The sequence below is a fragment of the Onychostoma macrolepis genome, chromosome 03, assembly GCF_012432095.1.
Source record: "Onychostoma macrolepis isolate SWU-2019 chromosome 03, ASM1243209v1, whole genome shotgun sequence".
Lineage (NCBI taxonomy): Eukaryota > Metazoa > Chordata > Actinopteri > Cypriniformes > Cyprinidae > Onychostoma > Onychostoma macrolepis.
Window position 1 is genome coordinate 930,369 of NC_081157.1, and position 72,089 is coordinate 1,002,457.

General features: G+C 39.6%; 1 long non-coding RNA gene and 2 pseudogenes across 1 annotated transcript; 2 read left to right on the forward strand and 1 right to left on the reverse strand.

Annotated features, from left to right (window-relative positions):
• The first annotated feature begins 5,616 nt into the window (after nucleotides 1–5,616).
• Nucleotides 5,617–14,523, forward strand: LOC131537408 (uncharacterized; annotated as a pseudogene).
• A 14,797-nt stretch (nucleotides 14,524–29,320) lies between these two features.
• Nucleotides 29,321–31,394, forward strand: LOC131535916 (uncharacterized). Its single transcript, XR_009269781.1, has 3 exons — nucleotides 29,321–29,720; nucleotides 29,881–29,946; nucleotides 30,049–31,394. It is a non-coding gene; the product is annotated as an uncharacterized LOC131535916 (long non-coding RNA).
• A 143-nt stretch (nucleotides 31,395–31,537) lies between these two features.
• On the reverse strand, nucleotides 31,538–41,995 carry LOC131535915 (myosin heavy chain, fast skeletal muscle-like; annotated as a pseudogene).
• Between the last annotated feature and the right edge of the window lie 30,094 nt (nucleotides 41,996–72,089).

Consider the following 72,089-nt stretch of genomic DNA (forward strand, 5'->3'; position numbering starts at 1 on the left):
TGACCTCTGGTGGTGAGAGGGAGAAACGCAGGACCCGGACTCCTGACAGGTATCAACATGTAATATTCACTCTCACTTAGATCATCCGAAGACGAATTAATAGAGACCAAATATGTTACAGTTAGAGTGATATTAACTAGTGATCTATTATAAGCATGCATAAAACAGTATACAATACACAAAAACATATACACGAGCAGTAAAAATATACACAATGACCTAATACGTGTGTTCATTCAAAGAAAGGTTTTTCTATGAATTAATTAAAGAAGAGTCCATTTTATGGCATAATGTCTTTTTCCTAAAGGAAAAAGGTAGTAAGTTGCGGCTTGCATTCCTTTGAGCAATAAAACTAGTGTTATCTGATGGGTTGCCATGGCACCAGGGCCTGCATGCGTCCACAGACGTAGGGGCACCTAACTATGTGTATTGGGTGAGGGGTCTGTGATCATTTGTTAATCTAATAACTAATTTCATTTGTTAAATCAAATGAAAAATTGTGTGTCTGATTGGTCCAAATGCTACATAATTCCCCTCTTTCGAACGTTGTTGTCCGTCCAATAGAAAACAATGAGCGACATTAAAGATGCAGAACAATCAAGCTTGCACCTGCCACTCATGGCTGGGTGACAGTGGTGGCTCTCGGGCTGTTGGTTGCCTCCAGGAGTGGTTGTGGTGATGTAAGCTGTAGCAAGGTGCGGATCCTCGAGTAGGTGCAGCAGGTGTCGAGGCAGTGTCGGCTGTCATCCTGAAGTGAGTTGGTCCGGGTCAGATGGTTGTTGATGTTGTTAGCCAGAAGGCTATCTGTGGTATCCGTGGTGTGGAACAGCTGGGTTAGACTCTCACTGGTGAGAGTGCAGGTGGTTCCAGGGGTCGCAGGGAATTGTTATGGAGATTTTGTAGTGTGAAGAGAGTTTCAGACTGACCTAGTGATAATGGCAGGAGGGCAGCAGATGGTTGTTAGCCCTCTGTTCTGCTGTAACATCACCAGAAGTCTGATGTTTGCGGTGTCACTTTGCTTTTGTGGCGGCACCGACTTGAGCTTGCCTGAGTTGTGTTGGTAGAGGTTTCGCTGTTGGGCATGTGGGCCCGTTGCTCAATCCAACGTTGCCTGGCTGCTTCTGGGGTGTCGACTGGTTTTAAGGGATGCTCCTCCCTTGGAGGGGTCTGATGCTGTGTTGCGTCAGGCAAGGAGTCAGAAGTTTGTCCTTCGCAGTACTCCTCAGTTGAGTCTTGTTCAAGGAGCTCTTTTGCCAGTGTCAGAAGCTCCTGTAACTCAGAAGTAGGCGTGTCCAGCTGTCCTTGTGCAACATCTGTTTGGCACCTGTGTGAAGGGTGTGGAGGAGGATGTTGTGGGGGACTGTCGTTGGACATACCATGGGTTTATGGCCCTTTGTCTGAGAGCATGGTAATTTGCAAAAGGGGTTGGATTGAAAGTTATTATACAAACTATTAAAGATTCTTAGGACACTGATATGTTGCATAGGTATCAACATGTAATATTCACTCTCACTTAGATCATCCGAAGACGAATTGATAGAGACCAAACATGTTACAGTTAGAGTGATATTAACTAGTGATCTATTATAAGCATGCATAAAACAGTATACAATACACAAAAACATATACACGAGCAGTAAAAATATACACAATGACCTAATGATATGTGTGTTCATTCAAAGAAAGGTTTTTCTATGAATTAATTAAAGAAGAGTCCATTTTATGGCATAATGTCTTTTTCCTAAAGGAAAACGGTAGTAAGAGTTGCGGCTTGCATTCCTTTGAGCAATAAAACTAGTGTTATCTGATGGGTTGCCATGGCACCAGGGCCTGCATGCGTCCACAGACGTAGGAGCACCTAACTATGTGTATTGGGTGAGGGGTCTGTGACCATTTGTTAATCTAATAACTAATTTCATTTGTTAAATCAAATGAAAAATTGTGTGTCTGATTGGTCCAAATGCTACAGGAGCCTTGCAGAATTCAACTCCCCACTCTGAGGCGGGCTTGAGGAAGGAGAAGCACATGCCGAAGATAGGTTTTATGTGATGCAGCTCCCAGTAATACAGACCGTCTCTGAATTTGGGATGCAGGGGGTGTACTTCAGCATCCGAGTCTTTATGCATGTCAGTTGTTGCTTGTAAAGTAACCTTTTCTTGGAAAATGATGTAAAAATATTTATCGACTCTGAAGTAGTGGTCTCCACCCTGGCAGTTGCGATGAAGGCTGTAAACTACAGCATTGCTGTCTGTCGACAGATCGGTGACTCTGCGGCAGGAATTACCCTTGATGATGTGAAAGTAGCCTTTGCTATCACCAAGGTAATGGTCTCCATTTTGGCAGGCAGGGTGCAGACTGAAAACAGAGATATCTGAACCTTTATTTAAGTCACTTGTCTGCATATAGCAGCCGAGGTCAGAGCGGATTATATAATAGTAGTTGTTAACTGCACAGATGTCAGTGCCTTTTGCTTTGCTCTTGGGAATAATGCCACTCATCGTGCCTGAACCTGCAACACAGAATAAGTCAAACATTCAATCAACTGCACATACCTGATGGAATGCTGTTATTTTCAATATATATGGACTATTCTATAGAATTGGTGCAAACTGCTGTCCCACAAAAAAAAAACGTGTCCCACTTCAGAAACGTGCCGCGGCGCAGCTGGTGTAAACACAAGCATTGACTAGAGTGGCCGCGATCAGCTCCAATAGCTGTAACAGACGCATGCAGTGTAAATCAGGGGTTATATACCACACTACAAGCTACAAGGATTTTACTGACATTGCATCAAAATAGCTATTTTGGACCAACTGCCTTACGGGCCAGATGAAAACTCCCAGCGGGCCGTAGTTTGCCCACCTCTGTTCTAGACTCATTCAGGATCAGGAGATGTGTAATAGTGTTCCCTGGCATATAACAGTGAAAACACGGAAACCCAGAAAATTCTGTGTTTGTCAAGAAAATAGTTAAGGTCCTAATTGTAACTATTTTGTGTACCTAGTATACTTTTTTTTAAAGCAAGAAAATGAGGGTGACATTAAAATTTCTAATAAAAATACACACTTGTTCCAAAGTTTGTGCTGTTGGCAGTAACAAGTCAAGTCAAGTCACCTTTATTTATATAGCGCTTTTAACAATACAGATTGTGTCAAAGCACTTAACAGTATCAAATTAGAGGACAGAGTGTCAGTAATGTATAATGATAAGATTAAACACTCAATTTTCAATTTTCAGTTGAAGGCATTCCGTTATTGAATTCAGAGATGTCATTGTCTAGCTCAGTTTAGTTTAAATATTATCTGTGCAATCAAATCGGCGATAATCGCTAGAAATTAAGTGTCCCCAACTGAGCAAGCCAGAGGCGACAGCGGCAAGGAACCAAAACTCCCTCTGTGACAGAATGGAGAAAAAAACCTTGGGAGAAACCAGGCTCAGTCGGGGGACCAGTTCTCCTCTGACCAGACGAAACCCGCAGTTCAAAAGTTTATATTTCTATTTTAATTTTGTCGCAATTTCTAACAATAGTAGTATTATGTAGTTAGGTATTTTATTACATTTTAGTCATTTTGTTATATTTTTTTAGTTTTATTGTATTCAATCGAGGTTTTCACTGGGGATATGTCTCTGGGGGTCATCTGGGTGTCCTGGTCTCCGCTGACGATCAGGGCTGTAGACATCATCTCTTGGTGCTGATCCACCATCTGACTGGATACAGACTGAGAAACAGAATAGGAAAGAAACAGACAAATATTAGCGTAGATGCCATTCTACTTACGATGTAACGAGTACATCGTGTGTTATGGGGAGTGTTCCCGGTTCCGGTTGATCTAATTAATGCAACCTAACAATCCTTTAACGGATTTGAATAAGAGAAGCGTATTAGTGTGTTATGTGTAAGCCAGGCTAAAGAGATGGGTCTTTAATCTAGATTTAAACTGACAGAGTGTGTCTGCCTCCCGAACAGTGTTAGGTAGATTGTTCCAGAGTTTGGGTGCTAAATAGGAAAAGGATCTGCCGCCCGCAGTTGATTCTGATATTCTAGGTATTATCAAATGGCCATAGTTTTGAGAACGCAGTGGACGTGGAGGACTATAGTGTGATAAGAGCTCGCTCAAGTACTGAGGAGCTAAACCATTCAGGGATTTATAAGTAATTAACAAGATTTTAAAATCTATCCGATGTTTGATAGGGAGCCAGTGCAGTGTTGACAGAACCGGGCTAATATGGTCATATTTCCTGGTTCTAGTAAGGACTCTAGCTGCTGCATTTTGGACTAACTGTAGTTTGTTGATCAAGCGTGCAGAACAACCACCCAATAAAGCATTAAAATAGTCTAACCTTGAGGTCATAAACGCATGAACTAACATTTCTCCATTTGACGTTGAGAGCATTGGTCGCAATTTAGATATGCTTTTGAGATGGAAAAATGCAGTTTTACAGATGCTAGAAACATGGCTTTCAAATGAAAGATTGCTATCAAACAGCACACCTAGGTTCCTGACTGATGAAGAAGAATTGACAGAGCAGCCGTCAAGTGTTAGATAATGTTCTAAGTTATTACATGTGGTGTTTTTAGGTCTGATAATTAACACCTCTGTTTTTTCAGAATTTAGCAATAAAAAATTACTCGTCATCCAGTTTTTTATATCGACTATGCATTCTGTTAGTTTCTCAATTTGGTGTGTTTCACCAGGCCGCGAAGAAATATAGAGCTGAGTATCATCAGCATAACAGTGAAAGCTAACACCATGTCTCCTGATAATATCTCCCAAGGGTAACATGTAAAGCGTGAAAAGTAACGGCCCTAGTACTGAGCCTTGAGGTACTCCATACTGCACTTGTGATCGATATGATACCTCTTCATTCACTGCTACGAACTGATGGCGGTCAGATAAGTACGATTTGAACCATGCTAAGGCGCTTCCACTAATGCCAACAAAGTTTTCTAGTCTATTCAAAAGAATGTTGTGGTCGATAGTGTCGAACGCAGCGCTAAGATCCAGTAGAACTAATAAAGAGATACAACCACGATCAGATGATAGAAGCAGGTCATTTGTAACTCTAATGAGAGCAGTCTCAGTACTATGATACGATCTAAATCCTGACTTTAATTCCTCACAGATATCATTTTTCTCTAGGAAGGAATATAATTGTGAGGTTACTAGTAACAGGTAAAACTATGAAAAAATCCGGAGGACCCTGGGTGAGGGGTTTGCTCAAGCGATGGGTGGAGCACTGACACATGGGGCAGATGTGATATGTGAGGAGCACCACTGAACTCTGTCCTGCTGCTGGCGGACCCGCTGGCACTGGGCCCGTCCCCATGGCTATAGTAACTGTAGTGTTTGAATTCATGGTAAACTTTACTATGGTTTTACTGCAAATGTTGTAGTAATGGTTATTTTTACTATGGTTTTACTGCAACAGTGATAGTTAAACCATGGTTATTATTACAACAAATGCTGTTGTAAAAACACGCTTAATTTATGAAAAAGTACAAATAATCGTGAATTGAATTGAATGCTTCTCTTCATTTATAAGTCACTTTTGATAAAAGCATCTGGTAAATGTTTACTATGTTCATTGAAAATCTTAATAAATTTGCTACTGTAACAGTGTGCTGTCTGGGTAAGAGCGGTTAGACGGGGAGGAACGCATGGCTAAATACTGCGTGTCTGACAAACGGGTGTTACCAGAGTCTTGATTTTGTGTGCATTTCAGAATAAAAGAGTTGACAAATTAACAAACAACATGATTCACTCGAAAACAGTATTATCTTTTAATGTATTTATTCCACAGGAAAAGGAACACCTTGCACAACATGGCTATGTGAAGAGAGTTTCTCAGGAGCAGCAGACCTTCACACCAGAGATCCACATGCCGGTGAACGTCTTAACTTCAGTCATACAGAAAGTTAAAGTAAAAAAACTGACAGTTTTCTAACGCTGCATTAACAACACATACTCTCTCAGAGACGACAAGAGACAAATCTACTTCAAACTGTGCTGATAACAGTATAAACACCCCAATATGAAGTCTAGTGAATTAACAAATCAGATAATAGCTCTGGGGTATGAGGCGCCACGTAGGATTTAAATCAAACCTCGCTTATCAATACATGCATAAAACACGCGCATATGCACCTATATATTACTCGCATATACATGTATACTATTGGATGTTCAAAAATATATGAAATACACGTGCACACTAATATGAAATCCATACCAATACATATTATGTTAGTAATGAATGCATACACACTTGTGAATAACTTGCGTATACATATAAACTTAACGCATGCATACACCTATAGACACTCGCTTATACGTATAAACTCGATCCGTGCATATACACCCACAACAACACACGCACATACATATAAACTCGCTGCATGCAGACACACCTATACATACTCGCATATACATATAAACTTGATCCATGCATATACACCTATAAACACACACACATACATATAAACTCGCTGCACGCAGACACACCTATACATACTCGCATATACATATAAACTTGATCCATGCATATACACCTATAAACACTCGCACATACATATAAACTCGATGCCCGCATATACATCCATAAAACACTCGCGCACACATACAAAATAAAATTCACTAACGTATACAATTCAGATAAGAAAGACGTATGCTTTAGTTGTGCATACATATATATATGCAAGTGATTTCATATGTGGATGTGTGTGAACTTTTCAGTGCAAACGGAAGTCGTTTAGTGTAAAAGGAAGTCGTTTAGTGTAAAAGGAAGTCGTTTGAGCGTAAACAGAAGTAACCTGTCTATTTGCCGCATTTGCAATCATGGACCAGGATCGTGCTACAACTGAAGCAATTAGCATTTTGCGAAATGTTCTTGCTTCGCCCACTATTATAAGATCAATTGCTAATTCAGTTTAATCGAATGTGTCGCCTTCTGCTCAACTGCAGACAGAAACAGAATCTGAATTGCGCACTTTGTTTCGGCCATCAACGCCTGGTGTACAAAGCATCAATAACAGGCAAACGATGCCAACATCATCCACCCGCGAAGTTCACGGACCACGATATCACACTCGCCAGCAGTATGGTACTTGGCAGTCTCGATCTAGAAAAAGGTAAGAAAAAAAGTAGCTTAGCCATTTTCAGAACTAAGGATGTTAAGTAAAATGCTGTTCATTAAAGTTTGCTTTTTGTTCAGCTGTGTTTGTTTTTACAGGCCAAGGACACAATACCATTGGACTTTTAATAAGGATGTTATACTGTTGACCTCCCCTGACGATAATGCAGTAGTAAAGCAAAAGAAAAAACAGCACTTGCATGAGATGGGACACATATTAAATGCCTTTGAATTTGACAAAGCATCGGACAGTGCAACATTTTTAAGAAAAATCAAAGAAGGCTTCAAAGAAAAAGTGCCACTTGATGTAAGGTAAATGTTTTTTTTTTTTTTAAACAAGTTATTGTAAATGTTTTACTGTGTGATGTATTGTTTGATGGTGTATTAGTACCACTGGTTTTCATTGTGTGCAGTTTGGAAATACTTATGGGATGTGGCAGCAAGCTCATTACACCTAAGTTAAGTGAAGGTCAGGAACTAGATGGCAGCTTGATTTTAAAGGTGTTCAAGTTGAAGACGTTATACGTAAAACCCTAAAGACCACTACTCTTGGTAAGACTGGTGTTTTTTTTTTTGTTTTTTTTTTTATGAAGTTTAATTATTTCTTATATTCTTTCCCATATGGGCTTCCTTAAAGGGTTTAGGTTTATTTTAGGCCATGTACAGTTGTGCTCATAAGTTTACATACCCCTTGCAGAATGTGCAAAATGTTAATAATTGAAACAAAAAAATAACATGCAATTTTCATGATCCCTCTTGTTTTGTTTAGTATTGTCCTGAATAAGTTATTTCACATAACAGATGTTTACATATACTCCACAAGACAAAATAATAACTGAATTTATAAAAATGGCCCCATTCAAAAGTTTACATACCCGTGAATCTTAATACTGCGTGTCGTGTCCTGGATGATCCATGTTTTTGTATTTTGTGATAGTTGTTCATGAGTCCCTTGTTGGTCCTAAGCAGTTCAACTGCCTGCTGTTCTTCAGAAAAATCCTCCATGTCCTGCACATTCTTTGGTTTTCCAGCATCTTCTGCATATTTGAACCCTTTCCAAAAGTGACTGTATGATTTTGAGATCCATATTTTCACACTGAGGACAACTGAGGGACTCGTACACAACTATTACAAAAGGTGAAAACATTTACTGATGCTCAAGAAGGCAACACAATGCATTAAGAGACGGGGGATATAAACCTTTGAACAGGATGATGATTTGTAAATTCTTCTATTTTTGTTTAACGATCATATGTTTTCATTTAGTACTGGACTTCAGAAGCTACATAAATACTTACATGTTTCCCAGAAGACAAAATAAGTACAATTTACCCTGATCATCCAATTTAAAAAGTTAACCCCATTTATATCCCCCGTCTCTTAATGCATTGTGTTGCCTTCTTGAGCATCAGTAAATGTTTTCACCTTTTGTAATAGTTATGTACGAGTCCCTCAGTTGTCCTCAGTGTTAAAAGATGGATCTCAAAATCATACAGTCACTGTTGGAAAGGGTTCAAATATGCAGAAGATGCTTGAAAACCAAAGAATGTGCAGGAGCTGGGGGATTTTTCTGAAGTAGCAGTCAGTTGAACTGCTCAGGACCAACAAAGAGACTCGTGAACAACTATCACAAAATATAAAAACAGTCGTGGATCATCCAGGAAATGACACACAGTATTAAGATTCAAGGGTATGTAAACTTTTTTTGAATGGGGTCATTTTTATAAATTCAGTTATTATTTTGTCTTGTGGAGTATATGTAAACATTTGTTATGTGAAATGGCTTATTCACGACAGTACTAAATAAAAAATAACTATAAAAAATAAAAAATTTCATGATCCCTCTTGTTTTGTTTCAATTATTAACAATTTGCACATTCTGCAAGGGGTATGTAAACTTATGAGCACAACTGTAGTGTCTAAATGTATGTTATGCAATGTTAACTTGTTTTATACTTGATAATTTACTTTTAGCTTTCTGTTTTTTGAATTCATTTTCACATTTGCAGTCACTGTTGAAAACTCTTGTGAAGTGGCAACAATACTACAAACTATGCAAAATACATTGCTAAACAAGAGATCTCATCTGTGCTGTATTATTTTCCAAGGCTGAAACAGACAGCTCTGATGACAGCTGCTTTGAGGTTGACATGCCTGTTGAAGGGGTCTACCAGTCATCAGGTCCTGCTTCTGAAGAGAATGTGACCATTGACTTGAATGACCAGTCTTCCACACAAAACTCGGTGAGTGCCTTCTTTGACTTGGTTCAATTCTTTTCTAGCACTTTTGGTCTTTGTCTAATGTACATTACTTCATTTCTTCTTAGTTTTCAGTTCACAGCATTACTTTTCAGTCCTCCACCAGAGTTCAGTCCCCCACAAGAGCTCAATTCTCTGCCAGTTCCATCAGTGCTCAGTCCTCCACCAGAGTTCAATCCCTACAAAAGCTGAATTCTCTGCCAGTTCCATCGGTGCTCAGTCCTCCACCAGAGTTCAATCCCCTACAAAAGCTGAATTCTCTGCCAGTTCCATCGTTGCGCAGTCCTCCACCAGAGTTCAATCCCCTACAAGAGCTCAATTCTTCACCAATTCCATCGGTGCTCAGTCCTCCACCAGAGTTCAATCCCCTACAAGAGCTCAATTCTCCACCAATTCCATCGGTGCGCAGTCCTCCGCCAGTGGCCAGCCTTGCACAAGACATAACTCACCAGCCCATTGTTGGCACAATGACCAGTCCTTCAGATCTACTTCCTGGGATGGTGATTATGATACCTACCTTTCCCTTATTCGGGCAGCGTCTGAAGATGAGGAAGAGGATGAAGATCTTTGCTGTGCCATAATGGCAAGCATTGAGGACCAGACGTGAGTATTATTCAGTTATTCAGTCTAATTCTAATTTAAAATCAAAATTTTAATTGTCAAAATTGTGGACATGAATCAAACCATTACACTACAAAGTACACCATTTCCTTTAGGTGTATTTTCCTTTATTATTGATATTTCCGTTCAGTTGTGATAGGATTCTCAATTATTTAAATTTTTTGATACTTCTTACTATAAATGTTGGTTACACCTTGTTTACTGATTCATTCCAGTAGTTTCATTGTTACTAAACAGAGGATTCAGTCATTGTAACTTCACTTAACAATGTTATTCTCTTCCAAAACCATAAAATTTTTATAATTGTAGAATTTGATTAAAAAAAAAAAAAAAAACTTTTTAACTACAAAGTTGTATCAGTCTATGGAAAAACATGACAACTCACTAAGTACCTGCAGAGTTTGCACCTTTTTTCAATAGTGATTGGAATACACATTCCCTACCATGCAGCCCTTTTGTGTAACACGTGATATATTGATATTATTTGATATGTTTTTGTATTATAATGAAATTTAAATAATAAAACCTGTACTACTTCAGAATCCCCCATGTTGTGGAAATCCCCATCAAGCAAATATTGGAAGAACTTGCAACGAAAATAAACTCCAATCAAACCTGCAAGTTTAATATCAACCATGTGTGACCACAGGAGTCATAAAATAAAGGCTATTGGCTCTAGGGTGCTCAACTACGCCACCTGGGGCCTTTCACACCAAGATGTACTTTAGCTCGACCTCCAGCACCTTGATTCAGACAAGAGGGCTCTCCCACACAGATACTAAAGTAATGACAGAGACGTGGTATTTCAATATAAAAGTACAAAAATGTTTATTAACAAATAATTCAACACCACAGTCTGGGGTTTGTTTCTCCAAGTAGTATGGGATGATACAAATTAAGCCCCCTAGACCAGCCAGAGGGAGGTAGTGGCTGCCACCAGAAATATAAAAGGAAACAAATAATAATTAAATGGATCAGCTGTTTAGGAGAGGTCACCTGTCCTGGAAAAGGAGTGCGGTCGACACCACCCGTGCTGTTGAATCTGCAGTCTATTCACACACACACGCACACACACACACACACACACACACACACACAGACACAAACACTACAAAAGGTGACCACTGCAAATAGTGAAGTGCACATTACCACTACAAGTACTGTGCGCAATGTGTGAAGAGAAGGTCTCAGTCCGACGACCGATCCCACGAAACAGCTTCCACACTCTGGTTCTCCGGAACAGAGAAGAAAAGATTGATGTTACTCTTAAACCTAAGTGAAGAACTAAGCAAACTGATGTTAGCGTTACCACAACAAACTACTGGGGCAGCCAATACCACACCTATTACTGAAACACAAAATAACAACAAAAAAAAAGAAAAGAAACAAAAAATGAGGCAAAAGCTACAATTGCATTACATTCACCGGAGGCAAAGCAGCAGTGACAATTTTTCTCTAGGAATATCACACTCAACATACACAGGAATCAAACTCCCCGGTTACCTTCGTCGTACACCAACCTCAACTCGTATCCCCATGGACAATAACAGACTGCGCGCACAGTGTCTTCAGCCCAGACCTTCGGTAGATCAACCATATACTACCCAGAAGCGTCTGGTACACAGTCAGACATCTTTCATATGCAACAACACAGCGTACCCAGTATAAAAAGGATGTACGAGCCGAGAATTTACTTTGTTTGCAACCCGATATGCTGGTTTTATACAACATGCCACGGCCGCTAATGAATGACTAGCCACTTACAAGCTAACTAGAAGGCGTGGCTGAAAGGCAGAGGGATACGGTAAGAACAGAGGGACAAACATGCTGTGGCAATTATTCTGCCGGTTACACATGCATCTGTGCTGGATGGTGCTGTACGGGGATTTACAAGACTGTCATACAATCCAAATAACAGAATGGTGATCAGGTTTTCTGATGATAAAGGAAAGTATGAAGAGGCTATTGATCTGGGTGGTCCAAGGTGAGAATTTTTACGGCTACTCCTGGTGGCACTAATGCAGTCATCAATGTTTGAGGGAAAAGAGGACAGTCTCAACTTGGCTCTTGATTCCCAAGGTATACATTATATTTGTGCTGTTTGTTGTACAGATTTGAGAACTTTTCTTCTATATTGTATAATTGTGATTTTAAGGATCTGTGAAGGCTGTTGTATTGACGTGTTCTCTAATTTTGTGTCAGCCATCAGGGAGGACAGGTATTTCATAGCAGGGAGAGCAGTTGCAGTCAGCCTTGTAGATGGAGGACCTGCACCGGGTTGTTTCTCTAAGACCCTATTTGACAGTTTAGTTCAGGGGCCAGACATGTGCATACCTGTCTTGGACGATATAGCTGACTGCGAGCTTTATAATAAAATCAAAAAGGTTTGCTTAAAACTGCAGTATAAACGTTTCATTTACTTATACCATCATGCTTTCTCAGATTTACTTAAAAATGGGTTCCATTATAAAAGCCATAGCTTAGTATAACAATATTGTTTATAGAAAACTTTCTCTGAAATATTTCTAACTTAAATTTGAAATGCACATGCCATTTGCTCACATACAGGTTTCTGAAGCCACAACTCTTGAAGAGCTACAACATTCAACTGAGCCCATTATGGACTACCTTGCCAACGCAGGTTGTCTTAGGCCATTAAGAAGCATTGCCGACAGGGACAGGCTGGTTGAAGACTTACTGATGTTTCAGGTGGTGAATCGTGTTCGTGGACCATTTGAAAGGTTTGTTAGGACTTCAGAAATATACACAGTACATTGGATGAATCTTTTGAATCAAACAAATATATTTAAATAAAAATAAAATACAATTATAAAATGCAATACAATTATTTCATTATCTTAATAAAATTCATTAATGCAATGTTGTTATTTCAAATCTCTCTTTAATTATGAATCATATTAAATTCTCTTAATATAGGTTCAGGGATGGAGTAAAAACTCTTGGCGTCCTTGCAAAAGTCCAACAACACCCAGAAGCTTTTAGATCCGTGTTTTGTCACCAGCCAAATCAGCTGACAGCAGACATAATGGATGACCTATTTGAAATACAGTGGTCAGAGAATGGGAGCAACAAACGAGCAAATGAGAACAGAGTAATTGCTTTCTGGAGGGACTACCTGCAGGATGTGGAAGTTAACATTTTTAATAAGCACATTTCACTTAATAAGTTAAAGACTGATTAGTGGAACTGGAACATTTCTTGGCTTGCTCATTCAAATATATTGAAGTGCATCATAATTTAAATCAATTAATTGATTTGAAACAGTAAATTATATTTTGTTTTGCAATATAAAGACAAATGTCAATATGAAGTTTCTTTTTTAGTGTCATGTGATTTTCAACGCATATTGTTGTATGTGACACTTGCTGCAAGTGTTCTACTAACTCCATTGCTACTATATATATATATATATATATACAGTTGTGCTCATTAATATATATCTTCTAAAAGTGATATTTAAAAAAGACAGATCGTATGAATCACATTTTAATATGGTAATTACATTTTGTTTTATTTAGCACTGACCTGAATGGTGTTTCACATAACACAATTATAATACTTGAATTTACCAAAACAAAAACAGTTCAAAGGAGTACAGACTCTTCATTCTAAATTGTATGTGTTGTTGTATGTTTTTGAGCTTTGTGATAGCTGTTCATGAGTGTCTTGTTTTAATATCCATTAAGCTGTCCACAGCACTTTAAAATAATCCTTCAAATTCTCTGCTTTTCCAACATTATCTGTATTTGTGAGTGTTCCAACAGTGACTTATGATGTGTGATGTAGAGATTTATCTTTTCACACTAAGGATAGTTAAGAGATTTATACACATCAATTACTAAAGTTTCAAATATTAAGTGACACAAATATTAACAGGACGGCAATACAATACATTAAGAGCCAGGTCAAGGAAAAAACATGAGTCATGACTATCACAAACATAAGTGTTGATCGTCCATCATACAGTATTAAGAAACGAGTGTATCTTAACTTTTTGGGGTGTTTTTGTAAATTCGGCTATTATTGTGTGCTGTAAATTATATATAAACATCTGTTATGTGAAATGGCTTGGTCAGGGCAGTACTACTAAATAGAAAATAAAATAAAATTTTTATGATCCTCCTTTTTTAAATATTAACATTTTGCAGTTGCTGTGTCATTACACTGCATCAGTTTTGCAGTTAAATTTTTTCCACCCGAATACACTGTATAATTGTTGATATTTTGCTTTTTTTCTATTTACTCAGAGGAGGGGTCACAAAGGCTTGGAGCAATCTTAGCATTTGCTACAGGATCCGATCAGATCCCACCAATTGGATTTCATCCTCAGCCTTCTATTGCCTTTCACCATGACACTGAAACTCCACAAAGATTTCCAGTTGCAAATACATGCATCAACTGCCTTCGCCTGCCATTATATAGCACATATGGTGCTTTTAAAAGCAACATGGAATTTGCCATTAATAATACCCAGGGATTTGGCAAGGAGTAAGAGACACTTTTAAATGCTAAGATGTGTTAATGTTGTGCCATAGTGTTCTTATTGAGGCATTTGTTTTAGTCTAATGACAACACTTTATTAAATAATTTTCTGCAATGTTAGAATCAAGCAGTACTTGTTTAAGCCTTAACTGTAGAATTTAACAGTTTTCAACCGTTGCAGTTTTTACAAGCATTGCCTTAATGCAACATTTGTCAACACTTGTTTATGAGTTCTAATTCAGAACAATCGCAATAAAGCACTTTTACTGTGTTCTAGCCTGTTGTCTTTCCAATAATTGTACAAGTGCCAAAAACAGATCAATTCCATGATTTCCGTCATTTTGTAATGGGTTAAATGTTTCCAGAATGTTTTCCATGGTAGTGTCATTTGGACTGTAAATGTTTTCAGGAACTATTATATTATTCCTGGTCTGTAGTTCAGGATCTGGTCTGTTTTCATTGATGTCAAAATGTTCATCATTGTCCAAAACACCAGATATAGCTGTGTTGTTGATTCCAATATGACTAACAATACCCCTGTGCCATAACTGCAGAGGGGTTTGTCCTCTTTCAGTTGAAAGTCCATGGTTATTCCACATGTCCCTAAATTCCCTAACTGCCCTCTGGATCCGAGGTAAGTAAATATAATGCAAACAAAACACATGAAGCTCACACAGAGAGTCTAGTATACCTTGGTCCTCCATGAAAGTGAACAAGTCCGAATAATAATATGAAACAACTCTGTTCAGCTCTGCCCATAAACGTTCAATCCGTTGATTATGCACACTGCGGCCCGTAATGACACTTCCTCTATTTAGTCCTCTTCTATTTAACATGTAACGTGCAACCTCAATGTTTTCCATGCCATGGTCGCATCTAACCCTTGATGGCAATCCAAAGTTTTGAACTCCTTCTTGGAACAAAGACAGAACACTTAATGCTCTATTATTGTTCAGACAGTGGAGATAAATAATGGTGCGGCTATATCCATCAACACACCCGTGGAAAACCAGCCTCCATCTGACCAGTTTATGGTTTCCGTCTATATGCCTGTTAAGAGAGATAATTCATTAGTAGCTTATATTTATATTTAAGTGTTTAATTGTACTGTTCTAATTGTTTTATAATCACGTGGAATAATACGTCAAATAACTGCTGGACATACCAGAGTTGGTTAGGAGTCTGCACAGAATAAATTCTTCTTCTGACAGCACGTCGGCGCCTGAGTGACCTTCCAATAGGATCTTCTCATGTAAACGTCTCGGTTACGTATGTAACCCTCGTTCCCTGAAGAAGGGAACGGAGACGTCACGTCGGATGACCGACGAATTGGGATCTCGCCAGAGAGACCAATCCACTTCGAGTGTAACTAAACGAGCCAATGGACATTGGCATGCGATCATTGCATCCAGCTGCCGCTGATCACAGCGTGAGTATAAGAGGCAGCGGGTGCACCGCATTAATTCATGCTTTCGCTGAGGAGCCGAGCCGGTGACCCGGCCGCTCAGCGGTGGTACAGCGACTGTGGCGACGGGATGTGACGTCTCCGTTCCCTTCTTCAGGGAACGAGGGTTACATACGTAACCGAGACGTTCCCTTTCAGTCGGTCACTCCGTGTTGCACTGGAGTCAGCCGGCCCAAACTCAAGGCACGATTCGTCGACCGAAAATGCCTGCAGGTCCCCCACCCTCTTGATCGAGGCCAACGCAGTCAGGAGTAGGGTTTTCATAGAAAGAAACTTCAACTCAACTGACTGCAAAGGCTCGAAGGGGGCAGTTTGTAGGGCTCTTAGCACCAATGCCAAATCCCAAGAGGGTAGGGAGGGAGGCCTAGGGGGGTTTAACCTCCTGGCCCCCCTAAGGAACCTGACAACCAGATCGTGCTTCCCCACCGACCTCCCCTCTACGGGGTCGTGGTGAGCGGAAATAGCAGCAACATAAACCTTAAGGGTGGAGGGGGACAGCCTACGCTCCAACCCTTGTTGCAAAAAGGAAAGCACGGCTCTGATCGAACATCTCCGGGGGTCCTCACGGTGAGAGGAACTCCATTCGACGAACAGGTTCCACTTCAGCGCATAGGCCCGTCTTGTGGATGGTGCTCGTGCTGAAGCGATAGTGAGAGCTACCTCCTGGGGCAGATCACCTAGAACCTCCGCGTCCCGTCCAGGGACCACACATGGAGTTTCCACAAGTCTGGACGCGGGTGCCAGAGGGTGCCCCGTCTCTGAGAAAGCAGATCTTTCCTCAGAGGAATCGGCCAGGGAGGGGCTGTCGCGAGGAGCATGAGTTCTGGGAACCAGGTCCTGTTGGGTCAATATGGAGCCACTAACAGGACCTGCTCCTCGTCCTCCCTGATCTTGCACAGTGTCTGTGCTTGCAGGCTCACTGGGGGGAACGCATATTTGCGCAGGCCCTGGGGCCAGCTGTGTGCCAGTGCGTCCGTGCCGAGAGTTGCCTCGGACAGGGAGTAGAACCACTGGCAGTGGGTGGTTTCTGGAGATGCAAAAAGGTCTACCTGAGCAACTCCAAACCGACTCCAAATCAGCTGGACCGCCTGGGGATGGAGTCTCCACTCCCAGGAGTGCCGCCGAGACAGCTCGTCGGCCGCCTGATTGAACACTCCTGGGATGTGGATGGCACGAAGGGACCTCAGATGCTTCTGACTCCAGGGGAGGAGGTGGCGGGCGAGTTGCGACATGCGACAGGAGCGTAAACCGCCTTGCCGGTTGATATACGCAACTGTCGCAGTGTTGTCCGTACGGACCAGAACGTCCTTGCCCCGAAGGCGCCCTCTGAGGCGGCTCAAGGCAAGGCGTACTGCCAGCAACTCGAGGCAATTGATATGCCAACGCAGTTGGGGACCCGTCCACACCCCTGACACTGCGTGCCCGTTGTACGTGGCTCCCCAGCCGGTGGCCAAGGCATCCGTGAACACCACAGCATGCCTGGATACCTGCTCCAGGGGCACTCCTGCCCGAAGGAACGAAGGATCTGTCCACGGGCTGAAGGTTTTGCGGCAGGCCGGTGTAATCTGAACCCGGTGAGTACTGCGTTTCCACGCCCACCTCGGGACTCGGCCATGGAGCCAGTGCTGAAGCGGTCTCATATGGAGCAGACCGAGCGGAACTATCGCCGCAGCTGCAGCCATATGCCCCAGGAGCCTCTGAAAGAGTTTCAGTGGGACCGCCGTCCTGCCTGATAAGTCTTGAGGCAGTTCAGCACCGACTGAGCACGTTCCTGGGTGAGGCGTGCTGTCTGGTTGACCGAATCCAACTCCATGCCGAGAAAAGAGATCCTCTGCGTTGGCACGAGTTTGCTCTTTTCCCAGTTGACCCGAAGACCCAACTGGCTGAAGTGCTTCAGCACCAGGTCCCTGTGTGCGCACAACTGCTCTTGAGACTGTGCAAGTATGAGCCAGTCGTCGAGGTAGTTGAGGATGCGCACACCCCGTTCTCTCAAGGGAACAAGGGCAGCCTCTGTGACTTTGGTGAAGACGCGAGGCGAAAGGGACAGCCCGAAGGGCAGGACCTTGTACTGATATGCCTGACCCTCGAGCGCGAATCGCAGGAATGGCCTGTGTCGCGGGAGAATCGAGACATGAAAGTACGCGTCCTTCAGGTCGATCGCTGCAAACCAATCTAGGGGACGGACGCACCCAAAAATGCGTTTCTGCGTCAACATCTTGAACGGCATCTTGTGAAGTGCACGGTTCAAAACTCGCAGATCCAAGATCGGTCATAACCCACCGCCTTTCTTGGGCACAATGAAGTAAGGGCTGTAAAACCCCGACCTCATATCGGCTGGAGGGACCGGCTCTATCGCGTCCTTCGCCAGCAGGACTGCAATTTCCGCACGCAAGACAGGGGCACCGACGGCCTTGACTGAAGTGAACCGGATGCCCCCGAACTTGGGGGGACGCCGGGCGAACTGAATCGCGTAGCCGAGTCTGATGGTCCGCAGGAACCACCGAGACGGACTGGGGAGCGCTAGCCAGGCTCCGAGAGACCGTACCAACGGGGCCACCGACATACCCGCGGTGGGGCAGCGAGGTGGAACACAGGGACCCGGCTTGGCCTGTGACGGCGGGGGGCGGGGTCTGGGCGTGCAGTGTAACACTCACCTGATTCCTCCTCGTGAGGGAGGAAACACAGGAACCCGACTTGAGGCTTGTGACAGCCTGGCATGTGACGACTTGAAGCGGGGACTCGAGTGCTACCGCCCTTACCTGGTTCCACGAATGGGCAGGAGGGATGCTCTTGGGCAACCCACTGCTGCCTGCTGGCGAGAGAGGAGAAGGGAAGTGATCCCGTGATGCACGGTTCACCACTCTCCTCTTCTTGAGACCCAGAGATTGAGAAAACCGCTCTTTTATTGATGTTTTGGGTAACGCTGGCTGCTGGGCCAGCGGCGGAACAAAAACAAAACGAAACAAAAGATTCTCCACCCGGCCCTCCTCCGGGGGAGGGAGTGGTGCGGTCACCATCTCCCGACGAGCAGTCTCCTCCATCTCTGGGTCGCCCGTCTCAGGGCCTCTTGCACTTGCGCTTGCCGCCAAGTTTGGCGGGGGCCTGGACGGGATGGGCGTCCTGCCTGCGACCGGCTCCACGGCGCTGCCTGGTGGAAGGCTGCTGCGGGAGCGGGGGCAGCCGCAGGGGGGCGCCCACGGCGACGAGCAGGCTGAGGGGCTGCGGCCAGAGTGGAAGCAGCAGGTTTCCTCCGGCGCATGATGTGTTTGATCGCCTCAGTCTGCTTCTGGGCTGCCGAGAACTGCTGGGCAAAGCTCTCGACAGTGTCGCCGAAAAGGCCGGTCTGCGACACGGGAGCATTCAGGAACTGTACCTCTCCTGCTCCTTCATGTCAGCAAGACACAGCCAGAGATGGCGCTCCTGGACCACTAGTGTGGACATCGCACGACCCAGAGACTGTGCGGTCACCTTCGTCGCTCGAAGCGTGAGGTCCGTCGCAGCACGCAGCTCATGTAGAACCGCCAGGTCGTGACCACCCTCGTGCAGGTCTTTCAGGGCTTTGGCCTGGTGGACCTGCAGTAACGCCATGGCGTGAAGGGCAGAAGCCGCCTCCCCACAGGCTCTATAAGCACTGCCAGTTAGACCTGACGAATACTTACAGGCCCGCGAGGGGAGACACGGGTCACCCCGCAGAGTGGTAGCGGCTGTTGGACATAGTTGCATGGCCACAGACCGCTCCACCGAGGGGATGTCCGCATACCCCAAAGCGGCCCCACCATCGAGGGTGGTGAGAGCGGAGGAGCCACAAGATTTGTTTCGGGCAGTAAAAGGTGCCTTCCACGATCTTGTAAGCTCCTCATGCACTTCCGGAAAGAATGGCACCGGAGGGGGGCGCTGAGAACCAGCGCGACCCCCACCGAGAAACCACTCGTCCAGCCTCGAAGGGTCGGGACGCGGTGGAGGATTCCACACGAGCCCGACATTCTCGGCGGCCCGGGAAAGCATAGCCATCATCTCTGGGTCTGGCTCGGACAACGCTACCACACCCGAAGGGGGCAACGCAGCCGAGTCGTCATCCCCAGAGAGCGACTCACCCTCCGATGCAGCGATCGACATCTGGTCGTCAGAGGGGGCACCGAAGGAAACGCGTGGTGCACTCTGTCCAGCAGAGGGCCCAGCACGCTCCTTCGGCAGCTCCACCGGCTGCGGAGTGCTTGAGGGGTGAGTAACTCCTCTTGGGGAAGTCCTCACTGTCACCCTCAGATCACCTCTGACTCCACCGGATACAGCGCCGCCCCGGGAACGAACGCTGGATCGCGGCAGAGGCAGAGGGACTCCGCCATGTTTGACATAGCGGAGTCTATTATGCAACTCCGAGATGGTCATGTCCCCACAAGAAGAACATGAACCATCCACGAAAGCTTTCTCAGCGTGCTGAATCCCCAGACACGTGAGGCAGCGATTGTGACCTTCCTGAGGCGCCAGGAAACGACCACACCCAGAAACGCACGGGTGATAAGACATCTTTAAAAAGACGCGATCACCCGTGTTACTCTTTTAGAGAAATTGCTCTTTCAGAGAAATGCTCTTTTAGTGCTGAAGCACGCAGGGGAGCTGGCCACCGCACACTCCTAGTGTGGCTGTCAGCAAAGACGAACTCCTTCTCCCGCCGACGTGACCACCGCTGCTGCGCCGTAACGCCCGCACTCGCTCACAGAACACTCTCTGGAAGGGAAGAGCAGTAGCTTCACCACTACTGCTCGGCTCCGAAGCGAAAGGATGAATTAATGCAGTGCACCCGCTGCCTCTTATACTCACGCTGTGATCAGCGGCAGCTGGATGCAATGATCGCATGCCAATGTCCATTGGCTCGTTTAGTTACACTCGAAGTGGATTGGTCTCTCTGGCGAGATCCCAATTCGTCGGTCATCCGACGTGACTCGGAGTGACCGACTGAAAGGGAACTTTGTCTCACCCTCCAACGCTGGATGCGGATGGAGCGAGACCGGAGACTGCCCAGAATATAGGTCTCGCCTGCATTTGGGGTTCTTTGCAAAATCTGTCTGACAAGTGTGTTCAACTCATGGTTAGACAGTTCTGTAAACTCCAACGGTCTGATTCCAAGACGCTGCCTGTGCTGGAACAAAGTGCGGCGGTCTATTCCTAATAAGGATGCGATTCCCTGCCAGTTAAACCCAAGCCGCAGACAATGGCACAGCTGCTCATGCGAAATGTCATATCTCGGACCTCTGTGGCCTGTGATAGATGTAGGTGGTGGGACTGCTCCTAGTCTAGCTCCAGCAGGTCTTCCAATATAAAGCGGATGTATGATTTGGCGCAGTGTGCGGTACAGCGTCTCGAGAATAACGATGCATTCTCTGGTGTCGGCATTTTGATCGTAACTAACCACGGACAAAAGACTGTTAATTGTTCTGGCATGGTTATCTAAATCTCGATAAAGTGTATCTCTCGGCTCTTGCTGTATACGCGTTAAGCACTGTAATGCGGTATTAAAGAAATCGACTATATCGTCTTCATTGCAACTTGCACACGCAAATAAAGCACTAACAAACGTCACAGCTATTAAGGTCACTCTGAAATTCATCATGTCGATCGGCATGAAGAAGACATAATTTGAAGACTTCCTTTTACACTGAAATGCCTTCGGTTTGCACTGAAAAGTTCACACACATCCACATATGAAATCACTTGCATATATATGTATGCACAACTAAAGCATACGTCTTTCTTATCTGAATTGTATACGTTAGTGAATTTTATTTTGTATGTGTGCGCGAGTGTTTTATGGATGTACAGTATATGCGGGCATCGAGTTTATATGTATGTGCGAGTGTTTATAGGTGTATATGCATGGATCAAGTTTATATGTATATGCGAGTATGTATAGGTGTGTCTGCGTGCAGCGAGTTTATATGTATGTGCGAGTGTTTATAGGTGTATATGCATGGATCAAGTTTATATGTATATGCGAGTATGTATAGGTGTGTCTGCGTGCAGTGAGTTTATATGTATGTGTGTGTGTTTATAGGTGTATATGCATGGATCAAGTTTATATGTATATGCGAGTATGTATAGGTGTGTCTGCATGCAGCGAGTTTATATGTATGTGCGTGTGTTGTTGTGGGTGTATATGCACGGATCGAGTTTATACGTATAAGCGAGTGTCTATAGGTGTATGCATGCGTTAAGTTGATATGTATACGCAAGTTATTCACAAGTGTGTATGCATTCATTACTAACATAATATGTATTGATATGGATTTCATATTAGTGTGCACGTGTATTTTATATATATATTTTGAACATCCAATAGTATACATGTATATGCAAGTAATATATAGGTGCATATGCGCGTGTTTTATACATGTATTGATAAGCGAGGTTTGATTTAAATCCTACGTGGCGCCTCATACTGGGGTGTATTCCAGAAAGCACGGTTAACTTACCGTCAGCTAAACCCTGAACTTTCGGTTGATTAACCCCAAAACTTCATTACTCGAGGCATGTGGTTCCAGAAACGCGTCCGGGAGTAAGTTCATTCAACTCAGAGTATGTTCCTGGTTAAGACTCAAGACATTCTCAACAGAGCGACGAATCCACGAGTCACGATTCTCTTTTGGTTGGAGGGGTAGGGGAAGGGTCAGATAGCCCTTCAAACCAAGATTTTACAGAACCAAACTTAAAACGAAGGGGTAGGAGAATTTTCAGCATAAACTGGCTACAGTGAACAAAGAGACATAAATGTAAGCATTTTGGCATTAATAAAGGTTTTAACCTGTTAGCTAGCACTCCCCATATTGGGACTCACAGCTGAAAATGACCTACCTAACTTTAAATTATAACAGTTGTTATATACAGTGTGCTACACACACAATTTAGGTATCTTTGGAAAGAAGACCCTTTGGGCTTTACTATCCATCATCAGAGTTGATAATACTCAAAAAGATAAAAACGTTATAGACGCTGAAGTGCCTTGAAAAAATTTGTACCACACTGAATTTGGTGTGATTTTTTTATTTTTTTCATATAAAAATACATGAAATAAGTCCTGGAGCAGTCCAGAAAAGTAATGGGTTGAAAGTCTCATGAGTTTATATTTCAAATCTGAAGAAGATACCATGAAAAGAGATTTTTTCTAGAGGAAAAAAAAAAAAAAAAAGTTTATTTTGACCAAAAAGCCGATCGCTAAGTTCCGCCCCCATCAGATGACAGGTGCGTCACAGCCGTCGCGAGAGAGCGCCAAATTCAAATACACAATTTTCAGGTTTTTTTTTTTTTTTGGATGGTGTCATTCTGTGTGTAACACTGTATGCTACAAAACCATGTGTTTTTTTACAACCAAGATGCAGTTTTTTGAGCGTGAGTTATTCCATAACGGATACAAACAATAACTCTCCCTGAAGAAATGAGACGTAAACAAAGGAATATCATCCATATTTCAACGTTATTGTTTGGTTGGACTAAAGTTGTCTATGGGATGTTGTTCCGTGGACCCTTACCTCTCTAACTAAACCGGGATTACAGCAGCGGATGCGTCTGTGACTCCTTATCAAGATGAATATCTTATGCACTGCATTTTTAATGTTTTGTTTTGTTTACACAAATTTAGCAAATACATTCCTTATAAGCTTTCCATCGAAAAACAGCGATCTATCGTCAATGCTTGAAGCTTAGACCTTCAGAATGATATATAGCTTGTCAAGATTAATTGTGTCACGTTTCATTTAATCTATTGTAAACAATGACACGTGCAAACAGAGAGCGTTCAGTGCCCCGGCATCCAGGGGCCCGTTCTTCATACGTCGCTTATTACATCTGAGATGATTTGAAAGATTCCAGATCTTCTAATCCTGATAACTGATCTCTGGCTAATTTGGTTCTTCAAACGAATTTGCGTATTAGATTAAACTATCTGGATTAAATTGTCTAAGATCACTGCGCGTTCTCGTGTTCCCCGAAAAGGGCAGATGTATCGATACTCGAAACCACGATCAGCAATGCAGCGATTGGCTGGCGGCAAGATGACATCTTATCATTAAAAAAGACACCTTACGAAAAAGTTGACAAATTTCTAGACCTTTATAAGGAAACAGCCAAGTGAACAAAACTACATAAATGTTATAATAGATAAATGAAATGTGCACTGTTTTTATTATTTATTATTTATATGCATGATTTCTAGTATTTGTACAGGCTTTACATTTTTATGTCAATGTTGTAATTAGCAATTCATTTAATTTTATATTTGAAGAAAATTTCTCATGTGACAGCATTAATTAAAGTTTCCAGTTATCTGCATCTCTGCGCTCCATCAAGCCACTCCCATAATAGCTGTCATCACTCAAATTAATGCACGATTCAGACTTTATATCATGTGTGTAAGGGCGAATTCCAAACGGCTTTTTTGCGCCCTTGAAGGGCACTTCGGGAAGGGGACGCCATTTGTAGGGACGTTCCAAACGAAAGTGAGCAACTGATTCCCTTCACGAAGGGCCCTTCCAGAAGTCCGTTAGTGAAGGGAACATGCGATGGTCACTTCACGGAAGTGATTTCCGTTTGTGATCATGTGATCTTCACTTAGGAGATCTTGCGATGCATTTTAAAGCAAAGTTGGGGTTTATTTTGACTTTACATACAAACGCAAGTAGAATAAACTAATTAAATTTTTCTTTATTTTTATGTAATACAAAATATTTTCGTCAGTGATTAAAAATATGATTTAATATTTAATATGACTGTATTGTTAGCAAGTTTAGTTTGAAAAAGTTTAATAGTAAATAAGACACAATTAGACAGTATTTGAATAAAATAATAGCAATAGGAAGATATTTATTTGCAACAACTGTTGAGCGCTGAATGCTGCACGCACGCCGCAGCATTGTCAAGGTAACATTTTGTCCGCCATTCCTTCACCAAGGGAGTTCCAAACGCTTATACGAGACAGTAATGCCCTACAACCTTCAAAGAACACACTTCAAGGGCTCTGCCCTTCAAGTGAGTAGGGCATGCTCACTTCTGTTTGGAATTCACCCTAAGACTCAATACAATTATAAAGTAATTATTTCATCACTAATAAATCTTTCAAAGATTAAAACTGGCTGTGTCTATAGTATTATAGACTACACAACATCGTTATATTATATTATTATATTATTTTCAAATTAATTTTTAAATTATTATTCATTTTAAATTATTGTCCCTGGACCAGTAGGGTACTCTTGTAATAAAGTAGCGGTGGCTAGGACAGCTTTTAAGTATCAGTTCTGCTTAGAAAGATGCGATCTAATCCTGTTTACATTAAATAAACATGCTCCCGAGCAAGTTTAAGCTTACGGACCCGTTGCTATGACAACAACTCCAGGATGAGCTTCGAAGAACCAAATGATCCCAGATCAAGCGAAATCTCAACAATCAAATCCAGCTAACTGAGTTAGCGACGTACGAAGAACGGTCCCCAGGTGCGGGTTAACAGGTTAATGAAAAGTATTCATTTGTTTTATGTCACATTCAATCGTGACATTCAGTGGACATTCGCAAGTATGAATGACATTAAAACAATACTTGCCCAATTTGATCGATTGTGAAAAAAATGTAGTAGGTTGACAATGATGTCGCTGATTAGAATTTGCAAAAAATAACTTTATTGCACATATAATTATAAAGTTATTTAACGCAGAAATGTGTGAATGTGCGAATATAAAACCAACTTTACCCAAGTATCAGCATGCACTAGTGGTAAACAAAAAGAGCATGATGAATCACACATTACCAGTTGTAGTTTTTATGCGTGCTGAAAATAGAGGAAGCGGCGAAAGAGGAAGGAATAAGAGCTTGAGGTAAGCAGTTTTAAGTTTTAGTGCCATGATAACTTGTATCGCATCCTCTTATTGCTGGAAAATATAATGTAGCGATTCAGTATTTAAACTCTTTTAATAAAAGTTGTGTGGCAGCGTTGACATGTTTCTTTGCTCCTGGATGTGTGTGTGTGTGTGTGTGTGTGTGTGTGTGTGTGTGTGTGTGTGTGTCTCTAACTAAACCGGGATTACAGCAGCGGATGCGTCTGTGACTCCTTATCAAGATGAATATCTTATGCACTGCATTTTTAATGTTTTGTTTTGTTTACACAAATTTAGCAAATACATTCCTTATAAGCTTTCCATCGAAAAACAGCGATCTATCGTCAATGCTTGAAGCTTAGACCTTCAGAATGATATATAGCTTGTCAAGATTAATTGTGTCACGTTTCATTTAATCTATTGTAAACAATGACACGTGCAAACAGAGAGCGTTCAGTGCCCCGGCATCCAGGGGCCCGTTCTTCATACGTCGCTTATTACATCTGAGATGATTTGAAAGATTCCAGATCTTCTAATCCTGATAACTGATCTCTGGCTAATTTGGTTCTTCAAACGAATTTGCGTATTAGATTAAACTATCTGGATTAAATTGTCTAAGATCACTGCGCGTTCTCGTGTTCCCCGAAAAGGGCAGATGTATCGATACTCGAAACCACGATCAGCAATGCAGCGATTGGCTGGCGGCAAGATGACATCTTATCATTAAAAAAGACACCTTACGAAAAGTTGACAAATTTCTAGACCTTTATAAGGAAACAGCCAAGTGAACAAAACTACATAAATGTTATAATAGATAAATGAAATGTGCACTGTTTTTATTATTTATTATTTATATGCATGATTTCTAGTATTTGTACAGGCTTTACATTTTTATGTCAATGTTGTAATTAGCAATTCATTTAATTTTATATTTGAAGAAAATTTCTCATGTGACAGCATTAATTAAAGTTTCCAGTTATCTGCATCTCTGCGCTCCATCAAGCCACTCCCATAATAGCTGTCATCACTCAAATTAATGCACGATTCAGACTTTATATCATGTGTGTAAGGGCGAATTCCAAACGGCTTTTTGCGCCTTGAAGGGCACTTCGGGAAGGGACGCCATTTGTAGGGACGTTCCAAACGAAAGTGAGCAACTGATTCCCTTCACGAAGGGCCCTTCCAGAAGTCCGTTAGTGAAGGAACATGCGATGGTCACTTCACGGAAGTGATTTCCGTTTGTGATCATGTGATCTTCACTTAGGAGATCTTGCGATGCATTTTAAAGCAAAGTTGGGGTTTATTTTGACTTTACATACAAACGCAAGTAGAATAAACTAATTAAATTTTTCTTTATTTTTATGTAATACAAAATATTTTCGTCAGTGATTAAAAATATGATTTAATATTTAATATGACTGTATTGTTAGCAAGTTTAGTTTGAAAAAGTTTAATAGTAAATAAGACACAATTAGACAGTATTTGAATAAAATAATAGCAATAGGAAGATATTTATTTGCAACAACTGTTGGAGCGCTGAATGCTGCACGCACGCGCAGCATTGTCAAGGTAACATTTTGTCCGCCATTCCCTTCACCAAGGGAGTTCCAAACGCTTATACGAGACAGTAATGCCCTACAACCTTCAAAGAACACACTTCAAGGGCTCTGCCCTTCGAAGTGAGTAGGGCATGCTCACTTCTGTTTGGAATTCACCCTAAGACTCCAATACAATTATAAAGTAATTATTTCATCACTAATAAATCTTTCAAAGATTAAAACTGGCTGTGTCTATAGTATTATAGACTACACAACATCGTTATATTATATTATTATATTATTTTCAAATTAATTTTTAAATTATTATTCATTTTAAATTATTGTCCCTGGACCAGTAGGGTACTCTTGTAATAAAGTAGCGGTGGCTAGGACAGCTTTTAAGTATCAGTTCTGCTTAGAAAGATGCGATCTAATCCTGTTTACATTAAATAAACATGCTCCCGAGCAAGTTTAAGCTTACGGACCCGTTGCTATGACAACAACTCCAGGATGAGCTTCGAAGAACCAAATGATCCCAGATCAAGCGAAATCTCAACAATCAAATCCAGCTAACTGAGTTAGCGACGTACGAAGAACGGTCCCCAGGTGCGGGTTAACAGGTTAATGAAAAGTATTCATTTGTTTTATGTCACATTCAATCGTGACATTCAGTGGACATTCGCAAGTATGAATGACATTAAAACAATACTTGCCCAATTTGATCGATTGTGAAAAAAAAATGTAGTAGGTTGACAATGATGTCGCTGATTAGAATTTGCAAAAAAATAACTTTATTGCACATATAATTATAAAGTTATTTAACGCAGAAATGTGTGAATGTGCGAATATAAAACCAACTTTACCCAAGTATCAGCATGCACTAGTGGTAAACAAAAAGAGCATGATGAATCACACATTACCAGTTGTAGTTTTTATGCGTGCTGAAAATAGAGGAAGCGGCGAAAGAGGAAGGAATAAGAGCTTGAGGTAAGCAGTTTTAAGTTTTAGTGCCATGATAACTTGTATCGCATCCTCTTATTGCTGGAAAATATAATGTAGCGATTCAGTATTTAAACTCTTTTAATAAAAGTTGTGTGGCAGCGTTGACATGTTTCTTTGCTCCTGGATGTGTGTGTGTGTGTGTGTGTGTGTGTGTGTGTGTGTGTGTGTGTGTGTAACAGAGGCCAGCTAGTAGGTGCTGTGCAAGCAAACCTCACTCCCCTGATCTCGAGAAAAAAAAAGAAAAAAAAAGTCTAGAACTAGAACAAATAAATATATACATGTCAGATGTATAATAATACCCCCCAAATAACCTCAAACACGATATAATATACAGAAAATATGCTCTGCCACATGGAAATGACAAAACACTGAATAATATTACAGATATAAACCATCCATCAAAAATAATCACACACATAAATAAACATCTTAACAACAATATATTTCCTGGGTTCCAGTTTCCTGCCACTGTTTTGGATATTTTGGATATTGCACCCACGATGTCTTGACTCTTCTGTTGTTTATTTGTTTGTTTGTTCCTAATAAACTGTTTAACTGCACTCGCAAGTGAATCTCAAGTTATTTTATGTGATAGTTATATGTATACACATTTCTTTTTTCCTCACATTCTTTCTTGTAACTCTTCTCTCTCAGTCACACACCTGACTGAATGGCTCATTATGGAGCTCATTATGCGGGCCTTTGTCTTCTCAGGTGTGAGTCACGCTCTCGCATAGAGCCTTTCCACTCAAAAAGTGACTTAGAAAATTTAAATCAATATATTGTTTTCTCTGAATGAGTGAGTTAGATCATTTTGAAGCAAATATTCTAGGCTACAAGATCCAGTTCTCAAAAGTCTTGTGAACAAATGTTCTGTACGTGTTTTATGGCCTTATTTCAGTGACTTCAAAATTTTAGTTTTTCACTAGCCACGCAAAAACAAAATCATGTACATAAATGCTGCTAACATATTATTGTAGCCCAGTTTGTGCTGTTTACAGTGATATAAGACTTTAGCCATTTATATGTTTATAAGCAACTGAAAAAAGCACAAATGTAAGGGCATGTCAAAACTTCTCCAGGCCCCCAAAACACCCTCAGACCCCAGAGGGTTAACCAGCATGGATGGCCAGTATAATTAAAGAAATTAAATGGTAAGTGAAATATAAATATTTGTTTTGCTGAAGAAATTGTATATTATTCAAAACACACTGTATTTGGTTGTTGTAGATGTTCATATATCTCAGAGAGCACTGTTAAAGTTTTAGCTCCACCTTATCAGAGAGCTGAAAAGAGGAAGTCAGAGGAAACATGACCAACCTGCAGCAAAACAATAACACAAAAGGTACATTATTTCTTGTTCCTAACAGTACCAACTGAAACTCATCAATCAGCTAATCTTAAGTTACTGATATATTTTTCTTTCTTTCTATTTTCCACCTTTTATCATGCAAGTTCTTATGATTGATTGATAAATAAATAAATATTTTGCACTGTCACTGCAGGTCTGGACTCATTACTTGTTTGGTCATCTACATTCAGATGAAAACACCACACTTCTCCTAATTCAAGTAAGTTTTAATGTAATTGTGAGAGATTCTTTTCTTTTTCCTGTTGTACTGTACTCTCCATAGGTCTAATAAATGTTTCTCTGACTTGTATCCCCATTTTAGGATGTCAAGCCTACTCATCACAAAGAGAGTTAGCATCAGAATGGATGTGTCACTGACCAATAACACAGCATCTGTTTGCAGTCTACTTTTTGTTCAGTATGGAGCATCCAAAATCCATCACTCAGTTAATTTCAATCATTACTATTGAGCCCTTCCCAGTGCTGAAATTGTCCTGGGTCCTTTGTTTTTATTGTTTAAATGCTTATCTGAATGTAAAATTAATATTTAATGCTTATAAATGAATAAAAAACAATACTATGGTTAGTCTTTTAGCTCCCTTTTCAGAAACATGTGGTTCACCTTCTTTCATGGGTTACAGAACTGGGGAAAGTTGCAGTATGCAAAAAAAAAAAGTCAGACTACTTGGTTTATAGGTTTATAGGAGAATGTATCATTAATATACTATTTGATGACAAACATTTCACATTCTAATTTTATTTATAACTTCATTTATTTGTGCAAGTTAACATTCAATTTTTTTTTTTTTTTGTGGTTTCAACATATCAACATATCAATCAACATATATATGTGACAAACATGTTGGATACGGGGGGGGGTTGAAAAAACAATATTTCTAAAATGGAGAGTGCTATTTTAGGTTGACAGGTAAAAATATATATTTTTAAAAAGTATAAATAAATAAAGAAACATGGATTTATGTTAATCCCTGTAACTGTTGCACTATGAATTGCTGTGTTATATATTGCTTGTCATTGTAAATGCTAATAAAAGTGTCTTAAATGATCACACAACTCCTTGATGTCTTATGCTTATAGTTATTTCAGTTTTTCTAGTGATAAAGTAGCTATATGAGCTGTTTAAGTCTTAAAATTTAATTAAAATAAAACAAAAATTAAATCCCAAAAATGATCCCATGATGGGAACCCCTAAAGAGTTCTATATAGAACATTTTAGGGGTTCCAAATATGTAGCGCCTGATAGAACCTTTTAAGGTTCTATATAGAACCTTTTCTTCTAAGAGTGTAGTTAAAATGTGCAGCAAGATAGTGGGGACCAAATTTATGAACATATTGAGCAGGAAGGGCCATTTAGTCCTTTCCGATGTCACCCACCCATTGTGTACTGAATTTCAACTGCTTCCCTCTGGAGATATAAACTCCCTTTGTGCAAATCAAATAGATTTAAGAATTATTTTATGCCTGCTGAATAATGTTTTTAAATGACTTCTTATAAATGTGTGTTATTTAGTGTGTGTTGTGTTGCTGTTTATGTATGTATACTGTTGTGTACATAAATAATTGCCTTTAAGGATGATAAAGTTAAGTAAGTTTAATTTACTTTTAATAAAACTTTTTTTTTGCTTGCATGAGTGGAGGAAACCTTAATGAACATGAATTTTACATTATTGACAGCTATTATGTGTATTAGAATGTTAGAATATTTCAGTATTTAAGTGTAATTTTTTAAAAATCAATTCATTAATTTATTTGAGAATAAAATTGCTCTGAAGATCACTCCAAAACAAATGTCTACTTAGCACAGATTTATTTCAAAATGAATATTACATGTAAATCTACTGAACAATCATATTGTATGACTTCAGTAGAGGCTCCCATCACGTTTGAGGTTTTCACTCTTCTTTGACCTGAGACAAAAAAAATGACATACAGAAGTCATGTAAATACTCAGTACATTTTTCAAGCATAAGCTGAATGCTGTATGTTTCTTCTCAGTAAATGCAAGTAAGCATTTACTTTACTGAGTAAAGATTGACAACTGACCTTTCCAGCATCACGGCTCTTGACTCTGAGCTTGTTGACTTGAGACTCAGCAATGTCAGCACGCTCATCAGCCTCCTCCAGCTCATGCTGCGCCTTCCTCAACTTGGACAGATGAGTGTTGCCTTGCTCCTCCTAAAGAGTAACATTTTTAGTGTGTTTGTTAACTAAGCTGTGGAACATCAGTTATACTGTTCCAGTACATAAATGACTAATTAATTAATAATCAATGTGTCAAAATGTTCAGATTTATTTAACATACCGCCTCCTCAGCCTGCCTCTTGTAGGTTTTGACCTTCAACTGCAGCTTATCAACCAGATCCTGAAGTCTGTTGATGTTCTTCTTATCCTCCTCAGTCTACAAACAATAAAAAAGAAAAAATCATAGATTTGTATGGATAAACCTATGGATACGGTGGGGTATGATCATACCTGATAAGACAGCTCTTTCACTCTCCTCTCATATTTGCGGACACCCTTAACAGCATCAACTCCACGTCTCTGTTCTGCTTCAACTTCAGCCTCAAGCTCACGAACCTTTGATAGCACATAATAAATAAGTGAACTAAGGTTCCAAGATGGTGCTTTAATTTTAGGAATACATGTAAGCAACATCTTCAAGAGATTTTATCCTAAAATTATATTTTATATGAAAATAAAAATCCTTTAAAAAAGATTTACCCTGCTCTCCAACTTCTGGAGTTGTTTCTTTCCTCCCTTCATGGCCAGATTCTCAGCCTCATCCAGACGGTGCTGCAGGTCCTTCACTGTGACCTCCAGATTCTTCTTCATCCTCTCAAGGTGAGCACTGGTGTCCTGCTCCTTCTTGAGCTCTTCTGCCATCATTGCAGCCTTTTGCATTAATATAGATATATATTAGATTGACATTTTTAAGTACACAAGTGTTTTGTGAAACATTTGGCAGCTACTGTTTCTCACATCAGTGATGGCTTTCTTGGCCTTCTCCTCTGCGTTTCTGGCTTCCTGCACAGTGTCGTCAACTTCACCCTGGATCTGAACAAGGTCAGACTCGAGCTTCTTCTTGGTGTTCAGGAGACTTGTGTTCTGCAATATGGAAAGCATCGGTATAAACATTTTAAACAATGCTATCAATTTCACTGTGAAAACAACATGCCCTAACCTGAGAGTGAAGCAGCCCAACACGCTCACTGATGTCCACCAGCTCTTGTTCAGCCACTTTGCGGCCTCTCTCTGTCTGCTCCAGAGCAGCTCTCAGCTCCTCAATCTCAGCTTGCATCAGAGTGTTTCTGCGCTCCACCATTGCCACCTGCTCCTTCATGTCTTCCTGTCCTATCAGAGCATCATCAAGGTGCAGCTGGGCATCCTGAACATAACAATAGCATTACAGTAAGCTTTTGATGTGCTTTCTGTTGGCCTTTCACTTCACATAGCTTTGATTATACAAACGTATTTATGCACCCCAAAGCCAAAGAGAAGCCATATACCTTGAGTTGTCCCTGAACGTTCCTGAGCTGTTTCTGGGCCTCAGAAGCTTGGCGATTGGCGTGGCTCAGCTGAATCTCCATCTCATTAAGGTCTCCCTCCATCTTCTTCTTGATTCTCAGGGCATCATTCCTGCTCCTGACCTCAGAGTCCAGAGTGCTCTGCATGGAATCAATGACTCTCTGGCTGTTCCGCTTGATCTGCTCCATTTCCTCATCCTTCTCTGCAAGCTTCCTGTCAATCTCACCCTTGACCTGGTTTAGCTCAAGCTGGACACGGAGAATCCTGGACTCCTCATGCTCCAGGGTGCCCTTTGAAAAATAAAAATATATATATTTACAATTCAGATTGAAAATATGCATTAAAAACACAATATAATGCTTCTAGCAAGAATTACATATCAATCTCAGGATACTCACTTCAGCTTCCTCCAGGGCAGTCTGAATCTCAGACTTCTCAGTCTCCACTGTCTTCTTGGCCTTTTCCAGCTCATGGATGCTCTTACCAGTATCACCTAACTGCTCTGTCAGATCTGAAATCTCCTCTACAAGTTAGAAAGAAAATGTTAATCAACAAATATACTGTGAATCACTACAGATTTAACACTGTAAAACAGATTTAAATAATCAACTTAGTAATGTCATTCTTACGCTGCAAATTCTTGTTTTCTCTCTTGAGGGTCTCCAGCTGATCCAGAGTCTCCTCATAAGAGTTCTTCATCTTAAACAGCTCAGTGCTGAGTGAGCGAGCCTCTTTCTGGGAACCTTCCAGCTCTGCCTGACCTTCCTCATATTTCTGCTTCCAGTCTGCCAGGACCTTTGGTGAAGATATTTCAAGGTCAAGTTTATTTAGAACATCTTCAACAAAGCCCATTTTAGCAATGATTTAGGAAGAGAATATCATATAATGATTAAATTTTTTTACCTTGTCAAAGTTCCTTTGCTTCTTGTCAAGGTTGCCAGCCAAAGCATTGGCTCTCTCCACATCAGTCATGAGGTCCTCCACCTCACCCTGGAGTCTCTGTTTGGTCTTCTCCAGAGATGCACATTTGGAATTTACAGCCTCAATTTGTTCCTCTGCGTCCTGCAGGCGCTGAGCCAGCTTCTTCCTACAATGAATTTGTAAACATCAGTTTTAACGTGAAAGCCTTTTTCCATATGAACACATAGTAATCAGCTTTTGTGATGTTCATACTTGGCCTCTTCAAGCTCCTCAGTGCGCTGGACGGCATCAGTTTCATATTTGGTTCTCCACTGAGCAACTTCACTGTTGGCCTTTGACATTCCCCGCTGCAGCTCAGCCTTTGCCTCCTGCTCTTCCTCAAACTGCTCACGAAGCAGGTCGCAGTCATGACGGGCTGATTGCACAGCATGAGCCAGTGCGTTCTTAGCCTAGGAGGGAAAGTCACATAATATTAGCTTTATTGCTTAGTAGCATGGTCAAAATTGTGTGTTTGTTTGACTATGCTACATTACCTTAACCTCCTCTTCAATCAGCCTCTTAAGCTCTTCAGTTTGTTGAGTGAAAGCTTGTTTGCCTCTGGTGAGCTGAGAAACCAAAGCCTCCTTCTCCTCCAGCTGACGGCCAAACTCACCTGTGTAAATTTAAACTCACCGTGTCAGATTGTGTTAATGTCTCCAGCAGTTAATATCAAAACAAACTATATAAAAGAAAATTTAAATGTATGTTTTCTCTAATAAGACTCAATTACTATTTAAGTACTACTAATTTCTTCATGATTGTTTGTGGTTACCATTTTCAGTTTGAAGTCTTGCTCTTTGAGCACTGAGGTCATTTAGCTGGCGAAGGTTCTCATCATTCTTAGACTTTATTTCACTAAGTTGGTCCTCGAGTGTGCGGGACATTTTCTCAAGATTGCCCTAAAAAATACAAGATCATTAGATGTTTGAAAAACTTCAAGACATGTTCTATATTCTTTTAGGCATGAAATTCCCAACCTTTGCTTTGGCAACAGTCTCCATGTTGCTGGAGAGATCATCAATCTCCATTTTGTATTCACTCTTCTCTTTCTCAAGCTTCTGCTTGACACGCTGGAGGTTGTCGATTTGCTCTCCCAGCTCGGCCACAGTGTCTGCCTGCTTCTTACGGAGGGCAGCAGCCGTAGCTTCATGCTGGAGGGTGGACTCTTCAAGATCACGACGCAGCTTCTGGAATTCAGCTTCACGCTTTTTATTCATCTCAATCTGAGCAGCAGTGGCTCCCCCAGCCTCCTCAAGCCTCTCACTGATCTCCTCAAGTTCCCTGGAGAGATCAGCTCTCTGCTTCTCAACCTTGGCACGAGCAGCACGCTCAGCCTCAATCTCTTCCTCCAGTTCCTCAATGCGAGCCTACAGTGGCAAGTAATTAATCAGAATTTTTTGTGATCTGGATTTGATCAAAATCTCTCAATCTCTTAATTTCATACCTGAAGCTCCTTGATCTTCTTCTGGAGTTGAGCACCCAGAGTTTGTTCATCTTCAATCTTGCTGAGCAGCTGGCTTGTTTCAAAGTCTTTCCTGTGGGTGTTCAATAATGAGGAGTTTTTTAAACAATAACAAATTTAAAAAAGTTTTCATTAAAAGATTATGTTTTAATTACTTTTTAATTTTCTCCTCAGATTGCTGTTTGTCATTTTCCAGGTCCATGATGGACTCTTGGGCTAATTTCAGGTCTCCTTCAAGCTTTCTCTTTGCTCTCTCCAGGTCAAAAAAGACAGTTCATTTAATTAATTAATGATATGTTTAGTTAGTAACTCACATCATCAACTTGCTGCTCAAGTTTTGTCTTGGATTTGGTCAGGGTGTTGACTTTGTCCTCCTCTGCCTGGAGATCATCCAAGGTCTGCTGATGTGCCTCTTGGAGGGCTTTCTTCTCCTTTGTAAGCTTGGCAAGGCTTTCATCCTGAGCTGCCATTTCCTCGGTCAAGTTCTTGACCTGTGTGATTTTTTTTTTTTCCAAATGAGCTTTTTTTTTTCTTCTTTTTTTTTCACAATACATATTCTACATCATCATATAAAACAGAGATAATCTAATCTTAAACCAACATAATCTCCAACCTTATTCTCAGTGGCATGTTTCTCCTTTTCCACTTTAGCCAAGGTGAGCTCCAGGTCATCGATGTCTTTCTTCAGCTCAGAGCACTCATCCTCCAGTTTCCTTTTCTTGGCTGTCAGTTCAGCATTGATCTCTTCCTCATCCTCCAGTCTTTCAGTTGTCTCTTTGAGTTTACCTTCAAGCTGGATTTTGCTCTTGATCAGACCCTCACACCTCTCCTCAGCATCTGAGAGATTCTCAGATTCCTGTTTGGAAAATATATCACTATCACTGGAAACCATACTGTTCATTTTAATGGAGCCAAAATTCAGTTCATTCAATAAGGTAAACTCACAGATGCTGCTTGCAGCTGCAGATCATTTTTCTCTTGCAGCAGTGCCACCATCTTCTCTTCAAGCTCCTTCTTTTTTGCTTCAGCCTTGGCAAGATTTTCTTTGCATTTTGTATAGTCCTCTTTCATGCCTGCCAACTCCTTCTCAGTCTCAGCACTCTTCAGCAGAGGCTTAATCTTGTAGTAAACCTTCATCCATGGCCAGTGTTTGACATTCATGAATGAGCGAACGTTGTATTGGATGGTGTAAATGGACTCCCTAAGAATAATTCATTATTAAATGCCATAATTATCATTATTTACCATTCATGCAGGTATTACTGATATTATCTTTATTCATAACATTCCTCACCTCCTCTCCATCATCTTCACAAACTCACTCCTCATCAAGTAACCACGGCAAACAGCCTGAGTCATTGTAACCAGAGCGGCCAGTTTCTCATCACGCATCTCCTCAAGAGTACCCAGAAGACCAGCTTTGAAGAACACCTGAATTCACAACAAATCAAAAGATATTGATTTAAACAGAATGAGCATAAACAATAGATCATGATTATTGAATGTTTTAAATGCTGTAAAGCAAAATATGAACCTTTGTGTGTCCAAATCTATACTGGTCGTGATCAACGTCAATGGATCCCAGGAGTTTCTCAGAAGCCTTCTTGTTGTCAATAAACTGTCCCTCTGGGATTACACTGGCATTCAGCACCTTGTATCTGTTGAAGATCAATCAAAATGCTTCATATCCTCTAATTAAAAGCCTTATGCAGAAAATGGTGTTTTCATGTGGTCCTGTTTACCTCTGCTTGAAGTCACCATAGAGGATTCTGCTGGGGAAGCCCTTTCTGCAGATTCTGATGCCCTCCAGCACACCGTTACACCTCAGCTGGTGGATAACCAGGAAGTTCTCCATGAGACCTATAAACAACAGTTTACATTATGAGTTTGGTAAATTGACATCATCATTATTATATATATTACCTTTGTTAATGTCAAAATATCTGTAAGCCCTTTATAACTTTACCTGGAGTCTTGGACTCATTGGGAATCAGGCAACGCACAAAGTGAGGGTGAGTGCTCCTCAAGTTGGTCATGAGCTTGCCCAAGTTCTCCTGTTTAATCATGAATTGTTACAGCTTTCTTAGTCACATTCTCTCAGTTGTTTATATATATTTTTTTCTCTGACTCAAGCAAGCTGAGACACAGTCACACAGTGCAACATTATCCACATTTGGTCACAAACAAAGACATACTCTAAACTGAGAAGATACAGTCTGCATGGAACCACCCTTCTTCTTGCCTCCCTTCTTGCCGGCCTCTAAGTAAATCAAAAGACAAAGGAAGACACAATGTAATAACCAGAAGAAAGTGCAACATTAAATCAATGTTTGGTTAATTAAATTAACACAATTTAATTAACATTTCAGTTTTTTCATTACCCTCAACAACTGGTGGGTAGATAGCTGCCAGCAGTTTGACAGAAGACTTCTGGTAAAGCTGCAGAACAGACTCATTCAGTGGATCCTTGTTCTTGTCCAACCAGCCAGTAACGTTGTAATCCACAGTTCCAGCGTAGTGCACCAGGGAGAAGTGGGCCTCAGGTTTGCCTTTGACAGGCTTTGGTTTCTGGAAAGCGTTGGACTTGCCAAGATGCTGATCATACAGCTTGTTCTTGAAGGAAGCGTCTGAAGCCTTGGGGAACATGCACTCCTCTTCAAGGATGGAGAAGATACCCATGGGCTGTTTATAAAATATTTATTATTAAAAATGTATACTTTTGGAAACGGAAAATGGAAATTAATGGAAAAATGGTTCATAAACCAGTAAAAACCTTCTCAATGAGCTCAATGCAAGCAGCCAAGTCCATGCCGAAGTCAATGAACTCCCAAATAATGCCCTCCTTCTTGTACTCCTCTTGTTCCAGCACAAACATGGTGTGGTTGAAAAACTGTTGCAGTTTCTCATTAGTGAAGTTGATGCACAGCTGCTCCATGCTGTTGTACTGGAGAAAGGAACAGGACCATTTACTGACTGCTGAATGTAACTCAGTTTGCCATAAAGAGAGATAAACATAAAAGATTCTTACATCAAAGATCTCAAAGCCAGCAATATCCAGCACACCAATGTAGAAATTTCTTTGTTGTTTTGTGTCCAACATCTGGTTGATACGAATGACCATCCACAAGAACATCCTCTCATAGATAGATTTGCACAAGGCGCTAACAGAGTTGTAAACCTGTAAGTAGAACAGAGGGGATATTTTATTAAAAACTTTTTGATTTTGCAATAATAAGTCAGATTCAATCATGATTTTCAGGCTGAACACAAGGACATGCTGGAAATATGTTACGTACCTGTGGCACAGTCTGACCTTTGGTCACAAACTCATTTCCGACCTTGACTCTGGGGAAGCACAAAGCCTTCAGCATATCAGCAGAGTTCAAACCCAGAAGGTAGGCAATTTTGTCAGCCACTGCAATTTGAAAGGGTACAAAACATCCATACATTTCTTGCCTTGAAAACATTTTGTTTATCCTTCATGACAACAGAAAGAATCGGTGCTTTTGATTCTCTCAATCAAAGCACTGCATGTGATCACACACATTAGTACTACTTAGTCTCACCCTCTGTGCCATCAGGCTCAGCCTGCTCCTCACGCTGCTTCTGCTTGAACTTCATGTTTCCATGATGAAGCACAGCTCCAGTGAACTTGTAGATGCACATCTTCTCCTCACCAGTGAAGCCCAGAATGTCAATAGCAGTCTGGAAATTACAGAGAAGAATGAGCTCTATGATCAGCCATATTTATATTGAATTTGTTATTTAAAAAAACAGCATTGACTCACATCAGTAGCAACCAGCTCCTCTTTATCATCAATGCTTGCCACTGTGATCTGACCCATACTGCACATGGGGAAGTCATATGGGTTGGTGGTGATGAGCGTCATTTCTGTAAAATACCCATAAGAGCATTTATGAAAGAGTATTATCTGAGATTGTCTGAGTATTTACAATATTATCTGGCATCAAAACATAGAATCAAATATGTGCACCTACCAATCAGCTCAGGCTTATGGTTAGTCATCATCTGGTAAAAGATGTGGTAGCCTCTCTCGTCTGAAAGCTGGAATGTGACTCTAGACTTCTCCAGCAGATCTGTTGAGAGAATATACTTGAGTTACAATCATCTGAAGAGTGACAGGAAAAGTCAAATGTAGGATGCATAAATTAAATTAAATCATGTCCACCTACATGTCTCAATGTCAGCACTGGCCAGTTTTCCTGTTGTGCCAAAGTGAATTCTGATGAATTTACCCTGTTTTAAACAAAATAAGATGACACGTGAATAATAGTAATGATAATAGTTTTATAGAAATCTTTGTATAGAAAAATCCAACACGACTAATGAAATGTACTGTAAATAAAAAGTGGTGAACTTACAAAACGAGAGGAGTTGTCATTTCTCACAGTTTTGGCATTACCATAAGCCTCAAGCAGAGGATTGGCAGCAATGATCTGATCCTCAAGAGAGCCCTGCATTGGTTGAAGGGTGTATTATTATTATTATTAGTAGTAGTAGTAGTAGTAGTAGTATACATATATTTTTACATAGTCTCATACCTTAATTTTGCTGGCAGTCTGCTCTTTCTTCTTGTCAGTATGAACTGCAACTGTGGCAAAGTACTGGATGACACGTTTGGTGTTCACAGTCTTTCCAGCACCGGATTCTCCACTGGTTTATTAAAGATGAGAAGACAAACATTGATCAAATATATACACTTTTCAGAAGACAGAAGTGTACAGTACATTTATATTCTATTTTGGATATATCTCCATATATTTATATTTGCCATATCTCTACTTTATACTCACATCTGTTGCCATAGTCAGTTAAATTAAAATACTTACGTAATCAGGACAGACTGGTTTTCTCTATCTGTTGATTACAATGTGTACAAGTTCTGGTAGATCTTTCTTTTATGTACAGGAACATTTAATGAAATCTATAGAATTAACTTCCGTAAGGTCTTACCGGTCTGCATGAACTGATAGGCGTTGTCAGAGACAGAGAAGATGTGGGGTGGGGCCTCCATACGCTTTTTGCCTCTGTAGGCAGCCACCACTTCTGAATCATACACTGGGAGCCACTTGTAGGGGTTCACAGTAGCGCAGAACAGCCCAGAATAGGTCTGAAATGAGCAGAGAAATGGTCAGATTGCAAAAATACAGACAAAATTCATTTAAACACTGTTTGACTTTGCTTCAGAACATACGTAGATCATCCATGCAGCATAACGCTCTTTGAGGTTATACAGCACAGAGGCTTCATTGAGATGGGTCATCATGGCCATGTCCTCAATCTTGTCATACTTGGGAGGATTCATTGGATGGACGTCTTCCTCCTTAGCAACTCTCTCCTATAAATTTGATCCATTAAATATAGCAGAAAATAAATTAAATATGTAATAAATTGATGTACTGGGTATCTGGTCTAAATGTTGAAAATTCACCTCCTTAGTGTCATTCACAATAACAGTGACTTTGCCACCGTCTTTGCTCTTGATTGTTCCCTTGAGGTACAGCTCTTTAACATCAGCCACATAGCAGGCAGTCTTAGCATCAAATGGCTTGCTCTGAGCCTCGATTCTCTCCCTCTCAGGCTTCCGGAGGTAAATGGCAGCCTTGCCATAAAGGGCCATCTCCGCGTCTGTACTCATGGTGGCGGTTTACTACAATTTAGAGAAAAAACAATGACTATTGGTGATCAAGTACACACGTAAAGAATTCACAGAGGGTCTCGTGTAGGTCAGGTCTTTATAGATTTATAGAGTATTAAAAAGTGAAGAAGCCTATTAAAATAATTTTTTTAAAAAGTGAATACACTAGTCCTTAATTGATGGTGTGCCTGATTAGATCTGCGGCACAAGATGCAATTTGCTGATACAATTTAATACATAAACAAACTGCATAAACACAAATGAAACATAATTATTTGTATCTCTTTTATTTATGTGTACCAATGTATACATGCACTATGTGTAAAATGTGTCCCTAGTCCCATTTAAAATCTGCCCTTGGACATGTGTGAAACCTTTTAATCTCATTTATCAAAAATAGCAACACATCTACAATAAGCAGTCTACATGGATTTGACAAAAGACCCGCTTATCAACTAAATTTGTAATGCAGTAGCACAATGTATTGCTACCACTTACCCTTCTGCTCCTTGATACCAGATGAAATTTCACAGCACTGCCAAGAAATTCAGTTAAACTTTATTTAGACATGTTTAGATGCAAATGTCAATGTAATATCCATGTTTACTTTCCTTTAAAATAATATCTTATTAAAGACTTTATCTTCTGTCATATCAACTGGTTTAGCTCACTCACATAAGTAACAACATCAAATGCAAAGTACTTCAGCCTCTTACCACAAGTTGGAACTCTTCTAATTTCCTCTGAGACTGGTCATGCTCTCGTCCACACTTATATTGAGGCCAGTTTGCACACTAAGCAGAGGCTATATCTGGACAAGCTTTGGAGTTTTATTTTATGCAATAGATTACATCTATTCTCGGTCATCAACATATATAACAACCTTTTACACAGTTATAGTTATCACAGACATTTGACAACACATTACTTCAAAAAGATGTTCACATTTGGATTAAATTACATCATAGATTTAAATATCATAGTTATCTTTCATAGGAATTATCATATAATAGTTTTACATTTACATATTTGTATATATTTTATATATCTTTGTGCGTTATATATTTTATATACTCTTTCATTTTAAATGGACTTACAAGAAAATGATTTCCTTTCTGCATAGGCATAGGACTGTGATTGATTTTAATGATCTTCTTTGGGAAATCATTTAATTATCTATTAGGGAATTGTTTTGTTGCACTTTAAATTGGAATAATATCAAAACATATAAATGACACATTTGAGAACTCATTTTATGTAACTCAAGAACACCTAATATAACAGATGTACAAGCCTGTATAAGTAACGATTGACCAATGGCTTCCCAATCTCTCTCATTAAAAAAAAATAGCATGTGTCTATTAATACCTAATGCAAACTGATCCTTTATATGACTGGGATGGGTAAACTATATTACTTGACTAGTCCAGGGGAATTGATTCATTGCTTTGTCTTGAACACTGCAGTGCTTCTATTTTATTGCTGTTTACTGCAGTGTTTCTATATTTGAATGTAAAGCATCTTTAAGCTTCATTAGGAGACAGTTGTCATTTTATCTACAAAGTAGTCTTTAGTCATCCCAACATTTATACATGTCTTTCAGTAAAACATTATGTCCTTCCTCAAATTCCAAAGACAGTGTCATGTGGTAATACAAGGGGGTTGCTTAAATTGAAAAGATTCACTCTTCTTTGTCTTGGGAAATGAGGAAGAGGCAAAGTAGACCCAAAGTGTGAATTTGGTTACTTAATCTGCACTTTTTATAGTAAATATATCACATATGTATAAAACAAATCATACACTACCTATATAACAAGCAAAATTGGATTGTTCATAGTTCTGCTAAGAAATAATGCATTTTTAAACTGAATTCATAAATTCAGTCTTACAGTTCCTGCATCAGAGTCAGAGGTGTCACTAGTGGGGGAAAACTGAGTACAGTGGGCCCAAAGTCATAAAACGACCCCCCCAAAGGGCCACCACAGTTTCTACCAACCCCCCAGACTGCACTTACAAGAGGTCTAATGCAATAAACTTTATAAAGAAGACAAGAAGACCTAGCAACTGCACTGGCCACAGCTCTTGGCTTGTAGTTTGTTGTTCATATTGCTGTAGTAGAGCAATAGTGAATGTTTACATTTATTTAATTAGCAGTCTGGAAATGTTAGCAATTCTGAATACTACATTCAAACCAGATTGGCAAATAAGCTTAGCATAACTGTAAATGCAGTAGAGAAAGAGATTTTAGGCAGGAAGTGTCTAGATCACACTAACAGATAGCTTTGTCCCGATAATATATTGACCTCTTATATATCTTTGTGCGTTATATATTTTATATATCTTTGTGCGTTATATATTTTATATATCTTTGTGCGTTATATATTTTATATATCTTTGTGCGTTATATATTTTATATATCTTTGTGCGTTATATATTTTATATATCTTTGTGCGTTATATATTTTATATATCTTTGTGCGTTATATATTTTATATATCTTTGTGCGTTATATATTTTATATATCTTTGTGCGTTATATATTTTATATATCTTTGTGCGTTATATATTTTATATATCTTTGTGCGTTATATATTTTATATATCTTTGTGCGTTATATATTTTATATATCTTTGTGCGTTATATATTTTATATATCTTTGTGCGTTATATATTTTATATATCTTTGTGCGTTATATATTTTATATATCTTTGTGCGTTATATATTTTATATATCTTTGTGCGTTATATATTTTATATATCTTTGTGCGTTATATATTTTATATATCTTTGTGCGTTATATATTTTATATATCTTTGTGCGTTATATATTTTATATACTCTTTCATTTTAAATGGACTTACAAGAAAATGATTTCCTTTCTGCATAGGCATAGGACTGTGATTGATTTTAATGATCTTCTTTGGGAAATCATTTAATTATCTATTAGGGAATTGTTTTGTTGCACTTTAAATTGGAATAATATCAAAACATATAAATGACACATTTGAGAACTCATTTTATGTAACTCAAGAACACCTAATATAACAGATGTACAAGCCTGTATAAGTAACGATTGACCAATGGCTTCCCAATCTCTCTCATTAAAAAAAAAATAGCATGTGTCTATTAATACCTAATGCAAACTGATCCTTTATATGACTGGGATGGGTAAACTATATTACTTGACTAGTCCAGGGGAATTGATTCATTGCTTTGTCTTGAACACTGCAGTGCTTCTATTTTATTGCTGTTTACTGCAGTGTTTCTATATTTGAATGTAAAGCATCTTTAAGCTTCATTAGGAGACAGTTGTCATTTTATCTACAAAGTAGTCTTTAGTCATCCCAACATTTATACATGTCTTTCAGTAAAACATTATGTCCTTCCTCAAATTCCAAAGACAGTGTCATGTGGTAATACAAGGGGGTTGCTTAAATTGAAAAGATTCACTCTTCTTTGTCTTGGGAAATGAGGAAGAGGCAAAGTAGACCCAAAGTGTGAATTTGGTTACTTAATCTGCACTTTTTATAGTAAATATATCACATATGTATAAAACAAATCATACACTACCTATATAACAAGCAAAATTGGATTGTTCATAGTTCTGCTAAGAAATAATGCATTTTTAAACTGAATTCATAAATTCAGTCTTACAGTTCCTGCATCAGAGTCAGAGGTGTCACTAGTGGGGGAAAACTGAGTACAGTGGGCCCAAAGTCATAAAACGACCCCCAAAGGGCCACCACAGTTTCTACCAACCCCCCAGACTGCACTTACAAGAGGTCTAATGCAATAAACTTTATAAAGAAGACAAGAAGACCTAGCAACTGCACTGGCCACAGCTCTTGGCTTGTAGTTTGTTGTTCATATTGCTGTAGTAGAGCAATAGTGAATGTTTACATTTATTTAATTAGCAGTCTGGAAATGTTAGCAATTCTGAATACTACATTCAAACCAGATTGGCAAATAAGCTTAGCATAACTGTAAATGCAGTAGAGAAAAGAGATTTTAGGCAGGAAGTGTCTAGATCACACTAACAGATAGCTTTGTCCCGATAATATATTGACCTCTTAGATCTCTGGATCATCTGTAGAGGCTTAATCGCATCGACTGGAAGGCTAGTTAACAGAACATTGCAGTAGTCCAGTTTTAAGCTTTACAGTATACAGACAGGTATGGTCTGATTTCTGTTTTTACTACTGCAATGTTGCTTGAATTGATTGTTCTATGAAATTGCTTGAGGAATTTAGTGTCTCCAAGGATGGAAACTTTATAGCAAAAATGTTGATAACGCTTTAGATCATAACCAGCAAAGAACTACGTAATGCCCATAATCCGCTGCATAGTACCATCTCTAGGCAAAAGAGCACATTCAGTGACAGAATGCTGTCTGTGTCTTGTTCTACAGAGAGATGGAGAATTTCGTTCCCTCAGGCGATACGGCTGTTTAACTCTTCCCTTGGAGCAGGACTGAATTTTTTTTTTTTTAATAAATATATTGTTCATTTTTAATATTTTGTTGAGAATCCTTTGCAGGCAATGACTGCCTTAAGTCTGGAACTCATGGACATCACCAAAGACTGGGTTTCCTCCTTTGTGATGCTTTGCCAGGCCTTTGCTCCAGCTGACTTCAGTTGTTGTTTGTTTGTGGGTCTTTCTGCCTTTAGTTTTGTCTTCAGCAAGTGAAATGCATGCTCAATTGGGCTGAAATCAGGAGATTGGCTTGGCCATTGCAGAATAATCCACTTTTTTACCTTCAAAAACTCCTGGGTTGCTTTTGTTGTATGTTTTGGGTCCTTGTCCACTTGTACTATGAAGCGCCATCCAATCAACTTTGCTCCATTTGGCTGAATCTGGGCAGACAGTATATCCCTATACACTTCAGAATTATTCCAGCTGCTTCTGTTCTCTGTCACGTCATCAACAAACACCAGTAACCCAGTGCCACTGGAAGCCATGCGTGTTCATGCCATCACACTGCTCCACCATGTTTACAGATTTACTATTTACTATTTTCTTCCCGTCATTCTGGTACAGGTTTAATTTTTTTCAAGAAAAGATGAATAAAGATGACTGTTTTATTGACCAAAACAGAATATGAATAAAATGGAAAAAAAAAAAAGGTTGCCGCTCTGCTGTGCTCTGCAGCTCAGTCTTGTCTGAGCCAAACATTGTAAAGAAACATGAACTATATATATACACTCGCTCACATGTTCATATCTCTTACAGGGCACGTTACATACGTTTGTGTGATGCAAGCAACTCCAAAAAAGTCAGAGGGTGGGGTCAATCCTTGTTCATTTATGGTGAATAATCCTATAAAAATATAAGCAAACAAATGTTTAAGTATCAACCACTATTCTGGGCCGCGTTTCTCAAAAACATTGTGAGCTAAGTTGATCGTAGAGACCATTGGTGACAGTGGTTCTTTGATCTAGGCTTACAATGCTTTTGGGAAATTTTCTTCTATTCATTATTTCAGGAAAAGAATGGTTAAATACTTCTGAAAGCCATTTTTAGGCATGTTAGTGATGATTTTTGTAAGGCACAATAGTGTCAATGACCTGTACATAAATTTATGTCATAGAATGCATTCAGTCCTGAATTTCAATGCCCTCAGAGAGTAAATAACTCTGTATATGAAAGTACTGTCAGTAATGTGGAGAAGTATGCAGTCAGCCAGCTTGGCTTCACAGACTCTAACAATTTAAAACGCATTAGGATAAAGTTGACAACTTCACACCTGCTGTGTTTTTACTGCTCTGGAATAGCTGTAAATAGTCTGAGATCAGCAGCCCATCAAGGCTTCCCTACAGCAACAACTGATAGCCACAAATCAGCCAACGACTATCAAGCTTCTCATTACTCACAGTCTTAAATACTAGATCTACTGTTTAGCTTAAACATGAACAGCTAAAGCAAAACATGATTAACAGATAGCATATAGTGTTTTGAGTTCTAAAATAAAAGAAAGAAGAACATTAAATATTGTAACATGTTAAATGTCAAAACCCATGGAACAGCAACAATTTGTATTTATCACTTAGAGCTGATAAAACAAATCATACACTACCTATAAAACAAGCAAAATTGGATTGTTCATAGTTCTGCTAAGAAATAATGCATTTTTAAACTAAATTCATAAATTCAATCTTACAGTTCCTGCATCAGAGTCAGAGGTGTCACTAGTGGGGAAAACTGAGTACAGTTTATCTCTCCTCCCACCCCCACCCCGAGGTCCACCACAGTTTCTACCAACCCCCAGACTGCAATTACAAGAAGTCTAATGCAATAAACTTTATAAAGAAGACAAGAAGACCTAGCAACTGCACTGGCCACAGCTCTTGGCTTGTAGTTTGTTGTTCATATTGCTGTAGTAGAGCAATAGTGAATGTTTACATTTATTTAATTAGCAGTCTGGAAATGTTAGCAATTCTGAATACTACATTCAAACCAGATTGGCAAATAAGCTTAGCATAACTGTAAATGCAGTAGAGAAAGAGATTTTAGGCAGGAAGTGTCTAGATCACACTAACAGATAGCTTTGTCCCGATAATATATTGACCTCTTAGATCTCTGGATCATCTGTAGAGGCTTAATCGCATCGACTGGAAGGCTAGTTAACAGAACATTGCAGTAGTCCAGTTTTAAGCTTTACAGTATACAGACAGGTATGGTCTGATTTCTGTTTTTACTACTGCAATGTTGCTTGAATTGATTGTTCTATGAAATTGCTTGAGGAATTTAGTGTCTCCAAGGATGGAAACTTTATAGCAAAAATGTTGATAACGCTTTAGATCATAACCAGCAAAGAACTACGTAATGCCCATAATCCGCTGCATAGTACCATCTCTAGGCAAAAGAGCACATTCAGTGACAGAATGCTGTCTGTGTCTTGTTCTACAGAGAGATGGAGAATTTCGTTCCCTCAGGCGATACGGCTGTTTAACTCTTCCTTGGAGCAGGACTGAATTTTTTTTTTTTTTAACAAACAAGTGACAGATGCAACAGAAATCCACCTCTCGGTTCCTTCATCAATACAGTGATTATCACTGACCTGTAAAAGCAAAAAGCCTGAGAAAGCCTTTGCATTGCTGATGCACAAATTGATTATGTACTTTGTAACTTGAAGGATGTGATTCTCTGCGTTGTGTATTTTTCTTTGTTCTGTCTTCCGTGACAGTTGGCTCGGTAGTGGGTCTTGTTGTTGGCTTCATACGCAGGTGAGGGGTTTGGCGCGTATGGGTCTTGGGACAGCCATCAAGTGGTATCTGCACAGAGGAAGAAAGAAAACAAAAGACAGAGCAGTATTTGTTCTAAAGACTGCAAACATTAGGGTTGTATCCTCTGTTCAATCTGCGTCTGCTATTGTTGTTCCTTCTTTCCCTATTTCTTAAATCCTGGGACACCTAAAGAACAGTGAGGTGAGGGTGGACTAGTGGATGGGGAAGGCCTATGAGGGTGTCTTCACCGCAGGGTTGGCCCCCGAAGCCTGTTGCATCCGGTTCTTCCCTGGGTTCCTCACTGGTCCATGTGTCCTGTCCTATCCCTGTAGGTGGTGTGCAAACTTTAGTGTGTGACATCTCCATCCTCTAATGGAACATCAGTCATAACAAACATCATAACCCAGAGAGGATAGGTGAGTGACTGGAGTGTGCTGTAGTATAGCTTTGACGGCTGTGAGTGTACTTAACTAGCATTCTCTCAATGGAAGGAAGTGTCAGTAACCTTCCTGTAGTTTTATGAAAGAAATGTAATCATCACAGTAGGACTATTCAGGGGACACTGGACCAGGGGCGTTTCCTCCGAGGAGGCAAGGGAGGCAGTGTCTCCTCTCCTCAAACTTGGATGAGTAAATTATCGATATTACAAAAATAAAACAGCGCAAATATGACTAAATATGATATTAAAAGTCTAAAAGTCACTCGTTTTTATAAAGTACCACTGTCCAACATTGACACCTGCAGGTAAGGGTTACGCGGAGGCTTGCCTCCCTTCGGTCCATGGACTTTCTACAGAGACCCTAAAGCGTGCTGTGACTTTTCTGGAGGCTCATTAGCTATGTTTCCATCCAAAGATTGCTTTTCCAGAAGTGGTCTGGCTTTTTTCTATGTTTTTGGCAAAGTCTAATCAGGCCTTGTTTGCACCTTGTGGTGAACCCTCTATATTTGCTCTCGTGAAGTCTTCTCTTGATTTTAAACTTTCACAGTGACACGTCTACCAACTGGAGAGTGTTCTTCTCTTGGCTGGATGTTGTGAAAGGGTTTTTCTTCACCATGGAGAGGATCCTCTGATCATCCACCGCTGTTGTCCTCTGTGGACGTCCATGCCTTTTATGTTGCTGAGTTCACCAGTACATTCTTTTTCTCAGAATGTACTAAACTGTTGATTTGGCCACTCCGAATGTTCCTGCTATCTCTCTGATGGATTTGTTTTGCTTTTGAAGCCTAACAATTTTCTGTTTCACTTGTATGGAGAGATCTTTTGACCGCATGATGTGGGTTCACAGCAACAGCTTCGAAATGCAAATGGCACACTTAGAATCAACTCCAGACCATTTACCTGCTTAATTGATGTAGAAATAACGAAGGAATAGCACACAACTGTCCATGAAACAGCTTTTGAGTCAATTGTCCAATTACTTATGGTCCCTTGAAAAAGGGGGGAAGTACATATTAAAGAGCTTGTTGTGAACTTTTATCTTCTAAAGTTTAGGCAACTCAGAAGTGAAGACCAGGAGACGTTGGGATATCTTTCATCCAGAAGTTACTCTTTATTGAGAACTCGCTGTGCGTCGCTGTAGTCATCCAAGTCTCAACTAAAGCAGTGATACATTGTAGTTTAAATACATTTAGGGGGCAGTGCTTAGGAATGGAAACAAAGCACCTGGGTGACGACCTTAAAGCATGCAAATGAGGTATTCGGGTATAGCATCCTGCCCCATTTAACCACTCCTAATCTAATCAGCCTAACTGCCCAAAGATTGGGGCAGAGGCATCAAGAGCAATTACAAACAAAAGGCAAGAGTCTCCGTCGTCTGGCTCATTTCATTTCACTTACAATAAGAGAACAGGAACTGGCAGGGACCTCTTGAATCGTTCATCTGATGTCATCATCTTCACCTTAAATGCTAAATACAAGGTATATAACTTCTTCAGTTTGTACACTATTACATTGGAATCTAAATTAAACATTTAAATAAATTTGTAATCCCACAATTCCCCCTTTGAGAGTTCTAATAACTCTCACAAAATACAAATTTAGACACTTAAAGGTTTATTCTTGTAACTTGTGATCGTTACAGGCACATAGCACTTGTTCTGTGTTGATTGTCTGTAGGGACGAACTGCATGCTGACACAGAAACAAACATGCAGCTCCGTGAAGTACTTAATAGTCTTTTCTGGTTGGAACTGTCATTTCTCGTGATGGGCGTGAGTCATTTGTTGCATGAAACACTTGATACTAACAGGTTTCCGAACCATGAAGAATTATCTTCAGTCACCTGGTGTAATTTTGCTGAAAGATCAAGAATGTCTTGATCATGTTGCTAGATGACTGAAGTTCTCGTATGTGATTCTCTGCGTTGTGTATTTTTTCTTTGTTCTGTCTTCCGTGACAGTTGGCTCGGTAGTGGGTCTTGTTGTTGGCTTCATACGCAGGTGAGGGGTTTGGCGCGTATGGGTCTTGGGACAGCCATCAAGTGGTATCTGCACAGAGGAAGAAAGAAAACAAAAGACAGAGCAGTATTTGTTCTAAAGACTGCAAACATTAGGGTTGTATCCTCTGTTCAATCTGCGTCTGCTATTGTTGTTCCTTCTTTCCCTATTTCTTAAATCCTGGGACACCTAAAGAACAGTGAGGTGAGGGTGGACTAGTGGATGGGGAAGGCCTATGAGGGTGTCTTCACCGCAGGGTTGGCCCCCGAAGCCTGTTGCATCCGGTTCTTCCCTGGGTTCCTCACTGGTCCATGTGTCCTGTCCTATCCCTGTAGGTGGTGTGCAAACTTTAGTGTGTGACATCTCCATCCTCTAATGGAACATCAGTCATAACAAACATCATAACCCAGAGAGGATAGGTGAGTGACTGGAGTGTGCTGTAGTATAGCTTTGACGGCTGTGAGTGTACTTAACTAGCATTCTCTCAATGGAAGGAAGTGTCAGTAACCTTCCTGTAGTTTTATGAAAGAAATGTAATCATCACAGTAGGACTATTCAGGGGACACTGGACCAGGGCGTTTCCTCCGAGGAGGCAAGGGAGGCAGTGTCTCCTCTCCTCAAACTTGGATGAGTAAATTATCGATATTACAAAAATAAAACAGCGCAAATATGACTAAATATGATATTAAAAGTCTAAAATTCACCTCCTTAGTGTCATTCACAATAACAGTGACTTTGCTACCGTCTTTGCTCTTGATTGTTCCCTTGAGGTACAGCTCTTTAACATCAGCCACATAGCAGGCAGTCTTAGCATCAAATGGCTTGCTCTGAGCCTCGATTCTCTCCCTCTCAGGCTTCCGGAGGTAAATGGCAGCCTTGCCATAAAGGGCCATCTCCGCGTCTGTACTCATGGTGGCGGTTTACTACAATTTAGAGAAAAAACAATGACTATTGGTGATCAAGTACACACGTAAAGAATTCACAGAGGGTCTCGTGTAGGTCAGGTCTTTATAGATTTATAGAGTATTAAAAAGTGAAGAAGCCTATTAAAATAATTTAAAAAAAAAATGAATACACTAGTCCTTAATTGATGGTGTGCCTGATTAGATCTGCTGCACAAGATGCAATTTGCTGATACAATTTAATACATAAACAAACTGCATAAACACAAATGAAACATAATTATTTGTATCTCTTTTATTTATGTGTACCAATGTATACATGCACTATGTGTAAAATGTGTCCCTAGTCCCATTTAAAATCTGCCCTTGGACATGTGTGAAACCTTTTAATCTCATTTATCAAAAATAGCAACACATCTACAATAAGCAGTCTACATGGATTTGACAAAAGACCCGCTTATCAACTAAATTTGTAATGCAGTAGCACAATGTATTGCTACCACTTACCCTTCTGCTCCTTGATACCAGATGAAATTTTCACAGCACTGCCAAGAAATTCAGTTAAACTTTATTTAGACATGTTTAGATGCAAATGTCAATGTAATATCCATGTTTACTTTCCTTTAAAATAATATCTTATTAAAGACTTTATCTTCTGTCATATCAACTGGTTTAGCTCACTCACATAAGTAACAACATCAAATGCAAAGTACTTCAGCCTCTTACCACAAGTTGGAACTCTTCTAATTTCCTCTGAGACCGGTCATGCTCTCGTCCACACTTATATTGAGGCCAGTTTGCACACTAAGCAGAGGCTATATCTGGACAAGCTTTGGAGTTTTATTTTATGCAATAGATTACATCTATTCTCGGTCATCAACATATATAACAACCTTTTACACAGTTATAGTTATCACAGACATTTGACAACACATTACTTCAAAAAGATGTTCACATTTGGATTAAATTACATCATAGATTTAAATATCATAGTTATCTTTCATAGGAATTATCATATAATAGTTTTACATTTACATATTTGTATATATTTTATATACTCTTTTATTTTAAATGGACTTACAAGAAAAATGATTTCCTTTCTGCATAGGCATAGGACTGTGATTGATTTTAATGATCTTCTTTGGGAAATCATTTAATTATCTATTAGGGAATTGTTTTGTTGCACTTTAAATTGGAATAATATCAAAACATATAAATGACACATTTGAGAACTCATTTTATGTAACTCAAGAACACCTAATATAACAGATGTACAAGCCTGTATAAGTAACGATTGACCAATGGCTTCCCAATCTCTCTCATTAAAAAAAATAGCATGTGTCTATTAATACCTAATGCAAACTGATCCTTTATATGACTGGGATGGGTAAACTATATTACTTGACTAGTCCAGGGAATTGATTCATTGCTTTGTCTTGAACACTGCAGTGCTTCTATTTTATTGCTGTTTACTGCAGTGTTTCTATATTTGAATGTAAAGCATCTTTAAGCTTCATTAGGAGACAGTTGTCATTTTATCTACAAAGTAGTCTTTAGTCATCCCAACATTTATACATGTCTTTCAGTAAAACATTATGTCCTTCCTCAAATTCCAAAGACAGTGTCATGTGGTAATACAAGGGGGTTGCTTAAATTGAAAAGATTCACTCTTCTTTGTCTTGGGAAATGAGGAAGAGGCAAAGTAGACCCAAAGTGTGAATTTGGTTACTTAATCTGCACTTTTTATAGTAAATATATCACATATGTATAAAACAAATCATACACTACCTATATAACAAGCAAAATTGGATTGTTCATAGTTCTGCTAAGAAATAATGCATTTTAAACTGAATTCATAAATTCAGTCTTACAGTTCCTGCATCAGAGTCAGAGGTGTCACTAGTGGGGGAAAACTGAGTACAGTGGGCCCAAAGTCATAAAACGACCCCCCCAAAGGGCCACCACAGTTTCTACCAACCCCCCAGACTGCACTTACAAGAGGTCTAATGCAATAAACTTTATAAAGAAGACAAGAAGACCTAGCAACTGCACTGGCCACAGCTCTTGGCTTGTAGTTTGTTGTTCATATTGCTGTAGTAGAGCAATAGTGAATGTTTACATTTATTTAATTAGCAGTCTGGAAATGTTAGCAATTCTGAATACTACATTCAAACCAGATTGGCAAATAAGCTTAGCATAACTGTAAATGCAGTAGAGAAAAGAGATTTTAGGCAGGAAGTGTCTAGATCACACTAACAGATAGCTTTGTCCCGATAATATATTGACCTCTTAGATCTCTGGATCATCTGTAGAGGCTTAATCGTACCGACTGGAAGGCTAGTTAACAGAACATTGCAGTAGTCCAGTTTTAAGCTTTACAGTATACAGACAGGTATGGTCTGATTTCTGTTTTTACTACTGCAATGTTGCTTGAATTGATTGTTCTATGAAATTGCTTGAGGAATTTAGTGTCTCCAAGGATGGAAACTTTATAGCAAAAATGTTGGTAACGCTTTAGATCATAATCAGCAAAGAACTGCGTAATGCCCATAATCCGCTGCATAGTACCATCTCTAGGCAAAAGAGCACATTCAGTGACAGAATGCTTTCTGTGTCTTGTTCTACAGAGAGAAGGTGATACGGCTGTTTAACTCTTCCCTTTGAGCAGGACTGAATTTATTTATTTTTTTAAAAATATATTGTTCATTTTTAATATTTTGTTGAGAATCCTTTGCAGGCAATGACTGCCTTAAGTCTGGAACTCATGGACATCACCAAAGACTGGGTTTCCTCCTTTGTGATGCTTTGCCAGGCCTTTGCTCCAGCTGACTTCAGTTGTTGTTTGTTTGTGGGTCTTTCTGCCTTTAGTTTTGTCTTCAGCAAGTGAAATGCATGCTCAATTGGGTTGAAATCAGGAGATTGGCTTGGCCATTGCAGAATAATCCACTTTTTTACCTTCAAAAACTCCTGGGTTGCTTTTGTTGTATGTTTTGGGTCCTTGTCCACTTGTACTATGAAGCGCCATCCAATCAACTTTGCTCCATTTGGCTGAATCTGGGCAGACAGTATATCCCTATACACTTCAGAATTCTTCCAGCTGCTTCTGTTCTCTGTCACGTCATCAACAAACACCAGTAACCCAGTGCCACTGGAAGCCATGCGTGTTCATGCATCACACTGCTCCACCATGTTTACAGATCATGTTGTATGCTTTGGATCATAAGCTGTTCCAAGCCTTCTGCGTACTATTTTCTTCCCGTCATTCTGGTACAGGTTGATCTTAATTTCAGCCATCCAAAGATTGCTTTTCCAGAAGTGGTCTGACTTTTTTCTGTTTTTGGCAAAGTCTAATCAGGCCTTGTTTGCACCTTGTGGTGAACCCTCTATATTTGCTCTCGTGAAGTCTTCTCTTGATTTTAAACTTTCACAGTGACACATCTACCAACTGGAGAGTGTTCTTCTCTTGGCTGGATGTTGTGAAAGAGTTTTTCTTCACCATGGAGAGGATCCTCTGATCATCCACCGCTGTTGTCCTCTGTGGACGTCCATGCCTTTTATGTTGCTCAGTTCTCCAGTACATTATTTTTTTCTCAGAATGTACTAAACTGTTGATTTGGCCACTCCTAATGTTCCTGCTATCTCTCTGATGGATTTGTTTCACTTGTATGGAGAGATCTTTTGACCTCATGATGTGGGTTCACAGCAACAGCTTCAAATGCAAATGGCACACTTAGAATCAACTCCAGACCATTTACATGTTTAATTGATGTAGAAATAACGAAGGAATAGCACACAACTGTCCATGAAACAGCTTTTGAGTCAATTGTCCAATTACTTATGGTCCCTTGAAAAAGGAGGGAGGTACATATTAAAGAGCTATAATTCCTTAACCTTTCCTCCAATTTTGATGAGAACACCCTCAAATTAAAGATTACAGTGTGTCTATAATCAAATATAAGCTCATTATAACTGTAACTTGAATATGTTTTGGTCAACAGCTAAAATAATAAAAATTGTGCCTGTGTCCAAATATATATGAACCTAACTGTGTACACATACACGCACACTGCTGGAGTAAATAAAAAAATGTTTCATGAAATGCAATTACATCAAATCTGAACCTTCATCTTTTAAAAATATCTAACAATTTTTTTTTTTTTTTTAACAAACAAGTGACAGATGCAACAGAAATCCACCTCTCGGTTCCTTCATCAATACAGTGATTATCACTGACCTGTAAAAGCAAAAAGCCTGAGAAAGCCTTTGCATTGCTGATGCACAAATTGATTATGTACTTTGTAACTTGAAGGATGTGTTGAAATCAATGCTGTCACAGCAGTAATTATTACAGCATGCAACCCATTTCATCATCCTCCAATGGAAAACAAAGTATGTATGCTCAGTATATGATCACCATAAACCCTAATGCTAAACACAAACATGCTTGTGTTTCTTGAAAACTGACTGAGTCCTGGTTTTGGCCAAACCACAAAACTAAACCTATTGAGAATAAAATCTGTTGCATGAGAGCAGAGCAGACTTTCAGAAAATAGTCAGCTGTTGTAAGAAATTAGATTTAGGTTCAGAGAGCAAGTGAAAAAAGCCTTTCTCCTGCCTAATCTAAAAAAACAGGTGCAGACTCATTGACCTGAAAAAGAAAGCTACAACAAGTCATAAAACATTGCATGAATAAAATAGCGATCCAAAGTCTGTAAGTAACAACACTCATTATAGGTTTTTAAGCAGTCTGGTCCACACATGTTATGTGTTTCACTTCCTTTGGCTGTGAAAGACACAAAAAATAATCACCTGACCATAGTGAAAAGCATCAGCACTAATGTGGAATTATTCTGGATTCAAACGATCTTGGGCTAAACTTTTGCAATGTAAGTGAACAACATATGGACCCTCAGTGATTTTGCACTGAACTGCAAGGCTTTAACTCGCAATAATGGGACAGACACAAAATATGTATTTTGATATAAATTTTAATATATAATATATACAGAATATTTTTTTAATACAGTAGCTACATCAACAAGCATCAAGTGCCTGTCTGGACATGTATGAATGTGAAAGAAATGTAATCATCACAGTAGGACTATTCAGGGGACAATAGACCAGGGGCGTTTCCTCCGAGGAGGCAAGGGAGGCAGTGTCTCCTCTCCTCAAATTTGGATGAGAAAATAATCGATATTACAAAAATAAAACAGCGCAAATATGACTAAATATGATATTAAAAGTCTAAACGTCACTCGTTTTTATAAAGTACCACTGTCCAACATTGACACCCGCAGGTAAAGTTACGCAGAGGCTTGCCTCCCTTCGGTCCATGGACTTTCTACAGAGACCCTAAAGCGTGCTGTGACTTTTCTGGAGGCTCATTAGCTATGTTTCCATCCAAAGATTCGAATTAACACACTGTGGTGCGGCCGCCATTTGTAGGACCGAATTGCAATTACGTCTATCTGCTGTGCTGTGCTCTGGGCTGTGATAACCAAGAGATGTGGATGTATGGGATCCTTTTGATTAAATATTCTCCTAAGCATAGATGCTTTTATATTTTAGTATTTTACTTAGCAAGTTCATAAAGGAAGTTGGAAAAGGTTAAATTCACGTGCGAGACTGCTGATTTGCCAGAAAACTTTGGTTATTCTCCAACTAAAGCTAATAAATCAACAAGATGTTTTTGATCTTTGATCTAAGAACAGTTATGGGAGTCTAGAATGTTTAAGCTGCACTAAACTTTGACGAGCAACACTTCGATCAGCAAACAAACGCGATGGGGAGGAAGAGGAGGATGATGACGGTCCAGCAGCGCCGCATACAAGGAGAAAGGTTTGTAGTTTTAGTTTCCACAATCTTATTTTTATGAATGTAACTGAACGTAATCACATCAAGGATGTTAGAGTGAAGAGGATTTGTTTGTACTATTGTTATTATAATTCTATAGAAGATCGTTCTTTTCAAATAATCTCGGTTAACTAAATACATAAGCTAGTCGCAGTGGTTTTTAGACGAGAATGTACTGCAATCAAATTTATATGCATCAGTATGTCTGAGATCATCTGTAGTAGCTATTTCCCGCTTTTACAGTTGCTAAATGTAAGCAGACGTATGTACAGGTGCTCACTACTGCCAAAACACATGTAACTGACTATAACAAAACACAGAATCACAGTTTTGTTGCTACTTTAGATGCTTCTTCACTTAGAATGTAGAGACATACAGGAATAAATGAGTATTTCTCTTAATGTGCCACAAATTTCTTTTAACCTATGTTTTGTAGTAACCAAGAGAAGTGTCATCACAGAAGAAATGGCAGACGTTCCTCAGAGACCTGTGAACACCGAACAGTGCTTGGAGTCCAAGACAGTGGACATCATCTTTATTATACTTCTCTGACTGGACTAGCAAGAAGCAGTTAGAGTCGATGAGAAAGTAAGTTGAAGTAAATGTCTGCACTGACCATGATAATACCATGCAATATAATGTTTTCTGCAACAATTGCGGGGGAATCTTAACTGAAGAGACGAACTGACCAACAGGAAGCTATGGATCTACTGAATGTGTATAAAGCATTTTATTGTGGCATCCACTGTTATTTTTCTTCACGGTGATGACTAGTGAAAAGTGTTTCTACTAATTTACTTAAAAGTAAAATAAATATGAATCGTGCTGGACAGCCATTTAATGTGCTATAATTAAATAGGTAAATAATAATAAGTAAATAGTCTGTCAAACAACATGTGCTTTAATACAATATATTTACTTTCATTCAGTTTGGTGTATTCAGTTAGACCTTTAGTAATAGATACGTATGCATTATTTGCTCTTTACAGGTGCAGAAATGAAAGCTCCCAAGCAAAGAACTCACTGGACTAAGATGTGAAAAGACATGCTGCACAATGACCACAACTCCTGACAAGAGATTTGGAAAATGAGCAACACCCTTACAAAAATTACTGCAGTACATTGAAGTACAACTGGAGATTTGCAGTATAATGAAGTATATAACTGCTGTTCATTAAAGTTCAACAGCAGTAAAACCGCAGTACAATGAAGTGCAACTGTAGATTTGCAGTATAATGAAGTACAGATACAATATAACCTACCTTAATTTACCTTAATTTATTATATTGCAGTTGTGTGCAAATAAAACTTATTCTGAATATTCTTGTTGCATTTCAGTGTTATTGTACAGCATTTTATTAGTATTGCACTTTGGTTGTATTGAGTTGTACTTCAGTTGTATTATATATTGCAGTACTACTGCAGTTTTATTGCAGTATAATTGTAGTACTACTTCAGCTTTATTGCAGTAATACTGTGATTCTATTGCAGTTGTTTGTTAGTAATACTACAGCTCTACTGCAGTTGTATTTCAATAGTACATCAGATGTATTGCAGTAAAACGGCAATAATGCAGTTTTTTCGTGTCCAAAAAACTGCATTTTTCTACATGTAACAAAATGCAGTATTAGTTTTAAAAAAACTGCAGTATTACTTTTTTAAAAACTGCAGTAATTTTTTTGTAAGGGCAACCAAGAACAGTATTCATTAATTACCTTTAAAAATGATTCATAGTAACAGTTAGGTAATTATTTAAATTATTTTGCCAATTACAAAATGTTTAATTCCAAACCTCTGCCATTCACCAATGTGTTTTTCAAAATCTTTAATGTTTTAACCTTTATTTATTAAATGTTACAGTCCAAGTGTATATAAATGCCTCATTCATTCAAGTAAATGCATGGGTAATTTTGCAATAAGTTAAATATTTTAGATACACATTGTATAACTACTGTTTTTTTGCTGTACTTGGTTTTGTAAATAAATAGTTGTGTAAATAAAATGTCCTCATGCCAGCTTGATCAAGCTAGTTCTTTAATTAACTTTAAAATTGCTTTCATAATAATATGATGTTTATAGATTTGTTAAGTCATGTTATTTATGTATTCTAATCTACATAATTAAAATTAAAGTAAATGTTTTGGCTAGGTAACGTTATCAAATTTAAAGGAAATATTAATGAACAGTACAGTAGCTATAGAAATGAAACTAGTCTGTGCAACAAATCTGGCAGTGAGTAAACAGTCATCCAGGCCGGTTAAGGCAGATGGGTAAGTCTCTGGCGGGTGAAAATTTAACTGATACTGACCCGAATGTATGGAGAGGGATTGTGTATGAGATAGATGTCAATGTCAAATTTATTTATATAGCACTATTAATTACAACCCATGGTTGTCCAATGTGCTTTACAGCAAAAGAAAAATAGAGAAAAATAAAATACACAACATACAATAAAACAATAAAAAGTAAGGCAAGAAAGTATTAATACACATTATAGGCCTTAGCAAACAGATACGTTTTTAAGCTAAATTTAAAATCAGATACAGAGGGAGCAAGTCTAATTGTGACAGGTAATTTATTCCAGAGTCTGGGGGCAACTACTGAGAATGCATGGTCACCTCTACACTTGTACTTAGACCTAGGCATGAACAACGGTCTCTGATTGGAAGACCGAAGTGATCTACTAGAAAAATGTTCAATCAAAAGGTCAGAGAGGTAAAATGGGGCCATACAGTTTAAAGATTTGTACACTATAAGTAATATTTTAAAATCAATTCTGTAGCACACAGGCAACCAGTGAAGAGAGTGTAAAATTGGAGTGATGTGGTCCAGTTTTCGAGTACCTGTGAGCAGTCTGGCTGCTGCATTTTGAACTAACTGTAATCGGGAAAGAGCTGATTGGCTAATCCCAACATATAGAGAATTACAGTAATCCAGCCTGGAGGATATAAAGGCATGGATTACTTTTGCAAAATTTTTTAAGGAGAGAAATTACTTTACTTTTGATAGCATTCGCAACTGAAAAAAGCATGATTTCACGACCAAGTTTATCTGCTTATCAAATTTCAAAGACTCATCAAAGACAACACCCAGGTTTTTCACTGATGTCTTCACACAAGAGGACAGCCCACCAAGATTTAATTTGGGATTATGAATTGAATCTGAAGAACCAAAAACGATTATTTCTGTTTTACTTTCATTAAAATTCAGAAAGTTTAGAGACAACCAGGACTTTACATCTGACAAGCAAGCCATGAGAGTGTCCAAACCATCTGAATTACGTTTTAAGGGCAAATAAACTTGGGTGTCATCAGCATAACAATGGAATGACAGCCCATATTTCCTGAAAATAGAACCAAGTGGAAGCATGTATATTGAAAAAGAAGGGGAGCCAAAATGGATCCCTGAGGAACCCCACATGATATAAAAGCATCACTAGAAAAATGATCTCCAAAGTTAACTGAAAACCTTCGATGTAAATAGATGCAAACGTCAAATTGGTACGTTTTCACTAGACTTTAGTGGAGTCAACAGTTCGCTTGACAGTAAATAAGGATCTAATCCTAAAGTATCTATATATATATTTTTTTTAAAACTGTTTTTCGTTGTTGGCAAAGTGTTATTTTGGTTTACGATAACCAAGGAGAGGCTATGCATTAGTACGCAAGGTCCTAAAGATGGCGGCCGCAACAAAAGTCACGTGACTGAAACCCATGAATAGGTGTGTTCGATTTCATGCGGCGCTGCACAGATTTATCGGCGAGAGCAGCAGCTTGCAGTCGGGGGCGGAATTGAAAGCGGAGACGTGAAGTCGGACTCTTTCTGCTCCCGGTAGTGATGCTCTCGTGGTGTTTGGATACTCTTATCACAGATGAAGTGAATAACATGCAATATTTGTCAAATGCACAGATGTTTCAGAAATGTTTTCATGAGCAACAGAAACACTATATACTGCTTAATACAGGGCCATCTGTATTCAAATATAGTTCAACATAAACATGTACTATTTAAATACCAATAAGTCTTTATCAGTGTTTTTTTATTATTAAATGTGACTCATTATAACATTGTGACTATACAGTAAAAAAAAGCTTTTACTGTTCTAAAGACAGATTTGTGGGCAGTATTTTTTTTATTATTATGCAAAAAATATACAAAGGTTTGTACAAGTATATACAACTCACAACAAGTACAAAAACAAATAAAACACGTGCACGATAGTATACTTATTTGTAATAGATTTTTTTTTTTTTTACTTAGAATTACACAGACAGATATGTCACATCATGGCAATTTATTGAATTCACAATATTCAACTACTGACAATGTGAGTACATAAATAGGTTTAATTTTTTTCAAGAAAAGATGAATAAAGATGACTGTTTTATTGACCAAAACAGAATATGAATAAAATGAAAAAAAAAAAAAACATTCCAATGAATAAATACATTATACACAAGTATTAATTGAACATAACATAAATCAAAACTTACACCGCACAAATGTATTGTTCTATGAACTATGTACACATCAACAGATGGTGACCCCCACATCATCTTACTGCCAACTGAACAGAACTGTGCCAATCCTGCAGCTGTATTTTGATGAGGCAGTTGACCTCCGTAATGACCTCCGTCTTTCTCGCCAGTCCATCTTGTACCTCACTGCTGCAATTAGGCTGGATTCCAACCATGGATGGGAAAGGGACATTGAAGTGCTGCTGTTCCTCTTCTGGCTTGGTCATGCGGCATCCTTCAGGGTGGTGTCTCGGACCTTCGATATCCCCAAATCCTCTGTGCATGTTATTGTGCACAGAGTGAGTTCTGCAATCATCAGGAATTTGAGGACGGTGATTGCGTTCCCAACTGGTGATGACCTGGTAGTGGTAGGAGAAAGTTTTGCCCAGCTGGCAGGGTCACCAGCTTTCAGCTCAGCAGCTGGTGCAATTGATGGCTGTCACATCCATCTTAAACCTCCAGCAACTACCGCAGTGTTATCTGAACAGGAAGCTGTTTCACTCCATTCAGCTACAGGCCATCACTGATCACCGTGGGAAATTTATTGACATCTTTGTGGGATATCCTGGGCCCGTGCACGATGCCAGGGTGCTGAGGAACAGCCCTGTCAAGTCAAGTCACCTTTATTTATATAGCGCTTTTAACAATACAGATTGTTAAATTTCAGGCATTTCATTATTGAATTCAGAGATGTCATTGTCTAGCTCAGTTTAGTTTAAATAGTATCTGTGCAATCAAATCGGCGATAATCGCTAGAAATTAAGTGTCCCCAGTTGAGCAAGCCAGAGGCGACAGCAGCAAGGAACCAAAACTCCCTCTGAGACAGAATGGAGAAAAAAAAACCTTGGGAGAAACCAGGCTCAGTGACCAGACGAACCAGCAGTTCAAAAGTTTATATTTCTATTTTAATTTTGTTGCAATTTCTAACAATAATAGTATTATGTAGTTAGGTATTTTGTTATATTTTTAGTTACTTTGTTATATTTTTAGTTTTATTGTATTTTAATTGAGGTCTTCACTGGGGATATGTCTCTGCGGCTCATCTGGGTGTCCTGGTCTCCGCTGACGATCAGGGCTGTAGACATCATCTCTTGGTGCTGATCCACCATCTGATCGGATACAGATTGAGAAACAGAATAGGAAAGAAACAGACAAATATTAGCGTAGATGCCATTCTACTTACGATGTAACGAGTACATCGTGTGTTATGGGGAGTGTTCCCAGTTCCGGTTGATCTAACTAATGCAGCCTAACAATCCTTTAACAGATTTGAATAATAGAAGTGTATTAGTGTGTTATGAGTAAGCCAGGCTAAAGAGATGGGTCTTTAATCTAGATTTAAACTGACAGAGTGTGTCTGCCTCCCGAACAGTGTTAGGTAGATTGTTCCAGAGTTTGGGTGCTAAATAGGAAAAGGATCTGCCGCCCGCAGTCGATTTTGATATTCTAGGTATTATCAAACGGCCAGACTTTTGAGAACGCAGTGGACGTGGAGGACTATAGTGTGATAAGAGCTCGCTCAAGTACTGAGGAGCTAAGCCATTCAGGGCTTTATAAGTAATTAACAAGATTTTAAAATCTATCCGATGTTTGATAGGGCGCCAGTGCAGTGTTGACAGAACCGGACTAATATGGTCATATTTCCTGGTTCTAGTAAGGACTCTAGCTGCTGCATTTTGGACCAACTGTAGTTTGTTGATCAAACGTGCAGAACAACCACCCAATAAAGCATTATAATAGTCTAACCTTGAGGTCATAAACGCATGAACTAACATTTCTGCATTTGACGTTGAGAGCATAGGTTGCAATTTAGATATGTTTTTGAGATGAAAAAAACGCAGTTTTACAGATGCTAGAAACATGGCTTTCAAATGAAAGATTGCTATCAAACAGCACACCTAGGTTCCTGACTGATGAAGAAGAATTGACAGAGCAGCCATCAAGTGTTAGATAATGTTCTAGGTTATTACATGTGGTGTTTTTAGGTCCGATAATTAACACCTCTGTTTTTTCAGAATTTAGCAGTAAAAAATTACTCGTCATCCAGTTTTTCATATCGACTATGCATTCTGTTAGTTTCTCAATTTGGTGTGTTTCACCGGGCCGTGAAGAAATATAGAGCTGAGTATCATCAGCATAACAGTGAAAGCTAACACCATGTCTCCTGATAATATCTCCCAAGGGTAACATGTAAAGCGTGAAAAGTAACGGCCCTAGTACTGAGCCTTGAGGTACTGCACTTGTGATCGATATGATACCTCTTCATTCACTGCTATGAACTGATGGTGGTCAGATGAGTACGATTTAAACCATGCTAAGGCACTTCCACTAATGCCAACAAGGTTTTCTAGTCTATTCAAAAGAATGTTGTGGTCGATAGTGTCGAACGCAGTGCTAAGATCCAGTAGAACTAATAAAGAGATACAACCACGATCAGATGATAAGAGCAGATCATTTGTAACTCTAATGAGAGCAGTCTCAGTACTATGATACGATCTAAATCCTGACTGGAATTCCTCACAGATATAATTTTTCTCTAAGAAGGAATATAATTGTGAGGATACTACCTTTTCTAGTATCTTTGACAGAAAAGGGAGATTTGAGATCGCTCTGTACTTAACTAGATCTTTGGGGTCAAGTTGTGTTTTTTTTAATGAAAGGCTTAATAACAGCCAATTTGAAGGTTTTGGGGACATATCCTAATGACAGTGATGAATTAATAATAGCCAAAAGAGGATCTATGACTTCTGGAAGCAGCTCTTTCAGTAGTTTAGATGGGATAGGGTCTAACATACATGTTGTTGGTTTAGATGATTTAACAAGTTTATACAATTCTTCCTCTCCTACAGTAGAGAATGAATGGAATTGTTCCTCAGGGGATCTATAGTGCACTATCTGATGCGATACTGTAGCTGACGGCTGCAAGGATACAATTTTATCTCTGATAGTATCGATCTTGGAAGTAAAGTAGTTCATAAAGTCATTACTGCTATGCTCTTGGGAAATGCCAACACCTGTTGATGCTTTATTTTTCGTTAATTTAGTCACTGTATTGAATAAATACCGAGGGTTATGTTTGTTTTCTTCTAGAAGAGACAAAAAGTAATCACATCTAGCAGTTTTTAATGCTTTTCTGTAGGATAGGTTACTTTCCCGCCAAGCTAAACGAAATACCTCTAGTTTAGTTTTCCTCCAGCTGTGCTCCATTTTCCGGGCTGCTCTCTTTAGGGCGTGGGTGTGCTCATTATACCACGGTGTTGGACTCTTATCCTTAATCTTCCTTAAGCGTAAAGGAGCAACCGTATTTAAAGTATTCAATAAGCCAAGCTTTATCATGTGTTTATCTGTATTATATCGTTTTTTTATTTGTTGAACATCAATTAAATTGTTGCTATTACTTTGGTTTGGATGTTTTCTGTATTTTCCAGTTTGGGGAACAGACACAGTCTCTATAGTGTGATATCTAGTTGAAAAAGTTTCTATGTGCTGAGAGTTAACTGACTTCTGTGACGTGAGGCGGCTAGCAGACGGTCGGCTTAGCCAGTCTGTCTGCTTCCTTACCTGGGCCCCAGTTAGTCAGATACGAACTCTAAGACTATGTGCCATATTTCTAGAGAGAAGAGCGGCACCACCCCAGGAGGGATGAACACCATCTCTTTTCAACAGGTCAGGTCTGCCCCAAAAATTCTTCCAATTGTCTATAAAGCCTATGCTATTTTGCGCGCACCATTTAGACATCCAGCCATTGAGTGACGACAGTCTGCTATGAATCTCATCGCCACGGTAAGCAGAGAATAACAATCTTATTGAATTTACGTTTAGCATTAGTCAGCACTTTTAAATTTGCCAAGATGTCAGGCGCTCTGGCTCCTGGTAAACAATGGACTTTGGTGGCTGGTGTCTCTATTTTCACGTTCCGTACAATAGAATCGCCAATAACTAGAGCACTTTCATCAGGTTTCTCAGTGGGTGCTTCATTGAGTGGGGAGAACCTGTTTGATGTTTTGATCGGAACGGAAAGAGTGGTGTTTTGACCCGCGACTAGCACGCCTCACAGTCACCCAGTTGCCCTGCTGCACGGGCTCAACTGAAACCGAACAATGTACAGGACTCCCTGAGCTAGTCGCATCCAAAGCAGTATCTACAGCCCTCACATTCTTACTATCAGCTGAAGTTTGGATGCTTCTCTAGTTCTAAAACCTTCTCTGTCAGCCTAACTATTTCCCTACATTTATCACATGTGAATCCCTCGCTGCTGACAGAGACAGATAAACTATACATGTGACAAACAGTGCAAACAACAATAGCAGGAGAAGAAGCCATTACTCACCGTGATTGATGAATGATACCAACTTAACTTACCACTTACCACTGTTGTTTGATGAGCTCGTGAAAAACGGAGCGAGAAAAAAAAGAAAACAATAATAGGCGTGAATAGAAATGCAAATGGAACCGCGAGTGACAAGCTAACGGGCTAACAAGCTGCACTCGCGGACGATCAAATTAGTTAGATTAGTTTGAAAGATAACACCAGAAATATGGTGGGAATTAAGTTATATATTATCACTTTAGACAAAAGGGAGTGAAAGTAAGGTAGAGATTCAATAAAAAGCGAAGGTACACGGAGCTACAATCATAAGCTTCTCAGCAGCACAACAGTCCTTGTCTATACTGGCAGCCTTTATCCACCTGCGGGCAAGTACATTCTCGGGGATGGTGGCTATCCTTGCCTGAGTGCACCTATCTGCCTCATCACCACATACAGGGAGCCTGTTAAGAACCCTTTACAGGCTTGCTTTAACAGCAAGCACTCTCGTGCCCGGAACATCGTCGAGAGAGCTATCGGGATGATGAAAACATGCTGCCGCTTTGTTTTCTTTAAAGCCATGGAAGTGAGCCCTGCCTTCGTGCCTGAGGTAATTGCATGCTGTGCTGTGCTCCACAATATTGCTCTTCAAAATGGGGACATTGTTGAGCCAGAGGTTGGGGAGAATAATGATGATGCTGTATCTGCTCCAGACATTTGTGTTCCTGCTCTCCAAGACCATGACTACCTGTGAAACATTTAACAGGTTAATACTTTTGCACAAAGCATTGTGTTATGTTATTTTATTATAGCTTTGTTTTAGATTTTTCCCTAAATACTGTTTTTGTTTATCCGGTGCAAAGATTCAATAAATAGTATTTCCTCTATAAAGGCATGCATTTTCTTTTATTGTGGGGTGGTGTGGGGGGAGGGAGGTGGAGGGGTTGTATACCATTTCTGGGGGGGGGTGAACGAACTATCCCTTTAACATTTCAAGAGTGAAAACCGTTTGCAATCTGTTGTGAACACATGATAAAAGCAGGCATTTGTAACGGTTGTTCCAGGTCGTGTATCACAGTGTTAAGCCAGTGCCTCTCATACAGCAGCTGGAAAACATCAGCATTGGGTCTGAGAAGGCTGAAGGACCTAATCCAGGAGATGGAGGAGAGGAAGGCTGAGAGAGAGCAAAATGCAACAGAGAGAAAGGAGAGACGATGGCCTGCACCTGTCCTAATCAAACACACCTGAAAAATTGAATCCAGTTATTTTAGGATTATTTCAAAATTACAGATACAGATAGGTGTGTTTGATAACAATTGAAACTCAGGACCTGACTTAGGTGTCCCTGAGCTGTTTACATTCTATATACATTTAGTAGTGAGATAATAATAATAATAATAAATAAAGCTATGTTTGTGTTTGGAGAAAGACTTGGAGAAACTTGTTCATGCCTTTATCACCAGCAGGGTGGATTATTGTAATGGTCTCCTCACCAACCTTCCAAAGAAGACCATTAGACAGCTGCAGCTCATCCAGAACGCTGCTGCCAGGATTCTGACTAGAACCAGAAAATCTGAGCATATCACACCAGTCCTCAGGTCCTTACACTGGCTTCCAGTTACATTTAGGATTGATTTTAAAGTACTTTTACTCATTTACAAGTCACTCAATGGCCTAAGACCTAAATACATTGGAGATATGCTCACTGAATATAAACCTAACAGACCACTCAGATCATTAGGATCGAGTCAGTTAGAAATACCAATGGTTCACACAAAACAAGGGGAGTCCGCTTTTAGCTATTATGCCGCCCGCAGTCGGAACCAGCTTCCAGAAGAGATCAGATGTGCTAAAACATTAGCCACTTTTAAATCCAGACTCAAAACTCACCTGTTTAGCTGTGCATTTGTTAAATGAGCACTGTGCTACGTCCGAACTGATTGCACTATGTATAACAATTTTCTGTTCTTAACTGGTTTAAATTATTTTTAAATCAATTTTTATATCTTGTTTTTATTATTTTTTAATTCCTTGTTTTTATTGTTGGATGTCCTCCGGTGATTGGTTGGTTTCTTTGTGACGTGATGACGCTCTGTAAATCCTCCTCAGATTTCTTTGTGTGGATTCAGGCTTCAGGCACTTTCAAAAGTGTCTTCAATCAGAAGTGTGACAGAGTGTTTGAGTTCTTGGATGGCCCAATCGCTTGATGTTACGGCTGTGAGCGTAAGTGGGTGCACGTTCAGATGAAGGCGAAAGGGCCAAAATTCAAGTGAGAGTAAGCAGCGAGCCAAGAGCGCAGGAGAGCTGTGTGTCCCTGGTTCTTAAATCGGGCTGATTTTTGTCCGTCCCATGGCGAGTGATCCAATCAAATTGTCCCTGTAGGGCGGAGCCCCACCCCGTACTGTTCCTCTTTGGACACAAATTAGCCTAATATGTAATCTTTCACGTGGGGGAATATTTCTACCAGTTTTAATAACTACTTATAAAAGTATTATCACATGCTTACTGTTTATTATATCACCATTTCATTCACCAATGATTTGCAATTATCATGATCATTCATACGAAACTAAACATATCTCACACGTTAATAGCTTTTCCTGCTAAATAAAAAGGGTTATAAGTCAAAGATTAGAATTCACTGCTTACATAAAACACACCAAGCATATATATAAGACATCAAACATGTTATTTGTGTGTATATTGCTCCAATACTTGAAATCGTTTAGATAACACTTTTCTGTCCGTTGTTGAAGAACAGAGTGCGAGTTGGAAGCACAGAAGGGCAGGAAGCGAGTCATGAGACAGTCAGTTGCAGATCCCATGTTTGCAGGCCTGAGTTCGTAAGTTAATTTCATCATGTCCGTTGGCTGTACGATAATTCCATACATTGCCTGATCACGAGGTGCTCCTTGATACAAAGAGATCTTTGTTGCTTCCCTGATTGAGTTAGTCATTGTTCCTTCTTGAGTAGATAAGAAAAGCGCTGACAGGAAACCACTCAGAATATTGACGTCACGTGATTTAGTTTTAGTCCTTGTGATGAATTTGGGTCTTTAGATTCTTCTTGACTGAGCTGATTCGATGGCTCAATATCTCACATGGTGACCTGTCTCACAGTAACAGAGATCCTACAATTTGTAATCGGTTTAATCAGGTCATGAGTCATTGATCAAATAGCTGATGTTTGCATCAATTTCAGTAGTAAGGACACCTGAAATACTGGTCCTACTGTCATTCATTTAGTAAACATTTCAAATAAAATGCAACAGGACCCTGTAACAGATTAAAACACACTCTTTCCACAGCCCCCTTTCTGGTCTGACTGGGTTCTGCCATTGCTGGGAAAGATCATGATTCTTCAGCTGAACTCAGTAAACTTTCTGTCTGTCTGTCTGGTATATAAATAGAGCTTAAAGATTATATGATTCTTTAGAGTCTTAATGAAAAGTCTATGACATACTTTGGTTAAAATTTCTCAATGGTAGTGTAAAACAACACACTTTTTACCTTGTCAAAAACAGCTCTGTTCACCGCGACCCATTTCGGTGCATGTCCCTTTAAATGCTAATGAGCTCTGCTCACCCAGCCCCTCTCTTCCGTGGGGTGACAAGCTGTTCTCATGAGACTGTTTACTTTAGCCGCGGAACTTGCCCACTAGCTCATTATTAGGAAAGGCGATTGGCATAGAATCATAAAAAACCTTATACTCACTTATTCTGTAGATGAAGCTGGGTCACGAATGATTTGCGCAAACATAAACGCATTTGGTTAGATCGGGCGCATTCCCTTCAAAAACAAACGTAATCCACTACGTCTTCAGCGGCTCAGATGTCGGATCTAAATGATGACTGCTATGTTCATTATTACATCCAACAATAAAACACGTCAATCTATTAGGAGACAATCTTGTCTACCCCTGCTCCAGCGTCAAAACAATGTCGGATTGTTTCCTGCTCACTCAGAGCGGGACTACGTTAAAGGAAAACGCTAAAGGATAAAAAATGATAACTATAATGTATGGCAGAAGAGCACGTTGCAGCACTTCAACCACGGCGCAGTAATATCATCATGCGCCGAGGTCGAAGTGCTGCGACGTGCTCACTTGAGTGATGATATTACTGCGCCGTGGTCGAAGTGCTGTGACGTGTTCTTCCGCCATACATTATAGTTATAATTTTTTATCCGCTTAGAAAATCGCCACGTTTTATTTTGTGTCACCATACTTACTCGTGTAACTAAAAATATTATTACATGCCTATAAGGCCCTAAATGGTTTATCTCCTGCGTACCTAAAATAGGGAAAACATGGAAGTGTTTGGTGGCTTCTAAATTCATCCCTGTTTGGATCCTAAGGAATGAATGGTGCTAAGCTAAACGCTAACATAGTTGCTCCGTGCGCTAGAGCGATTAAGTGCACGCACTGAGACGGGAGAGGTACGTATCAACTCGTCTAAGTTGAGGGAAGAACATATTAGAATATGGAAAACCGGTGGCGTTTTCCTTTAAAACAGCCTTGTCAGTCAATAGTCTAGAACTATGTCACTCTGCCAAGAATCTGAGAACTGCCTGATCTGAGAAAGTGATCATTATTATTGGGGATTTAAAAAAAAACACTGGGTGGATTTTTATCATAATAGGGTGGATGCGTACGCACACTGCTAACACACATTTATGTTCAAACAACATGTAAAAGTGAATTCTGCATCCAATGACCCCTTTAACCCTTACACTCATAATAACAACTAAACTTTGTGCTTTTGAAGAATAAAGAAAACAAACAGGGTGTGCTCTCTGTCTTCTCAGTCTCCGCGAACTGCTTTTTGAAACACGTCACTAAAATGAACTGTAACTCAGCAAATACTTCACACAGAGACATGAGACATATATCTATAGAAAGCTTGACATGTCTACTGTTAAATGAAGTAAGTCTTACCGAAAACAAATATTCTGTGATAAAGTAATCCGTATGAAACCAAGGACATGTCCAGTTTTTCCATCTGGTCTCATTATCTCTAATTAGGTCACGCCCATGCGCTGCTCGCGCTATTATTATTACAAACCTCCACGCGAGCCACGCGGCATGTAAACGCCCACACCACCGTAAACAAAGCAGCAATGCGTTCATCTCGGATACTTTTCAGTTTTGGAAGAACACGCTGTGAGGAATAAGCCTTGTATTTACCTCAGAAACGCGCTGAGAGGAAAAAGCTTTGTTTACCTCACAAACAGAACGCGAGCGCAGCTGGAGCCGCGGAGGAGGAGATAATTTATACCGAGTAAGTAATGTTTCTTATTGGCATTCGATAATGTGTTGTTGTGACAAAGTTGAAGGCATTTACTAGGTGAACTTTTCCCAAACTATAATATAAATGTGTGAAATCCAGTACAACATTTTGAAATATGATAGGCAACCTTTCATTGCATTTAAATGCTGCACGACGTGAGGATAGATATGTTCTATAAACAATGATATAAAAGTAATGTCTAAGAAAGTTTAGAC